Raw genomic sequence first — 72,089 nt, 5'->3', positions numbered from 1 at the left:
AAATGAAACATGATCCGAGTCAACTAGGTCGTGTCCGATCATCACGTGACACGGACTAGCCAACATCGGTGAACATCTTCATGTTGATCGTATCTTGTATACGACTCATGCTCGACCTTTCGGTCTTCCGTGTTCCGAGGCCATGTCTGTACATGCTAGGCTCGTCAAGTTAACCTAAGTGTATTGTGTGTGTAAATCTAGCTTACACCCATTGTATTCGAACGTTAGAATCTATCACACCCGATCATCACGTGGTGCTTCGAAACAACGAACCTTCGCAACGGTGCACAGTTAGGGGGAACACTTTCTTGAAATTATTACGAGGGATCATCTTATTTAAGCTACCGTCGTTCTAAGCAAATAAGATGTAAAACATGATAAACATCACATGCAATCAAATAGTGACATGATATGGCCAATATCATTTGCTCCTTTTGATCTCCATCTTCGGGGCTTCATGATCATCGTTGTCACCGGCATGACACCATGATCTCCATCATCATGATCTCCATCATCGTGTCTTCTTGAAGTTGTCTCATCATCTATTACTTCTACTACTACGGCTAACGCTTTAGCAATAAAGTAAAGTAATTACATGACGTTTATGTTGACACGCAGGTTATAAATAAATTAATACAACTCCTATGGCTCCTGCCGGTTGTCATACTCATCGACATGCAAGTCGTGATTCCTATTACAAGAACATGATCAATCTCATACATCACATATATCATTCATCACATCCTTTTGGCCATATCACATCACACGGCACATGCTGCAAAAACAAGTTAGACGTCCTCTAATTGTTGTTGCAAGTTTTTACGTGGCTGCTATAGGTTTCTAGCAAGAACGTTTCTTACCTACGCCAAAACCACAACGTGATATGCCAATTTCTATTTACCCTTCATAAGGACCCTTTTCATCGAATCTGATCCGACTAAAGTGGGAGAGACAGACACCCGCCAGCCACCTTATGCAACTAGTGCATGTCAATCGGTGGAACCAGTCTCACGAAAGCGTACGTGTAAGGTCGGTCCGGGCCGCTTCATCCCACGATGCCGCCAAACCAAGATAAGACTAGTAACGGCAAGCAAATTGACAATATCGACGCCCACAACTGCTTTGTGTTCTACTCGTGCATAGAAACTACGCATAGACCTAGCTCATGATGCCACTGTTGGGGAATGTAGCAGAATTTTAAAATTTTCTACGCATCACCAAGATCAATCTATGGAGTCATCTAGCAACGAGGGAGAGGGGAGTGCATCTACATACCCTTGTAGATCGCGCGCGGAAGCGTTCAAGAGAACGGGGTTGATGGAGTCGTACTCGTCGTGATCCAAATCACCGATGACCTAGCGCCAAACGGACGGCACCTCCACATTGAACACACGTATGGTTGGGAAGACGTCTCCTCCAACTTGATCCAGCAAGGGGGAAGGAGAGGTGGATGAAGATCCAGCAGCACGACGGCGTGGTGGTGGAAGCAACGGTGATCTCGGCAGGGCTTCGCCAAGCTCAGGGAGACGGAGGAGTGTCACGGGAGGGAGAGGGAGGCGCCAGGAGCTAGGGGTGCGGCTGCCCTCCCTCCCCCACTATATATAGGGTCCCTAAGGGGGGCGCCGGCCCTAGGAGATCCAATCTCCAAGGGGGGGCGGCGGTCAAGGGGGTGGCTTGCCCCCCAAGCCAAGTGGGGCGCCCCCCACCCCTAGGGTTTCCAACCCTAGGCGCAGGGGGAGGCCCAAGGGGGGCGCACCAGCCCACTAGGGGCTGGTTCCCCTCCCACTCCAGTCCATGGGGCCCTCCGGGATAGGTGGCCCCACCCGGTGGACCCCCGGGACCCTTCCGGTGGTCCCGGTACAATATCGATTACCCCCGAAACTTTCCTGATGGCCGAAACTTGACTTCCTATATATAAATCTTCACCTCCGGACCATTCCGGAACTCCTCGTGATGTCCGGGATCTCATCCGGGACTCCGAACAACTTTCGGGTTACCGTATACTAATATCTCAACAACCCTAGCGTCACCGAACCTTAAGTGTGTAGACCCTACGGGTTCGGGAGACACGCAGACATGACCGAGACGACTCTCCGGTCAATAACCAACAGCGGGATCTGGATACCCATGTTAGCTCCCACATGCTCCTCGATGATCTCATCAGATGAACCACGATGTCGGGGATTCAATCAATCCGTATACAATTCCCTTTGTCAATCGGTACGTTACTTGCCTGAGACTCGATCGTCGGTATCCCAATACCTTGTTCAATCTCGTTACCGGCAAGTCACTTTACTCGTACCATAATGCATGATCCCGTGATCAACCACTTGGTCACATTGAGCTCATTATGATGATGCATTATCGAGTGGGCCCAGAGATACCTCTCCGTCATACGGAGTGACAAATCCCAGTCTCGATTCGTGCCAACCCAACAGACACTTTCGGAGATACCTGTAGTGTACCTTTATAGTCACCCAGTTACGTTGTGACGTTTGGCACACCCAAAGCACTCCTACGGTATCCGGGAGTTGCACAATCTCATGGTCTAAGGAAATGATACTTGACATTCGGAAAAGCTATAGCAAACGAACTACACGATATTTGAGCTATGCTTAGGATTGGGTCTTGTCCATCACATCATTCTCCTAATGATGTGATCCCGTTATCAATGACATCCAATGTCCATAGTCAGGAAACCATGACTATCTTTTGATCAACGAGCTAGTCAACTAGAGGCTCACTAGGGACGTGTTGTGGTCTATGTATTCACACATGTATTACGATTTCCGGATAACACAATTATAGCATGAATAATAGACAATTATCATGAACAAAGAAATATAATAATAACCATTTTATTATTGCCTCTAGGACATATTTCCAACAGCAACTGCGTCGATGCTTCAAGGATCCGGAACGTGAAGTGGATCCGGAACTGATTGAAGTGCAAGATGATCTCACATACAAAGAGCATCTGATCTGCATTCTTGAAGAAGCTGAACGTCGAACACGCCAGAAGGTTACCAAGTTCCTCAAGGTGCAATGGTCAAATCATTCTAAAGATGAAGCCACTTGGGAACGCGAGGATAACCTCCGTGCTGAATACCCCGATCTGTTCCCTTCTACCTCTTAATTCTCGGGACGAGAATTTCTTTTAGAGGAGGAGAGTTGTAACACCCCGGTGTAATGATGCTACACTAACCCCTGGGGTTAAGTTAACCTTTTTGCTAAACATGTGCCTGATCATTATTATCTCATGTTTCTTTCAACTTCCCCTCTGAATGCAAATTCAAATGCTAAGTGAAATTCAAAATTTCTCAAACATGAAAACAAAAATGTTCATCATGTGCCAAATATTCCACAACTAATATTGGTGGTGAACCAACATTTTTGCAAAGGGCTTAAGTGGCCTAAACTACTTAAACAGTGACCTAAGCAATAAATTAAATGCCCTTTTTAATTTATAAAATTGGCAACTATTCCAAAAGCCTCCCAACCTTTTTGTGGCAGTGCACTTTAATTCTTTGAAATTGTTTTGGCCAGTGGCATAATTTTGCAAAGTCATTTTTGGCTAAAAAGAAAATGCAAAAGCTGCTGAAAATAAAAAAGAAAAAACTAAAAGAAAAGGCAAACCACAGGAGAGAGAGGGAAAGCCCCTGCCCCACTTGGGCTTCGGCCCACCCAAGCCAGCTGGCCCAGCAGGCCGGCCCACTCCCCCTTCCCGGTCGCCTTCTCCTGCTCCCCGAGCCGTGTCGCTACAGGGGTTGGCACCCGCCGAACCATATCACCGGCAACGACCCCCGCCGCGAGAGGATAAGGTCGCCGCCCCAGATGCCTCGAGCTCTCCCCCTCACCTACCACCACATCCACTCCCCTGGACGCCTCACCATTCCCCCCTTCTCTCTTCCTCGCTTGCTCACTCCCCTCTCTCTGAACCGAGCGCGCCCGCCGCCATCCTCCGTCGTCACCACGGCCACTGGAGCCGTCTCGTCCTCCTGACCTGTCCAGCAACTCCGCCGTCGTTGACTACCTCGTCCCTGTCCACAAGCGGAAGCCAGGGAGCACCGCAGGCCGCAGATCGAGCCGCCCCCTTCCGCCTCGGTCGCCGGTGATCTCCCTCCTCTCCGACGTTTCTGCAGCTCCTAAACCACCATGGGCCATCGTGTGAGCCACTCGGTGAGCCTCTCTTCCTCCCTCATCTCTCTCGACGTCCTCGCACGCGCGCTAGCTACTTTCCCCATGCGCACCTGAACGCAGCGCCGCGGAGCTCGTCGCCGGCGAGTCTCCGGTGACCAAATGGTCACGGGTGTATGCCCGTTAGCCTCACCGCGTCGCGCAGCACGCGCCTAGCCCTTTCGCCTGAGCTATAGCGTGTCGTAGCTCCTTTTCTGCCATCGACCGTAGCCGCTCCTCCGCGGACCTCGTCGCCGGCGACGTTTTCGATCAGGTCCGGCGATGCCACCACCATCACTCGACGCGCGGCCGAGTGGCCGTTCGAACGCGCCTTGCCGCGCCCCTCCCCGTACCCGTAGCGCCAAACCAAATGCGGCCGAACTCCGACGCCGCCTCCGCCGCTCACCTCGCCGTCTCCGGCTGTTTCTGGTCAAACCACCGCCGCAGACCGACACACAAGTGAGTGCTCGTTCGAACGCGCTAGGCCACGCGCCAAAAGGTTGCCTGAGGCCGTTTTCTGACAAGATCTGAGCCGCGCCGCCGCGTTTGGCGTCACCGGCGTTGAGCCCCCGGCCACCGCTGAGCTGGCACACCTGGGGCCACCCCATGGGTCACTGCCAGTGGGCCCCCTGGCCCCCTGTTGACCTGGTCAACTGTGCTGACTGGGCAGGCCCCAGCCAATGACACGTGGGCCCCACCTCTTATTCCACAAACTAAAATGTATTAATAATGAAAACTAGTTAGTTTAGTTAATTAGTCTATGATAGGTGGGGTCCAGTAGCTAATTAACCTAGATTAGTTAGTTTAATATACTGTTAGACTAACAGAGGCTGACATGTGGGTCCCACTAGACCCACAGGCCAGGTTTGACCTGGTCACCCGCCCTGCTGACTGCTGATGTCACTATGACGTCATGCCGATGCAATTTTTCCTTTTCTGTTAATATTAATCATTCCAAAAAATGTTTAAATCTTTGAAAATTAATAGAAAATAAACCGTAGCTCGGATCGAAAAACTTTATATATGAAAGTTGCTCAGAACGACGAGACGAATCTGAATACACGGTCCTTTCATCTGTCACGTGCTCCTAGCATGCTGAACATGGAACCGTCCCCTCTCTTTCATCTGTCCGGAAAGGGCCAGACGCCGGGAAAACCCTCCGAATGTTCTCCCTCTCCGTATGCAACGTGTAGTACTACGTTAGAGCACTCCTAGCATATCTTACTGCCATGTCGTGCTTTCTGTTGCATTTATATGCTTGCTATTTATTGTTTATTTCCCCTCTTCTCTCCGGTAGACCTCGAGAACGATGTTGATGCCCTTGTGATCGACTACGTCGACGACGACACTTCTTCCTTTTCTACAGAGCTTCCAGGCAAGCAAACCCTCCTTGAGCATTCCGATATCGCCCATTTCTTTCCCTCTCATGCTTGCATTAGAACTGCTACTGCTTTCTGTATGATCCTACTCTGATGCATAGCATGTTTTTGTTACCTGCTTATTGTTACCTTACCTGCTTATCCTAAACTGCTTAGTATAGGTTGGTTAGTGATCCACAAGTGACCTCCACCTTGTCCCAGTTGCCTCGCTTTATGTTCGATGACTCGATCAATGTGATCGACGTCCAGGCCCCAACACCGCACATCACTTTCTCCTTTTGTTGCTCGAATCTGAAGAGTTACCATCGAGTGCCGAGGGTGGAACCTCTTACATCACTCCTGATGAGATCTCTATAGTGTAGCTATTCGGACATGGTCATCGAGGGTGATTTCCTCCTTAACCACTTCCGATATGGCTCTGTCGTGCAACCCCTCAAGTGTGAACCTCGAGGGTGGATCCTCTTACGTCCACCTTGGTGATTACATCGAGTGGAATTCACCAGGGGTGATTCCTCGGGTTTTCCCCTTGGTGTTAGACACACAGTTACTATGGTTACTATGACTTTACACTGAACCATGTTACTAAAGACGGGTCGACCCTGAGGGGTACCCGCGCGAGCTTAATAGCGAGTGGTGTGGAGACGGGTTAACCTGGAGGGTGCTCGTGAGATAATTACGAGACGTGGCCGGGCATTCTTAGCCCTTGCCGCAAGTACTCGAGATGGGGCTACGGGGTCACATCTTTCGTGAGTCTCTGCTTGTTACTGCGCGTTACTAATCCACTATGATTTGGATATTTGATCCGAGGGGCCTCTGGCCTGATAGCACTAACCATCACGTGGGCATAGTATGGGCGTTCTGTGTCGTATGCATTAGCCGAAGCTTAATAGACGTCAGCGACTGAGCGTCACGCGCCGGGTTGGACTGGTAAGCACCTGCCTTTTTGAAGGAGGTAGCTAGGTCTGCTCATCGGCCGCCCACGCAACGTGCAGGAGTTCCCGGGGTGATGGCCCATGACCCCTGGGGGCATAGGTTTAGTCTGGTATGCTGGCCTCTCTATTAAGCCTAGGTCGGGTTGCGGCGTATTGTTTCGCCGAGGCCGGGCATGACCCAGGAAAGTGTGTCCGGCCGGAGTTAATCGAGCATGGTGGGTAAGTTGGTGCACCCCTGCAGGGAAGAAAACATCTATCGATAGCCTGTCCTACGGTAACGGACACTTGGAGTTGTATCCCGATCGATAGAACTAGAACTGGATACTTGAGATGATACATGGTTATGAGAAATGGATAGTATGGCTCTGGGATTGCTTTCTCGCTGGGAGTCGAGAAAGGATCTCTGGCCGAGGTTGATAACACTACTACTACTTTACATTATGTTGATATGTGCTCTTCTATATGCTGCAAGATGCTTGAAGATGCTAGTCTTCGATAGGCTAGGCTTTCCCCTTGTCTTCTAGCATTCTGCAGTTTAGTCCACAGATACAACCCATTCGTTTGATACAGATGCATACTTAGTTTAGATCTGATGTAAGTCTTGCGAGTACTTTGGATGAGTACTCACGGCTGCTTTGCTACCTCTTTTCCCTCATACCCGATTGTTGCGACCAGATGACGGATCCCAGGAGCCAGACGACACCACTGATGACTACTGCTACCCTGAGGGTGCCTACTACTACGTGACGGCCGCTGACGACTTGGAGTAGTTAGGAGGCTCCCAGGCAGGAGGCCTTGCCTTTTCGATCGTTGTTATTTTTGTGCTAGCCTTCTTAAGGAAAACTTGTTTAACTCATGTATGTACTCAGATATTGTTGCTTCCGCTGACTCTTGTGTATTCAAGCTTATGTATTCGAGCCCTCGAGGCCCCTGGCTTGTAGTATAAAACTTGTATTATTTTAATTTGTGCCTAGAGTTGTGTTGTGATATCTTCCCGTGAGTCCTTGATCTTGATCGTACACATTTGCGTGTATGATTAGTGTATGATTGAATCGAGGGCGTCACAGCAAGCTCCAGTGATCCATTTATGGACTGGTGCAAGCCTCTCGGAGTTGGAATATGCGCTTTGATAGTGTGATCAAAGCATATAGTTTCATACAGACTTGCGGTGAAGCATGTATTTACAAGATAGTGAGTGGGAGCACCACAGCCTTTCTGATAAGTATATGTGAGTGACATATTGTTGATCGGAAATGATGTAGAATTTTCTAGAAAGCATAACGGAGTGTTTGAAAGAAGATTTTCAAAGAAAGACCTCGGTGAAGCTGCTTACACATTAAGCATCGAGATCTATAGAGATACACTAGTAGAAAAAGGGTCAAATGTGAAGCACATTAGTGCCGGTTTGATTTTGGCCCGGTACTAATGGTACCATTAGTGCCGGTTCGAACGGATTTGCATTAATGCCGGTTCATGGCATGAACCGGTACTAAAGGGGTGGTGGCAGGCTGGTGTCAGGCCGGGGCCCCACGATCACCTTTAGTACCGGTTCATGGCATGAACCGGTACTAAAGGGGTCTGACCTATAGTACCGGTTTGTGACACAAACCGGCACTATAGGGCAATTTTCAAACTCTACCCCCCCCCCCCCCCCGTGTGTCGCCATTTTAGTTCTGAAAAAATCAAAACAAAATGATAAAAACTTCAAAAAATAAAATCCTTCGAGAGGTAGTTATATTACTACATCTACTAGTTAGGAAAATTTAAAAACTACAATTTGGACATGTTTTGCAAAAAGTGTAGGGAAAATGTAAACGGCTATAACTTTTGCATATGATGTCGGAAAAAGTATAATATATCAAAAAATTCAGCACGAAAATCCGCATCCGATGGAGACCGCCTACGGCCTGTTTGGAATTTTTTAGAATCCTCAAATTCCAAAAGGAAAAAAAGATATGGTCAAATTTCATTTTGTTTAAATAAATTTGGTTAAATCTGGTTAAACTACTTATTCAAGAAGTATTAATGTTACTACATAATTATTCAAGAATATTAGTGTTACTAAATAATTATTTCAATTTTTTGAATTTTGGTCAAATCTGGTCAAACTATGGTCAAACTATGGTCAAACTTATTCAAGAAATATTAGCGTTACTAAATAATTACTATTTTTTAGAATAATAGTTTCAAACTCAAATGGTGAAATGTGTGACTTCATGCTCAAGCTAAACTCCTGAGGGTTAATAGGATTGACATCTTACTATTGTCAGGAAAACAACAAGTGCAGACTCAGAAACGAAGGAGAATAGAACCCGAAAGTTAAGCGTGCTCGGGCTGGAGTAGTGAGAGGGATGGGTGACCGGTCGGGAAGTTAGATGATTTGGAATGAGTGATCCACACTTGAGCAGTTAAGAGAGGTGATTAGAGACTAAATCATCAAATAATTCAAAAAAATCAAAAATCAAAAAAATCCACAATTTTCAAAAAAAATTAAAAAAAAAACCTTTAGTACCAGTTGGTAACACCAACCGGTACTAAAGGTCCCCCATACCAGGGCGCGAGCTCACGCCACGTGGTGGCACTTTAGCGTCGGTTCGTGCCGAACCGGTACTAAAGGGGGGGCCTTTAGTGCCCACCCTTTAGTGCCGGTTATGGAACCGGCACTAAAGGCCCTTACGAACCGGCGCTAAAGCTCCGTTTTCTACTAGTAATAGATCAAGACGCTTGATAAGATTTTTTCAATAGTACATACCTTGACAAGATTTTGAAGTAGTTCAAAATGGAACAGTCAAAGAAGGAGTTCTTGCCTGTGTTGCAGGGTGTGAAGTTGAGTAAGACTCAAAACCCGACCACGGCAAAAAATAGAAAGAGAATGAAAGTCATTCCCTATGCCTCAGTCATAGGTTCTATAAAGTATGCTATGCTGTGTACCAGGCCTATTGTGTACCTCACCATGAGTTTGGCAAGAGGGTACAATAGTGTTCCAGGAGTAAATCACTGAACAGCGGTCAAAATTATCCTTAGTGGAATAAGGATATGTTTCTCGATTATGGAGGTGACAAAGAGTTCGTCGTAAAGGGTTATGTTGATGCAAGCTTTGACACTTATCCGAATGACTCTTAGTCTCGATCTAGATACATATTGAAAGTGGGAGAAATTAGCTAGAGTAGCTCCATGCAGAGTATTGTAGACATAGAAATTTGCAAAATACATACGGATCTGAATGTTGCAGACCCGTAGACTAAACTTCTCTCACAAGAAAAACATGATCACTCTTTGGGTATTAATCACATAGCGATGTGAACTAGATTATTGACTCCAGTAAACCCTTTGGGTATTAGTCACATAAAGATGTGAACTAATCACATAAAGATGTGAACTATTGGTGTGAAATCACATGACGGTGTGAACTAGATTATTGACTCTAGAGCAAGTGGGAGACTGAAGGAAATATGCCCTAGAGGCAATAATAAAGTTGTTATTTATATTTCCGTATATCATGATAAATGTTTATTATTCATGCTAGAATTGTATTAACCGGAAACTTAGTACATGTGTGAATACATAGACAAAACAGAGTGTCCCTAGTATGCCTCTACTTGACTAGCTCGTTAATCAAAGATGGTTATGTTTCCTGACCATAGACATGTGTTGTCATTTGATGAATGGGATCACATCATTAGAGAATGATGTGATGGACAAGACCCATCTGTTAGCTTAGCACTATGATCATTTAGTTTATTGCTATTGCTTTCTCCATAACTTATACATGTTCCTATGACTATGAGATTATGCAACTCCCGAATACCAGAGGAACACTTAGTGTGCTATCAAACATCACAATGTAACTAGGTGATTATAAAGATGCTCTACAGGTGTCTCCAATGGTGTTTGTTGAGTTGGCATATCGAGATTAGGATTTGTCACTCCGATTGCCGTGGGAGAAATTAGCTAGAGTAGCTCCATCACTATAAGCCTTGCAAGCAATGTTTGTTGAGTGGGAGAAATTAGCTAGAGTAGCTCCATCACTATAAGCCTTGCAAGCAATGTGACTAATGAGTTAGTTGCGGGATGATGCATTACGAAATGAGTAAAGGGACTTGACGGTAACGAGATTGAACTAGGTATGATGATACCGACAATCGAATCTCGGGCAAGTAACATACCGATAATGAAGGGAACAATGTATATTGTTGTGCGGTCTGACCGATAAAGATCTTCGTAGAATATGTAGGAGCCAATATGAGCATCTAGGTTCCGCTATTGGTTATTGACCGGAGATGTGTCTCGGTCATGTCTACATAGTTCTCGAACCCATAGGGTACGCACGCTTAACATTCGATGACGATTTGTATTATGAGTTATGTGATTTGATGACCGGAGTTTGTTCAGAGTCCCGGATGAGATCACAGACATGACGAGGAGTCTCGAAATGGTCGAGAAGTAAAGATCGATATATTGGAAATCTATATTCGGACATCGAAAATGTTCTGAGTGGTTCGGGTATTTTTCGGAGTACCGGAGAGTTACGGGAATTCGCCAAGGGAAGTATTGGGCCTTCATGGGCCTTAGTGGAAAGGAGAGAAGGGCCACAGGGGAGGCCACGCGCCTCCCCATGGGCTGGTCCGAATTGGACTAGGGAGGGGGTGGCGCCACCCTCTTTCCTTCTCCCTCTCCTCTCCTTCCTTCTTCTCCTACTTGAACTAGGAAAGGGGGAAACATACACCTACTAGGAGTAGGATTCCTCCCCCCCTTGGCGCGCCCCTTGTGGCCAGCCAGCCTCCTCCTCCCCTCCTTTATATATGGGGGAGGGGGCACCCCATAGACACACAAGTTGATTTCTTAGTCGTGTGTGGTGCCCCCCTCTACAGATTTCCACCTCGGTCATATTGTCGTAGTGCTTAGGCAAAGCCCTGCGTCGGTAACTTCATCATCAACGTCAACATGCCGTCGTGCTGACGAAACGCTCCCTCGGCCTTAGCTGGATCTAGAGTTCAAGGGACGTCACCGAGCTGAACATGTGCAGATCGCGGAGGTGTCGTGCGTTCGGTACTTGATCGGTTGGATCGCGAAGACGTTCGACTACATCAACCGCGTTACTCAACGCTTCCGCTTTCGGTCTATGAGGGTACGTGGACACACTCTCCCCTCTCGTTGCTATGCATCTCCTAGATATATTTTGCGTGATCATAGGAAAATTTTGAAATTCTACGTTCCCCAACACTTAATACACTAGATGAATGTTGGATATCGGTCGATGTGTGGAGTAATAGTATTAGATGCAGGCAGGAGTCGGTCTACTAATCTTAGACATGATGCCTATATAATGATCATTGCCTGGATATCGCCATAATTATTTGAAGTTCTATCAATTGCCCATCAATAATTTGTTTACCCGTCGCATGCTATTTTTGTCGAGAGAAGCCACTAGTGAACTCTATGGCCCCGGGGTCTATTCTTTATCATATGATGAGGACATGAATACCTTGGATTCGACAAAAAAATATTACATACATGTATATTTGTGAGGTGATTTCTAATGCAAACTATGCAATAATTTATTTATGTCATCCAGGACAAAAATACTTCACAAACTTTTGTGGCATGTCTAATTGCAGGTGTATGGCACATTTGTACAATACACATATGAAGATACAGGGAAAAGGGAAGTTTAGGTGATGTTCAAAAAGTCCTCTCACGTCACTTTTGGGCCAAGAGAAGATAGAGTCCAAGTCTCCCACATTCTGGACTCAGATTCGAACTCCACAGACATACCTCACTCAAAACGGAAAGAACTCTTTCATACGGGCTCCGAATTGGATGATTCGTTTTCTGTTGGAAAGTAGATTTCGTGTTCTTTCCAACCCAATTGATTCACCTTCAAATCCGTCTGGAGCATTGCGTTATCGACGAAACAATCTGACGCTGCAGCAGAATTCAAGTCAAACTACAAGTCCAAAGGTGTTGCATCACATCCACTTGGGCCCATGAGCCTTGTACGACCTAGGTTTGGTTTAGGCTGCCTTGGGACGTCCTCCCACCTCCTTGGCCGCCACCCTTTGCTCCTATATAAGTAGATCCATCTAGTAGCTTTTTGCTTGGGTTTTGTTTAGATTAAAAGTTCGTCATAGCTGCAACTTTGCGCACTTCGTTTGTGTTCAACGACCAGACCAAGACATCACAGAACCCCACCTTCATTAATAAAGCTTTCCTCTTCTATTCGCAATATCCAGATTGCAATTTCATTTTCTTGCTTGTTCTTCGTTTGCTTGCAGGAAATAGACCTTCGTGGTCAGGTTGATTGTGCTCCGACGTGGTCAATAACCTCTCGGAGTTAGTTTAGCGATTGCTAAGGCGCGATGTCCTCGCACGTTCATAGTCGGATCATCAAAGTCTACTCCATCAAAAACGATAACCACCATCTCATCGAAAGACGGGACACCTTTGCCTCTATCAAGTGGTATCAATTTTCAGGTTGCTCGGTGAGAATTTCCAGTTTTCCCTAGATTAGATTTATTTTCTTACCTATTGTCCAAAAAGCCCCCAAAAAGTTAGATTTGTTTATCCTTTGTCCAAGCTAGTCTAAGCCTTTGCAATTTTCTTTTTATTGTTTGCATTATTGAATTAGCGGTTGTATTGTCGTGTGGAGTTGCTGGTCTTGGTGTCCAGTTCGTTTAGAGTTTCGAGTTCTGTTCACACTAGTCGCGCCGCAGCTGCATCGTTATTCCTTCCGCTGTCCACCATCCCATCCATCAATTTCCACCACGTGCTACCCATCGTTCATTCTCTTCATCATAGTTGAGGTTGTTCACATCTTCGTTGATCTAATCTACATATTACCTAGTTTGTTTTGGAAGGAGGGAGAGAGAGAAAAAAGACAAAGAAAAAAAAGAGAAACAAAGTTTCAAAAAGTCAGAGAAAAAAAGGAGAGAAAGAAAAAGGAAAAAAGTGTGAGGAAAAAAGAGAAGAAAAAAAAACAAAATTCGGATCTATCTAGAGTCAATCTTGTAGTTGAATTCGGATTGGAATCTGTTTTGTGCATTGTTCAGTAAAAGAGGCATATCTTCCTCATACGAAGTCTGTTTTGGCTCTATGAATACTCAAATTAAAGCTAGTGACGAGCCGCATATAAATAGTTACAGAAGCTTGTTCAATATTTGACACCTCAAAATCGGCTTCTAAATAGGTCTTTTTGCCCTCCAAAGTTCGCAAACACAGCTTGTTCCAATTTTTCATGCCAGTTTTAGAATTTTTTGAATCCTCATATCAACTCGGAATTGAGTGATTGTTTTTGCGTTTGAAAGCTTGAGTCAGTGCCGTTCTTGAGAAAAATTATCAAAAAATTGGCACAAACTTTTCTAGAGGAAAGTTGGAGAGAAAGTTGTTGGTATATCCTGCTTGGTAGTTGTTTCACATCATTATCTTTACTACCATTGTGATCTTCACTTATATCTTGTTGTCCAGAGCTACTTCATATCCTTTATTGATGCTAGTTATGCTACACTGTGAACTCATTAGTGTTCTAGGCTCACGTCTCTAGTCCAGTCTAGCCTAGGACCAGCACAGTACCGTCGTTGAGCGTTTATTCAACATTGCATCTCTCAATTGATTATTGCTAATCTTTTGCTACCAAATTTTTAAGCCTTCCAAGCTCCACATATCTCTACACCGTGTATTGCTACCTCTTGAGCACTGCATTGGTTTTCCCTTGAAGAGGAAAGGGTGATGCAACAAACTAGCGTAAGTATTTCACTCAGTTTTTGAGAACTAAGGTATCAATCCAGTAGGAGATCACGCTCAAGTCCCACGCACCTACACAAACAAATAAGAACCTTGCAACCAGCGATAAAGGGGTTGTCAAGCCCTTCACGGTCACTTACGAGAGTGAGATCTGATAGATATGATAAGATAATATTTTTGGTATTTTTATGATAAAGAGAAATAAAGATGCAAAGTAAAATAAACAGCAAAGAAAATAACTAAGTGTTGGAAGATTAATATGATGGAAGATAGACTCGGGGCCACAGGTTTCACTAGTGGCTTCTCTCAAGAGCATAAGTATTATGGTGGGTAAATGAATTACTGTCGAGCAATTGATAGAATTGAGCATAGTTATGAGAATATCTAGGTATGGTCGTGTATATAGGCATCACGTCCGAGACAAGTAGACCGAAACGATTCTGCATCTACTACTATTACTCCACACATCGACCGCTATCCAGCATGCATCTAGAGTATTAAGTTCATAAGAACAGAATAATGCTTTAAGGAAGATGACATGATGTAGAGGGATAAACTCATGCAATATGATATAAACCCCATCTTTTTATCCTCGATGGCAACAATACAATACGTGTTGGTTCCCTTTCTGTCACTGGGATCGAGCACCGCAAGATTGAACCCAAAGCTAAGCACTTCTCCCATTGCAAGAAAGATCAATCTAGTAGGCCAAACCAAACTAATAATTCGAAGAGACTTGCAAAGATAAACCAATCATACATAAAAGAATTCAGAGGAGAATCAAATATTGTTCATAGATAATCTGGATCATAAACCCACAATTCATCGGATCTCGACAAACACACCGCAAAAGAAGATTACATTGAATAGATCTCCAAGAAGATCGAGGAGAACTTTGTATTGAGATTCAAAGAGAGAGAGAAGAAGCCATCTAGCTACTAGCTATGGACCCGTAGGTCTGAAGTAAACTACTCACACATCACCGGAGAGGCCATGGATTTGATGTAGAGGCCCTCCGTGATCAATGCCCCTCCGGCGGAGCTCCGAAAAAGGCCCCAAGATGGGATCTCTCGGGTACAGAAGGTTGCGGCGGTGGAATTAGGTTTTCGTGGTGCTCCTGGATGTTTGGGGGTACGTGGATATATATAGGAGGAAGAAGTACGTCAGTGAAGCAACGGAGGGCCCACGAGGGTGGAGGGCGCGCCCCCCTGCCTCGTGCCTTCCTCCCTTGTTTCTTGACACCCACTCCAAGTCTCCTGGATCACGTTTATTTAGAAAATCACGTTCCCGAAGGTTTCATTCTGTTTGGACTCCGTTTGATATTCATTTTCTTCGAAACCCTAAAATAGGCAAAAAAACCATCAATTTTGGCTGGGCCTCCGGTTAGTAGGTTAGTCCCAAAAATGATATAAAAGTGTAAAATAAAGCCCATTAACATCCAAAATAGATAATATAATAGCATGGAGCAATCAAAAATTATAGATACGTTGGAGACGTATCAAGCATCCCCAAGCTTAATTCCTGCTCGTCCTCGAGTAGGTAAATGATAAAAGAAGAATTTTTTATGTGGAATGCTTTCTAACATATTTCTCAATGTAATTTTTCTTTATTGTGGCATGAATGTTCAGATACGAAAGATTCAAGATAAAAGTTTAATATTGACATAAAAATAATAATACTTCAAGCATACTAACTAATCAATTATGTCTTCTCAAAATAACATGGCCAAAGAAAGTTATCCCTAAAAAATCATATAGTATGGCTATGCTCTATCTTCACCACACAAAATATTTAAATCATGCATAACCTTGATGACAATCCAAGCAATTGTTTCATACTTTTGATGTTCTCAAACTTTTTCAATCTTCACGCAATATATAAGTGTGAGCCATGGATATAACACTATGGTGGAATAGAATGGTGGTTGTGGAGAAGACAAAAAAGGAGAAGATAGTCTCACATCAACTAGGCATATCAACGGGCTATGGACATGCCCATCAATAGATATCAATGTGAGGGAGTAGAGATTGCCATGCAACGGATGCACTAGAGCTATAAGTGTATGAAAGCCCAACAAAAGAAACTAAGTGGGTGTGCATCCAACTCGCTTACTCATGAAGACCTAGGGTGTAACACCCACGATGCGGCTATATCTCCCACGTGTCGGAGCACGACTTAGAGGCATAACCGCATTGTAGGCATGTCGCAAGAGGGGTAATCTTTACACATCCCATGTACTGAATAAGAAATAGATACAGAGTTGGCTTACAATCGCCACTTCACACAATACATGAAAATAGCATTACATCATCCAGAATACAATCAAGGTCCGACTACGGAACCAAAACAAAGACAACCCCAAATGCATAAGATCCCCGATCGCCCCAACTGGGCTCCACTACTGATTGTCTGGAAAGGAAACATAGTAGCGCCCTGAATCCTCGTCGAACTCCCACTTGAGTTCGGTTGCATCCCCTGGACTGGCATCATCGTCACCTGCATCTGGTTTTGTAAGTAATCTGTGAGTCATGGGGACTCAGCAATCTCAAACCCTCACGATCAAGACTATTTAAGCTTATGGGTAGGCAAAGGTAGTGACGTGGAGCTGCAGCAAGCACTAGCATATATGGTGGCTATCTTACGCAAATGAGAGCAAGAAGAGGAGCAAAGCACGGTCGATAAACTATGATCAAGAAGTGATCCTAGAACTACTTACGTTCAAGCATAACATGAAACCGTGTTCTCTTCCAGGACTCCGCCGAAAAGACACCATCACGGCTACACACGCGGTTGATGCATTTTAATTAAGTTAAGTGTCAAGTTTTCTACAACCGGATATTAACAATTCCCATCTGCCCATAACCGCAGGCACGACTTTCGAAAGTTCAAAAGCCTGCAGGGGTGTCCCAACTTAGCCCATCACAAGCTCTCACGGTCAACGAAGGATATTCCTTCTCCCAGGATGACCCGATTAGACTCGGAATACCTGTTACAAGACATTTCGACAATGGTAAAACAAGAAAGCAAAGCCACCCGAATGTGCCGACAAATCCCGATAGGAGCTGCACATATCTCGTTCTCAGGGCACACCGGATTGTCCAAACTTCCGGTAGGCCAACCCAGAGTTGCCCCTGGTGGCCACCGGCGGCTGACAAGTTGGACCAAGGGAAAAAGGCTTAGGTGGCAAATGGTAAAACCAAGGTTGGGCCCTGCTGGAGGAGTTTTATTCAAGGCGAACTGTCAAGGGGTTCCCATTATAACCCAACCGCGTAAGGAACGCAAAATCAAGGAACATAACACCGGTATGACGGAAACTAGGGCGGCAAGAGTGGAACAAAACACCAGGCAAAAGGCCGAGCCTTCCACCCTTTACCAAGTATATAGGTGCATTAAAGTACACAAGATATGATAATGATATCCCAACAATAAACATGTTCCAACAAGGAACAAACTCCAATCTTCACCTGCAACTAGCAACGCTATAAGAGGGGCTGAGCAAAGCGGTAACATAGCCAAACAATGGTTTGCTAGGACAAGGTGGGTTAGAGGTTTGACATGGCAATATGGGAGGCATGATAAGGCAAGTGGTAGGTATCGCGGCATAGGCATAGCAATAGAGCGAGCAACTAGCAAGCAAAGATAGAAGTGATTTTGAGGGTATGGTCATCTTACCTACAAAGTTCTCCGAGTTGACGTAAGCTTGATCCTCGTAAGCGTACTCAATGGGTTCCTCGATCACGTACTCGTCTCCCGGCTCTACCCAAGGCAAGAAAACAAGCAAAGGAAACCACAATCAACCACGGTGCAATGCGCAAGCAACATGATGCAAAACATGGCATGATATGCGGGATGTGATATGCAATGCATATGCATGCTCCGGAAGGAAAAGATTGAACCAGGCCTCAACTTGGCAAACCAAGAGCGCCGCTGGAAAGATGAGTTGATTTCGGTCGAAATCGATATAAAGATCACCGGAATCGGATGCACGGTTTGCAAATGGCAAGCAAAACAATAATGGCACAATCCTGCGATTAACAGCACGATGCCATCTAAAATGCAATAAGAAACTAAGCTACTGCACTCTAACATAGCAACAAAGCACATGGCTGGGATCTACTCAAGATGCTTGACAAAAGATGAACACTGAGCTACGGCTAAATCACAAAATAGCAGGTTCAAACAAGCATGGCAAAAGTGCAAAAGATATCAGCTTCACAGACTTAGTGAAAATAACAACATGTCAGGATTAACATCAGGAAGTGAAAATAACATGTCAGGATTAACATCAGGAAGCAATGTTTAGAGCAAAATAATAGCATGCTACAAGATCAGAACATAGCAACACCAGGCATGGCATGAATCTACTCAAAGCATATAACAAAAGTCCCTTACTAACCATAAGCCAAAAGGGCACATAAAACATGATGGCACCCATGTAAACATAGCAAGTTTCGTTAACAGATTCAGACTTAGCAGAAAACTGGACATGGCAAAAACAGAGTTACGTAGGCATGTTTGCGAGCTCGATGCACTCACCACAAGGCATCGCATGACAAACTAAGCATACACCCAGCAAGAAGACATGATCCGGGGCGGCGGAGGCCGGATCCGGCCGCGGCGCGGCAGGGCGGCGAGGTTCGCAGCGGCGGGCGGCGTGGCGGCGCCTGCGAGGTGGCGGCGGCCAGCGTGGTCAGCGGGGCGGCGGTGGAGGAGGCGCGGGGCGGCGCGCTCGGGCGCTAGTGGCAGCGGATCCCGCGGGCTCGCGTGGGCCTGCTCCGGGGCCCGCGGGCCGCGGTGGAGGGAGGCGACGGAGGCGACAGGTGGCGGCACATGAGGGTTTCGGGACCGCGAATTTCGGAGGGTGAGGCCTATTTATAGATTCTGGGAGCTAGGAGAGTCCAAATGAGGTGCTGTTTTCGGCCACGTGATCGTGATCGAACGACCGAGAGGATGGAGGGGGTTTGGATGGGTTTTGGGCCACTTTGGAGGGGTGTTGGGCTGCAACACACACAAGGCCTTTACGGTTCCTCGGTTAACCGTTGGAGTATCAAACGGACTCCAAATGGTACGAAACTTGACAGACGGTCTACGGGTGGTGTACCAAGGCTTCTTGGCAAATCTCGGCCCATTTCGAGAAAGTTTAACACCCGCACACGAAAAGAGGCAAAAGGGGACGCCGGAGGACGTAGGAGTGCCGGAATGCAAAACGGACAACGGGGAAAATGCTCGGATGCTTGAGACAGACACGTATGCAAATGCGATGCACATTATGACATGATATGAGATGCATGACATGGACAAAAAGCAAAACAAAGACAAAACCCAACCACGAGGGAATATCATAACTTAGAGCCGAAAATGGCAAGAGTTGTAATACAAATATGGCAAGTTACATACGGGGCGTTACAACACTCCACCACTGTGAAAAGATCTCGTCCCGAGATCTAGGACTAGAAAAACTCTGGATATTCGGAACGGAGGTGGTCCTCGCGTTCCCAGGTGGATTCTCGGTCAGAATGATGTGACCACTTCACTTTCAGAAATTTGATAGACTTGTTGTGAGTCTTGCGCTCAGTTTCTTCAAGAATAGCAACGGGATGCTCATGATAAGACAGGTCTTCTTGGAGATCAATCTCTTCGAAGTTGATGGTGCGGTCAGGAGTCTTGAAACACTTGCGAAGCTGTGACACGTAAACACATCGTGCCAATGATCTTGAAAGGACCCACGTATCTAGGGGCAAGCTTCCCTTCGATACCGAAGCGACGAGTACCTTTCATTGGAGAGACCCGGAGGTAGACATGGTCTCCGATCTCGAAAGCCAAGTCACGATGCTTGCTATCATAGTAACTCTTCTGGCGCGATTGCGCGGCTTTGAGATTTTCACAAATGACTTTGCACATTTCTTCAGCCTCTATGATCAAGTCATTGCCAAGAAGTTGGCGTTCACTAGTCTCTGACCAATTAAGAGGAGTACGACACTTTCTTCCATAGAAAATCTTGAATGGGGCCTTGCCCGAACTCGCTTGGAAGCTATTGTTGTAGGAGAATTCAGCATATGGAAGACAATCTTCCCACTTCATACCGAAAGAAATGACACAAGCCCTAAGCATATCTTCAAGAATTTGATTTACTCGCTCGACTTGGCCACTAGTTTGAGGATGAAAGGCTGTGCTGAAGCGAATGCTGGTGCCCATAGCCTTCTGGAAGGAATCCCAGAACTTAGAAGTAAAGATGCTTCCACGATCTGAAGATATCAACTGCGGGATGCCGTGCAAGGAGACAATCCTCGAGGTATATAGCTCTGCCAACTGAGCTGTTTTGATAGATTCTTTGATAGGAAGAAAATGAGCCACTTTAGTAAGCTTGTCGATGACAACAAAGATAGCATCATTTCCACGCTTGGACTTTGGAAATCCAGTTACGAAGTCCATCTCAATATGGTCAAACTTACATTCTGGAATAGCAAGAGGTTGGAGGAGACCAGCTGGCCGTTGATGTTCTGCTTTCACTCTTCTGCAGACATCACATCCATTCACGAACTGAGCAATCTCGCGCTTCATTCGAGTCCACCAATACGACTGCTTGAGGTCATGGTACATCTTTGTACTTCCAGGATGAATAGAAAGGAGTGAATTGTGGGCCTCGTTCATAATGACTTTACAAAGGTCACCCTTAGGAACAACAATTCAATCCTCAAAGAATAGAGTATCTTTGTCATCAAGGCGATAGCACTTGTACTTGGATTGGCTCTTGGCAATCCCAATCTTCACCTTCTTCACTAATAGAGGCAATGGTGTCCCGATGTTTTGATGAGATGGTGGCTATCGTTTCTGTGGGAGTCGACCTTGACGATTCGACTACGAACGTGCGAGATGTCGCGCCTTAGCAATCGCTAAACCAACTTCCGAGGGGTTATTGACCACGCCGGAGCACGATCAACCTGACCACGAGGGTCTGTTTCCTGCAAGCAAACGAAGAACAAGCAAGAAACTGAGATTGCAATCTGGATATTGCGAATATAAGATGAAAGGTTTATTGATCAAGGTGGGGTTCTATGACGTCTTGGTCTGGTCGTTGGACACAAACGAAGTACGAGAAGTTGCAGCTATGGCGAACTTTTAATCTAAAGAAAACCCCAAAGTCTAAACGATGCCCTAAGGGCTGTATATATGGAGGAAGAGGGGGGAATTTCGTGGCCCTTGGAGGAGGGGTCTGAAACCAACCCTAACTCTTGTTTCCCCACACATACGGACTCTAAAAACAGCCTATACTTAAGTATTTCGAAAATACATGGGCCTGGCCCAATAATAAGGTGACGCAGCACGTAAAATAGCCTCTGGACGAAATTTATGAAGTGGCATCTTGTATATTTCGTCCAAGGCTTCATGCACTCCTTATGGTGGCTTCAAAGTCCTGAAATCATCACTTGTAACTCTGTTTTGGATCCCCTTGCGCATGCCATCATCTCCACGCTTGAACTTGTTCCAAGGTTCATCTTTCTTGTCCAAGCTAGGCCCTTCATTTCTAAGCAAGACAAATGTATCCAACTTAGGCAGCATCATATTCACATGAACATTAGAATCGTTACCAAGAAACGAAAGTACCTGATAATTCAATTGGCATGCGCGAGCTCTAGTAATTGGTCCAGTATGTACAGCGGCAGGGGCTGTGGGTGTAACAATGGTATTGATGTCCTCATCATTCTCCCCTTTTGAAATGAAGTCGTCCTCGACGAAAGTTCATCGTCCTCACCCAAATAAGGCTTCAAATCTGCAATGTTAAAAGTGGGACTAACCCCAAAATCTGCAGGCAGCTCAAGTTTATATGCATTATCATTTATTTTCTCTAACACCTTAAAAGGACCATCAGCATGTGGCATTAGCTTTGATTTGCGCAAATTAGGAAATCTATCCTTACGCAAATGTAACCAAACAAGATCTCCAGGTGCAAACAGAACATGTTTTCTACCCTTATCTCCAGCAAGTTTATATTTAGCATTCATATGCTCAATGTTTTCCTTAGTTAACTCATGCATTTTTAAAATCAATTCAGCACGTTCTTTAGCATCAAAATTAACCTTCTCCGAAGATGGAAGAGGCAACAAATCAATAGGTGCACGAGGTAGGAAACCATACACAATTTCAAAAGGGCACATCTTAGTAGTAGAATGCAATGAACGATTATAAGCAAATTCAATATGAGGCAAGCATTCTTCCCACATTTTCTTGTTATTCTTCAAAACAGCCCTAAGCATAGTAGACAATGTTCTATTGACTACTTCAGTTTGTCCATCAGTTTGGGGGTGACAAGTAGTACTAAAAAGCAGTTTAGTCCCCAACTTAGCCCATAAACATCTCCAAAAGTGGCTAAGAAATTTAGTATCACGATCTGAAACAATAGTATTTGGCACACCATGCAAGCGAATAATTTCACGAAAGAACAAATCAACAACATTAACAGCATCATCGCTTTTATGATAAGGTATAAAGTGTGCCATTTTCGAGAACCTATCCATGACAACAAATATGCTATCCCTCCCCTTCTTTGTTCGAGGTAAACCTAAAACAAAGTCCATAGATATATCCTCCCAAGGAACACTAGGTACAGGCAAAGGCATATATAAACCATGAGGATTGAGTCGTGACTTAGCTTTTTGACATGTAGTGCAGCGAGCAACAAAACGCTCAACATCCCATCTCATCTTTGGCCAAAAGAAATGTGTAGCAAGTACGTCCTCCGTCTTCTTCACGCCAAAGTGTCCCATTAGTCCTCCTCCATGCGCCTCCTGCAACAACAAAACACGAACGGAGCTAGCTAGAATGCATAGCTTGTTAGCACGAAACACAAATCCATCGTTAAGAACGAACTTGTTCCAAGTTCTCCCTTCCTTACAATTCTGCAATACATCTTTTAATTCAGCATCATGCACATATTGATCTTTGATGGTCTCCAAACCAAATATTTTAAAGTCAAGTTGTGAAAGCTAGTATAACGACGAGACAATGCATCAGCAATAACATTTTCTTTACCCTTCTTGTGTTTAATGACATAAGGGAAAGTCTCAATGAATTCAACCCATTTAGCATGTCTACGGTTCAGTTTTGCTTAACTTTTAATGTGTTTCAAAGATTCATGATAAGAATGTATAACAAATTCCTTTGGCCATAAATAATGTTGCCATGTTTCTAAGGTCCGAACAAGAGCATATAATTCTTTATCATAAGTAGAATAGTTCAGACTAGGCCCACTCAATTTTTCAGAAAAGTATGCAACAGGTTTGCCATCTTGTAATAACACACCTCCTAATCCAATTCCACTAGCATCACATTCAAGCTCAAAAGTCTTATTGAAATCAGGAAGTTGGAGTAAAGGAGCATGTGTCAACTTATCTTTCAATACCGTGAAGGCTTCTTCCTGTGCGGTACCCCAAACAAAAGGCACATCCTTCTTTGTAAGCTCGTTGAGAGGTGCAGCAATGGTGCTGAAATATCTCACAAAACGCCTATAGAAACCAGCGAGGGCAAGGAAACTCCTCACTTGTGTGACCGTTTTGGGTTGCGGCCAACTCTCAATAGCTTCAATCTTGGCTTTATCAACTTCAATTCCCTGTGGAGTAACAACATAGCCAAGAAAAGATACTCGGTCGGTGCAAAAGGTGCACTTTCCAAGGTTACCAAACAAACATGCATCACGTAGAGCAATAAAAACATCACGTAAATGTTCCAAATGTTCCTCCAAAGATTTGCTATAAATCAATATGTCATCAAAGTAAACTACCACAAATCGTCCGATGAAAGCACGTAAAACTTCGTTCATTAACCTCATGAAAGTACTAGGTGCATTAGTTAACCCAAAAGGCGTGACTAACCACTCATATAATCCAAACTTAGTTTTAAATGTTGTTTTCCATTCATCTCCCAATTTCATACGAATTTGATGGTATCCACTACGCAAATCAACTTTGGAGAATATTATAGAGCCACTCAGTTCATCAAGCATATCATCTAGCCTAGGAATAGGATGACGATAACGAATAGTAATATCATTAATGCCTCTACAATCAACGCACATACGTGACGTACCATCCTTTTTCGGCACTAAAATGATAGGAACAGCACAAGGACTAAGGGATTCGCGTATATAACCTTTGTCGAGCAGTTCTTGTACTTGACGCATAATCTCCTTCGTCTCCTCTGGATTGGTACGGTATGGTGCATGGTTGGGTAATGATGCACCGGGAATTAAGTCAATTTGATGCTCAATCCCTCGAATAGGTGGTAATCCCGGTGGCACGTCTTGTGGGAAGACGTCAGCGAACTCCTGCAAAATGTTAGTGACAGCAGGAGGCAAAGAGGAAGGCACGTCCTCGAATGAAAATAATGCCTCTTTGCACACAAAAGCATAGCAAACAGATTTGCTAAAATCTAAATCATCAATATCAGATTTGGTGGCAATTAAACATGCACTTTTCAATTTAATTTCAGAAGCAACACTAGATGGTTTATTATTAGGCTGCATTTGTTGCTCAAAGTCTTTTGCCACAATCTGATTTTCACTTTTATTTTTCTCCTGTTTTGCTTTATTAGCTCTATTAATATCATCTTTGAAAATGGAATCAGGAGTCATAGGAAGCAAAGTAATATTTTTATCCTTATGAACAAGAGTATACTGACTGTTTCTACCATGGTGTATAGAATTTTTATCAAATTGCCATGGTCTACCAAGTAATAAGGAACATGCTTGCATAGGTACCACATCACAATCAACATAATCCGCATATGTAGAGATACTAAAATGCACACGAACAGTACGTGTTATCTTAACCTTGCCACTGTTGTTGAACCACTAGATGTAGTAAGGATGTGGATGTGGTCTTGTGGTGAGTGATAGCTTCTCCACCATCTCTATGCTAGCCAAGTTATTGCAGCTCCCTCCATCTATGATGACGCGAACAGAACGTTCCTTCACAACTCCCTTTGTATGGAATAAATTATGCCTCTGATTTTTCTCAGCTTGTGTGACCTGCACACTCAAAACACGTTGAGCAACTAAACATTCGTACCTGTCAGCATCTTCAGGAGCCATGTATTGCGTCTCATGATCAGAATCATCTCCACCGTGTTCTTCACGTGTAATAAGAGCCAAAGTCTCCTCATCATAGTCACTAGCGGACTCATACCCACCATCCTCAGTAGCAATCATCACACGCTGAGATTTGCATTCTCTCGCAAAATGTCCTCTTCCCTTACAACGATGACAAATAATATCACTTGTGTGCCCCGTTGATGCCATGGAAGAAGAAGAACTCTGCGCAGGCCTGGGAGGTGTGCTCTTGGCAGATAGTGGTGGTTGTGCCTGCTTTCTTGTATCACGGCTGGAGGTGGCACCTGATGGAGGTGCTGGTGTAGTGGAAGTAGAGGATGCACGTGGTATCCATGATGAAGATCGACCTGCAGAAAAGTTAGTTCGCGCCAATGTCTGCCGATCCTGCACTTCACGTTTAGCTTTACAAGCAAGATGGAATAAACGAGTGATATTAGTATACTCCTTATACTCTAGAATGGTCTGAATCTCTCTATTTAATCCACCCATAAAACGTGCAAGCATAGCTTCATTCTCCTCAACAATACCACATCTAATCATGCCAGTTTGTAATTCCTGATAATATTCTTCTACAGAATTTTTTCCTTGTCTTAAATGCTGCAATTTTTGAAGTAATTCATGTTGATAATATGGTGGAACCCAACGAGTATGCATAGCAATTTTCAAAGCAGTCCAAGTAGCTGGAATATGATATAATCTACAATGCTCAGACCACCAAACACATGCAAAACTAGTGAATGCACAAACAGTAGCAGGAACACGTCTCTCCTTGGGATATTGTAAACATGTAAATCGTTGTTCAGTTTCTAACTCCCAAGTAAGATATATATCAGGAACATATTCTACCCTCAAATGGTGGAATATTCAATTTTAGTTTAGGGATATGGTCATGATCTCGTACCTGAGGGTGAGCCCTACCATTGCCATTATTTGCATGTGGACGACCTGGTGGTTGCTATGCTGGTGGTGGCACGTAGTTTTGATTTTGATCAACCTCATCCTCATAATCTCCCGCAAAATCATCCTCCTCTGAATCAGCAGCAGGAGCCACAGAAGTATCAACAGCAGCACCAACAGTTTGGCCAGGTGCAAGAGGGAGACGGCTCGCTCGACAGAGGGCTGTTTCGCGATGTGGAGGTAGTCGTTGTTGTTGTTGTTGTTGTTGTTGTTGTAGAGGTGCGTTAGGTGCAGCCGGTGGTGGTGGTGGAAGACGCGCGAGCAATTCATTAAACTTGTTATCGAGCTTTGTTTCGAACATCTTCTCCATGCCATATATCTTCTCCATGGCCTCTTCAAATCTGTTTAGCACATCTTGCACCTGTCCACTCATCATTTGCTAAAATTTATCATGCAACTCCTTATTCGTCATGTTCTCCCAGTCAGTCTCATCGGCTTGTGATCCTGCCATGGTTAGCAACAATAGAAACACACAAGAATATGATCCTATAGACTACTAACAAGAGGTGGTGGTGGTGTCACAAATCCCTCAAGCAAATCTCAAATTCTTACCAGTTCTTACCCAGAAGTAGGCGGTGATCGGCAACCGTTGTAGTCAAAACTTTCAAAGCTTGGATAGAGCGATTACCAGGGAGAGTCAAACGCACGACGTAGATGTATGTGGAGCTGGGAAGGCTTATAATATGGTAGCAAAAAGGGTCAGCAATAATCAATTCAGAGATGCAAAGTTGAATAAACGCTCAACGACGGTACTATGCTAGTCCTCGGCTAGACCGTGCTAGAGACGCGAGCCTAGAACACTAACAAAATCACAGCGCTGCACGTAAACAATGGAGGAGCACACTCTGATTTTTTTCACTTTTTTGCACTTTTTTTCCTCTTTTTTTTGCTCCGCAACAAATTTTTTTTCGAAAAAGTCTACAAATGGTCTCAAAACTGCCTAGCCAGAATTTTCCAGACTTAGTTTTTTTTGAGTTTGGAACTATTTTTCTTTTGCGGGTAGCACGTAATCTCGGGAGTCCTACTCTGTCACGACTCGGAGTATGGCGTGATCTGGAACTCGAAAACAAAGCAACAAATACTGGACTCGGACTCGGACTGGTGGCGGAGATGAATCTGGTGGAACTCAGACTGTGGTGGTATATCTGGACTCAGATTGGTGGTGGTATATGGCGATGGTATATGTGGACTCGGATTGGTGGTTTTATATGGCAGCGGCGATGTATATGGTGGGGTGGTGGTATATGGTAATGATGATAACGATGGTGCGGCGGCGGCCTGACAACCTGTGAACAGAACTCGAAACTCTAAGGGACTAGACGCTAAGACCAGCAACTCGACACGACGATGCAACCGCAAATTCAACAAAGAAAAACTCTAAAAAGACTATGCAAAGGCTCAGATTCGTTCGGATATGATGACCTAACCCTAATTTTTTTTGGCTTTTTCGTGGACTATAGGTATGAAGAACAGACTCGACCTAAACTACGAAAAACTGTAAAATCTCACTGAGCAACCTGAAAATCTGATACCCTTGATAGAGGCAAAGGTGTCCCGATGTTTCGATGACATGGTGGCTATCGTTTCTGTGGGAGTCGACCTTGACGATCCGACTACGAATGTGCGAGACGTCGCGCCTTAGCAATCGCTAAACCAACTTCCAAGGGGTTATTGACCACGCCGAAGCACGATCAACCTGACCACGAGGGTCTGTTTCCTGCAAGCAAACGAAGAACAAGCAAGAAACTGAGATTGCAATCTGGATATTGGGAATATAAGATGAAAGCTTTATTGATGAAGGTAGGGTTCTGTGACGTCTTGGTCTAGTCATTGGACACAAACGAAATACGAGAAGTTGCAGCTATGGCGAACTTTTAATCTAAACAAAACCCCAAAGTCTAAACAATGCCCTAAGGGCTGTATATATGGAGGAAGAGGGGGGAATTTCGTGGCCCTTGGAGGAGGGGTCCGAAACCAACCCTAACTCTTGTTTCCCCACACATACGGACTCTAAAAACAGCCTATAATTAAGTATTTCGAAAATACATGGGCCTGGCCCAATAATAAGGTGACGCAGCACCTAAAATAGCCTCTGGACGAAATTTATGAAGTGGCATATTGTATATTTCATCCAAGGCTTCATGCACTCCTTATGGTGGCTTCAAAGTCCTGAAATCATCACTTGTAACTCCGTTCTGGATCCCCTTGCGCATGCCATCATCTCCACGCTTGAACTTGTTCCAAGGTTCATCTTTCTTGTCCAAGCTAGGCCCTTCATTTGTAAGCAAGACAAATGTATCCAATTTAGGAAACATCATATTCTCATGAACATTAGAATCGTTACCAAGAAATGAAAGTACCTGATAATTCAATTGGCGTGCGCGAGCTCTAGTAATTGGTCCAGTATGTATAGCAGCAGGGCTGTGGGTGTAACAATGGTATTGATGTCCTTGTCATTCACCATGGCATCAAGAAGTTGAGCCTCACGAATCTGATCTTCCAAAGTAGGAGAGACTTGGAGGTTGGCAAGGAATCCTTGAGGAACAATTTGGAGATTAAGTTTGCAGAAAGCTTCACAAAGATCCGATTGGAAGGGCTTGAGAATCAAACTGTTGCAGTAAGCCTTCCTGCTCAAAGCGTCAGCAATGACATTGGCCTTGCCTGGAGTATATTCAATACTCGGATTATACTCTTGAATCATTTCGACCCAACGAGTCTGCCTGAGGTTGAGGTTGGGCTGAGTGAAGATGTACTTGAGACTCTTATGATCAGTGAAGATGTCCACTTTCCTTCCCAACAAGAGATGTCTCCATGTTAAAAGAGCATGGACAACTGCCGCCAACTCCAGGTCATGAGTGGGGTAGTTATTTTTGTTGGGCTTCAACTGGCGAGAGGTATAGGCCACAACTTTCTTCTCTTGCATTAAAACAGCACCGAGACCTTGCAGGGAAGCATCACAGAAAACCTCAAATGGTTTGGATTCATCAGGAGGAGTCAGAACTGGAGCTGTGACTAACTTCTCTTTGAGGGTGTTGAAAGCGATGTCACATTCAGGCGTCCATACATACTTCACATGCTTCTGGAGAAGGTTGGAAAGAGGCTTCGCGATCTTAGAGAAATTCTCAACGAATCTTTGACAATAGCTTGCGAGCCCAAGAAAGCTGCGGAGCTGCTTGACATTCTGAGGCGGTTCCCAATTCACAATTGCAGACGCCTTCTTAGGATAAACAACTATGCCCTTAGCGGAGATGATATGCCCAAGGTAGAGAACCTCATCGAGCCAAAACTCGCACTTTGAAAACTTCGCATAGAACTGATGTTCTCTGAGTTTGTCAAGTACCAATCTCAAGTGTTTGGCATGCTCCTCCTTGTTCTTGGAAAAGACCAAAATGTCATCGAGATAGACCAAGACGAAGTCATTTGTGTAAGGGTTGAAGATGAAGTTCATCATGCGAGAGAACGTTGGAGGAGCGTTGACAAGGCCGAAAGACATGACAGTGTATTCATAGGAACCATAGCTTGTCCTGAATGCTGTCTTGGGGATATCTTGTTCACGAATGCGAATTTGATGATAGCCCATACGGAGGTCAAGCTTGGAGAATACTTGAGCACCTTTGAGTTGTTCGAAAAGCTCGTTGATGTTGGGAAGTGGGTACTTGTTCTTTATGGTCTTCTTGTTCAATGGACGGTAGTCGACACAAAGTCGGTCCATGCTATCTTTCTTCTTGACAAAAAAAACACCACAACCCCAAGAAGAAGAACTTGGTCAGATCAGACCCATACGCTCTTGTATATCGAGTTGTTTCTTTAGCTCCTTCAACTCTTCTGGTCCAAGCTTGTAAGGACGTTTGCAAACACTTCCGTGCCAGGCTCAAGATCAATGCCGAATTCAACTGGCCGGTGAGGAGGCATTCCTGGAAGCACTACTGGAAAGACGTCTTGATATTCACAAATGACTGGAATCTGAGAGATGGCATTCAACTCGCCCTTCTCATTGAGAGAAAATAGTCGAATGGTATCATCACGAGCGGCAAAGACGATCACATTCTCAAACGAGTGTGTCAATTGAATCTGTCTGGCAGCACAATCAAGCTGAGCCTTGTGCTTAGAAAGCCAGTCCATGCCGAGAATTAGATCAATATTCGAATCACCAAGGACCATTGGAGAAGATAGAAACTTATAGTCACCCATCTTGATAGAAACATCTGGAACCATGTAGCTTGCGTGCAAGCATTTACCCGGTGAAACAACTGCTAACGGACTAGGCAAATCTTGGAAAACCCACTCATGCTTAGATGCAAATGGTCTCGAGATCAAACAATGCGATGCACCAGTATCAAAAAGAACTTTTGCAGGAATTCATTAATAGGAAGATTACCCATGATCACTTCTGAAGAGTCCTCTGCATGAGCTGCGTTCATCATGTTGACCTTTGCAAACTTGGGATTATGCTTGACCACTACATTGCTGGCAGATCTCACAGGAGAAGGAGGCGGAAGACGACTCTGGTTGAAGCATTTGTTTGCATAGTGACCCTTCTGCTGACACTTGTTGCACGTAACCTCTGAGAGCGGATGGTGATACGGAGCACTTGACCTTGGAGCATGAGATGAAATTTTGTTCTGAAAGCCTGGGTTGGGTGGGTGGGAAAGATCCATTGCCACCTTTGCTCTTCTGCTGATAAGGCTGACGGAACAAAGGAGGAGGAGGCAACCAGTACTTTTGCTGCTTAGCTGCCACTTGAGTTGAAGAAGAAGAAGGAGTTGCATCCCTGACTCTCTTCTTGGAAGCATCGCACTTGATCTGAGCAGCTTCTTGTTTTAGTGCCATGTTATAGAACTCATCATACTTTTTCGGCTCAAAAAGCACGAGAGCTAGTTGCAGATCTTCTCTGAGGCCACCTCTGAATTGATAAATCATGCTCCCCTCATCAGGGACATCTTGTTTGGCGAAGCGAGCGAGCCTCTGGAACAGGATGTTGTATTGGTAAGCAGACAAGCTGCCTTGCTTCAGATTGTGGAACTCCTCACGCTTACTCTCAACAACACTTTGAGGAATGTGGTGAGCTTTCAAGTCTTGGCAGAAATCATCCCAGGTAATCACACGACCTCCTCTGGAATCTTTGTATTGTTGATACCACTCAGCAGCTTGGTCTTTGAGTTGGAACGAAGCAAACTTGACAAAATCCTCAGGCCTGACATTGCTACACTCAAAATGTTTGCAGATATCCACGAGCCAATCGTCAGTGTCTGTGGCCTCGACACAGTTACTGAAAGACTTCGGCTGGTTTGCGAGGAACTGGTTGAGGGTAGCAAACTGAACTTGATTTTTTCCATGGCCTTGATTTCCTTGGTTACGCTCTTGCAAGAGTTGCAAAAGCATCTGCGTGTTGGCGTTGGTGGCGGCCATCACAGCTTGCCATGCCTCTGGAGGTGGAGGAAGTGGCGGAGGTTCCGTATTCTGACGCGTTGGAGGAGCCATCCTGAAGAGGGTGACATCCGTTAGCATCTTGAAAGACATATATTCAAGCTGAATCAAATGGATCGAAATTGCAACATATAGCCTTAACATTCGAACAAGAATGAATGAATGAATTCCAAATTAAATTATCACACTTCCATAAAGTTGAGAAGCCACTTAGATAGAGGTAGATGAATAAAACAACAAGGTACGGATATGAACAAATAATTGGTAAGGATTACCCCATCACAAACCAAATATCTGCGGGAAGAAATACTAGAGCTACATGAATTCCCACCTATGAAACTCCCGAAACTTTCCGGTTATGCAATCAAGTGTTGGGGATACAGGGGAAGCATAATATCTCACCCAAAACTAGCAAATCCTACATCCAGATGTATCCATCCTTCAACACATAACCAAGAAACCTTCGGAAATCATTTACCCCAACCTTCGAAAAGCATTCGTTATACGAGTTATGGCAATACTCCCGAACTCCCGCCCCAGTACTGGGTGGCGTCGAGGTTATCTCACCAACAACTGCATAAAAGAGATTTCCAATGTCGGCGAAACTCAGGTATTCCAGAACTGCAACGATAAAATTGTGACGACAACACCTTGGAGCTAAACTCCCCGGGACACTGCTACAACCCCTAAATGTCAGGAGGCACCAAGAACAATGTTCTCGTCACAAAACCATCGAAACGATTCCAAGATACCCGCGTGATCCTAAACTTTTTTTTGTGAAATTTGAGGAGAGAAGAGTCAAAACTCTACGTCGGGAGGCCTCACCAGAGCGACGAAGGGACTGAGGAGTAAAAAGAATCCTACTCTCCGATATATATAATCCTATAAGACTCAAAACATTTTTCTAGACTCAACAACGCCAGCAATTCGATCAAGCAGGGGGGCTCCTAAGTCGGGGAAGGCTCTGATTACCAACTTGTAACACCCACGATGCGGCTATATCTCCCACGTGTCGGAGCACGAGTTAGAGGCATAACCGCATTGTAGGCATGTCGCACGAGGGGTAATCTTTACACATCCCATGTACTGAATAACAAAGAGATACAGAGTTGGCTTACAATCGCCACTTCACACAATACATGAAAATAGCATTACGTCATCCAGAATACAATCAAGGTCCGACTACAGAACCAAAACAAAGACAACCCCAAATGCATAAGATCCCCGATCGCCCCAACTGGGCTCCACTACTGATCGTCTGGAAAGGAAACATAGTAGCGCCCTGAATCCTCGTCGAACTCCCACTTGAGTTCGGTCGCATCCCCTGGACTAGCATCATCGGCACCTGCATCTGGTTTTTTAAGTAATCTGTGAGTCACGGGGACTCAGCAATCTCAAACCCTCGCGATCAAGACTATTTAAGCTTATGGGCAGGCAAAGGTAGTGAGGTGGAGCTGCAGCAAGCACTAGCATATATGGTGGCTATCTTACGAAAATGAGAGCGAGAAGAGGAGCAAAGCACGGTCGATAAACTATGATCAAGAAGTGATCCTAAAACTACTTACGTTCAAGCATAACACGAGACCGTGTTCTCTTCCTGGACTCCGCCGAAAAGAGACCATCATGGCTACACACGCGATTGATGCATTTTAATTAACTTAAGTGTCAAGTTTTCTACAACCGGATATTAACAAATTCCCATCTGCCCATAACCACAGGCACGGCTTTCAAAAGTTCAAAACCCTGCAGGGGTGTCCCAACTTAGCCCATCACAAGCTCTCATGGTCAACGAAGGATATTCCTTCTCCCAGGACGACCCGATCAGACTCGGAATCCCGGTTACAAGACATTTCGACAATGGTAAAACAAGACCAGCAAAGCCACCCGAATGTGCCGACAAATCCCGATAGGAGCTGCACATATCTCGTTCTCAGGGCACACCGGATTGTCCAAACTTTCTGTAGGCCAACCCAGAGTTGCCCCTGGTGGCCACCGGCGGCTGACAAGTTGGACCAACACTCAGAGGAGCACTGGCCCGGGGGTTTAAAATAAAGATGACCCTTGAGTCCGCGGAACCCAAGGGAAAAAGGCTTAGGTGGCAAATGGTAAAACCTAGGTTGGGCCTTGCTGGAGGAGTTTTATTCAAGGCGAACTGTCAAGGGGTTCCCATTATAACCCAACCGCGTAAGGAACGCAAAATCAAGGAACATAACACCAGTATGATGGAAACTAGGGCGGCAAGAGTGGAACAAAACACCAGGAAAAAGGCCGAGCCTTCCAACCTTTACCAAGTATATAGGTGCATTAAAGTAAACAAGATATGATAATGATATCCCAACAATAAACATGTTCCAACAAGGAACAAACTCCAATCTTCACCTACAACTAGCAACGCTATAAGAGGGGCTGAGCAAAGCGGTAACATAGCCAAACAACGGTTTGCTAGGACAAGGTGGGTTAGAGGTTTGACATGGCAATATGGGAGGCATGATAAGGCAAGTGGTAGGTATCGTGGCATAGGCATAGCAATAGAGCGAGCAACTAGCAAGCAAAGATAGAAGTGATTTCGAGGGTATGGTCATCTTACCTGCAAAGTTCTCCGAGTTGACGTAAGCTTGATCCTTGTAAGCGTACTCAACGGGTTCCTCGATCACGTACTCATCTCCCGGCTCTACCCAAGGCAAGAACACAAGCAAAGGAAACCACAATCAACCATGGTGCAATGCGCAAGCAACATGATGCAAAACATGGCATGATATGCGGGATGTGATATGCAATGCATATGCATGCTCCAGAAGGAAAAGATTGAACTAGGCCTCAACTTGGCAAACCAATAGAGCCGCTGGAAAGATGAGTTGATTTCGGTTGAAATTGATATAAAGATCACCAGAATCAGATGCACGGTTTGCAAATGGCAAGCAAAACAATAATGGCACAATCCTGCGATTAACAGCACGATGCCATCTAAAATGTAACAAGAAACTAAGCTACTGTACTCTAACATAGCAACAAAGCACATGGCTGGGATCTACTAAAGATGCTTGACAAAAGATGAACACTAAGCTATGGATAGATCACACAATGCAGGTTCAAACAAGCATGGCAAAAGTGCAAAAGATATCAGCTTCACAGACTTAGTGAAAATAACAACATGTCAGGATTAACATCAGGAAGCAATGTTTAGAGCAAGATAATAGCATGCTACAAGATCAGAACATAGCAACACCAGGCATGGCATGAATCTACTCAAAGCATATAACAAAAGTCCCTTACTAACCATAAGCCAAAAGGGCACATAAAACATGATGGCACCTATGTAAACATAGCAAGTTTCGTTAACAGATTCAGACTTAGCAGAAAACTGGACATGGCAAAAACAGAGTTACGTAGGCATGTTTGCGAGCTCGATGCACTCACCACAAGGCATTGCATGACAAACTAAGCATACACCCAGCAAGAAGACATGATCAAGAAGCTAAACATGGCAAGAACAATCTCATAGCATGCATGTATCAACGACACCAACCTTGGCAAAATTGATTAACACGTAAACAATCTGCCAGGAACATTTTATAGCAAAAGTAGAGTAAGATTGAGTCATGCTAGGGTACTCCATAAATGCAAACAGGGACATGGATGGATAGAACATAACCATATGCTCAAATAATCCTTACTGAACATACTCAAAAGAAGCATGGATCACTCTGTAGCAACATGAATACATGGCATAAAAATAAAAGCAGGGAAATGACTTAGTGAAATTCTAATTCCCTGAAAACAGCAACATCACGAGAGATACTTTGCATGCATGTGCTAGTCACCACATTGATCACAAAAATACATGGCATACACCCTTGTAAAGATAGCATGGCATAGCCAAAACACATGTAGGGCTCAAGTTCATAGGAGGCACACAATAATCATGGCAAAAATGACAAATGCTCATAATCTGATAAGAATCAGGAACTAACATTTTATAGCACTCTTGCAACGGCATTTTAGGCATCAAGTTGGACTCAAACAAGCATGGTGCAATAGAACAAAATGAAGAGCACAACCTAACGAACATTTTGATATATTGCACACGCAAAACGGAGCTACGGATGCTGAGTTATGATGCGATGAACAAAGCTAGATAATATGAACACAAAAAATGACTTAGACGAAAAAAGCAGGGGTCAACCCTAGTCTCAAGATTTGGCTCAGGGCGCGCGGATCGAGGATCGCCGGAGGCTCGCCGGAATAGTGCCGCGAGGTGTGCCGGCGAGGTGGAGAGGCGGATCCAGGGTGGCGGAGGCCGGATCCGGCCGCGGCGCGGCAGGGCGGTAAGGTCCGCGGCAGCGGGCGAGGCAACCGGCATCGGGCGGCGTGGCGGCGCCGGCGAGGTGGCGGCGGCCGGCGTGGTCAGCGGGGCGGCGGTGGAGGAGGCGCGGGGCGGCGCGCTCGGGCGCTGGCGGCGGCGGATCTCGCGGGCTCGCGCGGGCCTGCTCCGGGCCCCGCGGGCCGCGGTGGAAGGAGGCGGCGGAGGCAACGGGTGGCGGCGCGTGAGTGGACGGGGCACGGCGGCGGACGTGTCGGGCGCCGTCCGGACGTGTCCGGCGCGGAGAGGGACTAGGTCTAGGGTTTTGGGACCGTGAATTTCGGAGGGGGGGCTATTTATAGATTCTGGGAGCTAGGAGAGTCCAAATGAGGTGCGGTTTTCGGCCACGCGATCGTGATAGGACGGTCGAGAGGATGGAGGGGGTTTGGATGGGTTTTGGGCCACTTTGGAGGGGTGTTGGGCTGCAACACACACGAGGCCTTTACAGTTCCTCGGTTAACCATTGGAGTATCAAACGGACTCCAAATGGTACGAAACTTGACATGCGGTCTACGGGTGGTGTAGCAAGGCCGCTTGGCAAATCTCGGTCCATTTCGAGAAAGTTTAACACCCACACACAAAAAGAGGCAAAAGGGGGCGCCGGAGGACGTAGGAGTGCCGGAATGCAAAATGGACAACGGGGAAAATGCTCGGATGCTTGAGACGAACACGTATGCAAATGCGATGCACATGATGACATGATATGAGATGCATGACATGGACAAAAATCAAAACGAAGACAAAACCCAACCACGAGGGAATATCATAACTTAGAGCCAAAAATGGCAAGAGTTGGAATACAAATATGGCAAGTTACATATGGGGCGTTACATAGGGCATTTGAGGAAGCCCATCATTGGAATATACAAGCCAAGTTCTATAATAAAAGATTCCCACTAGTATATGAAAGTGAAAACATAGAAGACTCTCTATCATGAAGATCATGGTGCTACCTTGAAGCACAAGTGTGGTAAAAGGATAGTAGCATTGTCCCTTCTCTCTTTTTCTCTCATTTTTTTATTTGGGCCTTCTTTCTTTTCTTTTCTTTTCTTTTCTTTTTGGCCTCTTTTTTTCGTCCGGAGTCTCATCCCGACTTGTGGGGGAATCATAGTGTCCATCATCCTTTCCTCACTTGGGACAATGCTCTAATAATGATGATCATCTCACTTTATTTACTTACAACTCAAGAATTACAACTCAATACTTAGAACAAAATATGACTCTATGTGAATGCCTCCGGCGGTGTACCGGGATGTGCAATGATGCATGAGTGACATGTATGAAGAATTATGAATGGTGGCTTTGCCACAAATATGATGTCAACTACATGATCATGCAAGCAATATGACAATGATGAAGCATGTCATAATAACGGAACAGTGGAAAGTTGCATGGCAATATATCTCGGAATGGCTATGGAAATGCCATAATAGGTAGGTATGTTAGCTGTTTTGAGGAAGGTATATGGTGGGTTTATAGTACCGGCGAAAGTTGCGCGATACTAGAGAGGCTAGCAATGGTGGAAGGGTGAGAGTGCGTATAATCCATGGACTCAACATTAGTCATAAAGAACTCACATACTTATTGCAAAAATCTATTAGTTATTGAAACAAAGTATTAAGAGCATGCTCCTAGGGGGATAGATTGGTAGGAAAAGACCATCGCTCGTCCCCGACCGCCACTCATAAGGAAGACAATCAATAAATAAATCATGCTCCGACTTCATCACATAACGGCTCATCATACGTGCATGCTACGGGAATCACAAACTTCAACACAAGTATTTCTCAAATTCACAACTACTCAACTAGCATGACTCTAATATCACCATCTCCATATCTCCAAACAATTATCAAGTATCAAACTTCTCATAGTATTCAATGCACTTATATGAAAGTTTTTATTATTGCCATGTTGTTCTAAAGGACTCTCAAAATAATATAAGTGAAGCATGAGATAACAATGATTTCTATAAAATAAATCACCACCGTGCTCTAAAAGATATAAGTGAAGCACTAGAGCAAAAACTATATAGCTCAAAAGATATAAGTGAAGCACATAGAGTATTCTAATAAATTTCAAATCATGTGAGTCTCTCTCAAAAGGTGTGTACAGAAAGGATGATTGTGGTAAACTAAAAAGCAAAGACTCAAATCATACAAGACGCTCCAAGCAAAACACATATCATGTGGTGAATAAAAATATAGCTCCAAGTAAAGCTACCGATAGACGAAGACGAAAGAGAGGATGCCTTCCGGGGCATCCCCAAGCTTAGGATTTTTGGTGTCCTTGAATTTTACCTTGGGGTGCCATGGTCATCCCCAAGCTTAGGCTCTTGCCACTCTTTGTTCCATGATCCATCAAATCTTTACCCAAAACTTGAAAACTTCACAACACAAAACTCAAAATAGAAAATCTCGTGAGCTCCGTTAGCGAAAGAAAACAAAACACCACTTCAAGGTACTGTAATGAACTCATTCTTTATTTATATTGGTGTTAATCCTACTGTATTCCAACTTCTCTATGGTTTATAAACTCTTTTACTAGCCATAGATTCATCAAAATAAGCAAACAACACACGAAAAAACAGAACAGTCTGTAATAATCTGTAGCTAACGCAAGTTCTAAAACCCCAAAAATTCTAAAATAAATTGCCGGACGTGAGGAATTTATCTATTAATCATCTGCAAAAAGAATTAACTAAATAGCACCTTCCAAATAAAATGGCAGTAGTTCTCACGAGCGCTAAAGTTTCTGTTTTTACAGCAAGATCAAAAAGACTTTCCCCAAGTCTTCCCATCGGTTCAACTTGGCACAAACACTAATTAAACACAAAAAACACAACCAAAACAGAGGCTAGATAAATTATTTATTAATAAACAGGAGCAAAAAGCAAGGAATAAAAAAAAAATTGGGTTGCCTCCCAACAAGCGCTATCGTTTAACGCCCCTAGCTAGGCATAAAAGCGAAGATAGATCTAGGTATTGCCATCTTTGGTAGGTAATTCTTCAATGAGACACCTGTAATTCTTAGGAGTTTCTTCCTTTTTATTAATTATCAAACTCCTAGGCACAAAATCAAGAAAATCATTTGTAGCAAATGGTTCCTTAATGATAGCAAAAAGATTAGGATGAACACTTATTGATTTTAAATCCGTAGTTTCCTTACTAGAGGATTCACCCTTATTTTTAGGAACATAAACAAGCTTGGAAATTTTAGTAGGAGGATTTGGAGTATTTTTAACGGAAGAAAAAGCGGATCCCAAGTTGGTGATAATTCCCTCAAGTTTATCGATTCTAGTAGAATTTTGATCTATTCTTTCATTAACTATGGGTTCTTTTTCCAAATTCTTGATCTTAGATCCATATTGGGTAATTTGGTTGTGGATCTTTTTATCCAAATTCTCAATCAACTCTACAGTAGCAACTTTATTCTCAATAATTTCAAGCCTTTGCATCACATGTTCCAAAGTTAACATAGTTCCATTAACCAAAAGAGGTGGTGGGCCAAACAAATCTATCATAGCATTATAAGAATCAAAAGTATGGCTACCCAAGAAATTTCCTCCGGTAATGGTATCAAGAATATATCTATTCCAAGGGGTGATGCCTACATAAAAATTGCGAAGAAGAATGGAAGTAGATTGCTTCCCAGTAGATCTATTTTGCGCATTGCAAATTCTGTACCAAGCATCTTTTAGATTTTCTCCCTCCCTTTGTTTAAAATTAAGAACTTCATTCTCGGGAGACAAAAGAGTAGATAAAGGACTAGCCATAATGACGAAACAAGCAGAAAAGAGGCGAATAGGGAAAGAGAAGGGGAACGGAGAGAGAGGACGAATAAAACGTAAAGGGTGAAGTGGGGGAGAGGAAAACGAGAGCCAATGGCAAATAATGTAATGCGAGGGATAAGAGTTTGTGATGGGTACTTGGTAATGGCGCCAGAAATGACTCGTTGTTGGCAGTCAAATCTTGACTAGACTTGGCGCGAATCTCCCCGGCAACGGCACCAGAAATCCTTCTTGCTACCTCTTGAGCACTGCGTTGGTTTTCCCTTGAAGAGGAAAGGGTGATGCAGCAAAGTAGCGTAAGTATTTCCCTCAGTTTTTGAGAACCAAGGTATCAATCCAGTAGGAGATCACGCTCAAGTCCCACGCACCTATACAAACAAATAAGAACCTCGCGACCAATGCGATAAAGGGGTTGTCAAGCCCTTCACGGTCACTTACGAGAGTGAGATCTGATAGATATGATAAGATAATATTTTTGGTATTTTTATGATAAAGAGAAATAAAGATGCAAAGTAAAATAAACAGCAAAGGAAATAACTAAGTGTTGGAAGATTAATATGATGGAAGATAGACCCGGGGGCCATAGGTTTCACTAGTGGCTTCTCTCAAGAGCATAAGTATTATGGTGGGTAAACGAATTACTATCGAGCAATTGACAGAATTGAGCATAGTTATGAGAATATCTAGGTATGATCATGTATATAGGCATCACGTCCGAGACAAGTAGACCAAAACGATTCTGCATCTACTACTATTACTCCACACATCGACCGCTATCCAGCATGCATCTAGAGTATTAAGTTGATAAGAACAGAGTAATGCTTTAAGGAAGATGACATGATGTAGAGGGATAAACTCATGCAATATGATATAAACCCCATCTTTTTATCCTCGATGACAACAATACAATACATGTCGGTTCCCTTTCTGTCACTGGGATCGAGCACCGCAAGATTGAACCCAAAGCTAAGCACTTCTCCCATTGCAAGAAAGATCAATCTAGTAGGCCAAACCAAACTGATAATTCAAAGAGACTTGCAAAGATAAACCAATCATACATAAAAGAATTCAGATGAGAATCAAATATTGTTCATAGATAATCTGGATCATAATCCCACAATTCATCGGATCTCGACAAACACACAGCAAAAGAAGATTACATCGAATAGATCTCCAAGAAGATCGAGGAGAACTTTGTATTGAGATCCAAAGAGAGAGAAGAAGCCATCTAGATACTAGCTATGGACCCGTAGGTCTGAAGTAAACTACTCGCCCATCACCGGAGAGGCCATGGAGTTGATGTAGAGGCCCTCCTGATCAATGCCCCTCCGGCGGAGCTCCGGAAAAGGCCCCAAGATGGGATCTCTCGGGTACAGAAGGTTGCGACGATGGAATTAGGTTTTCGTGGTGCTCCTAGATGTTTGGGGGGTACGTGGATATATATAGGAGGAAGAAGTACGTCGGTGGAGCAACAGAGGGCCCACGAGGGTGGAGGGCCCGCCCAGGGGGTAGGTGCGCCCCCCTGCCCCGTGCCTTCCTCCCTTGTTTCTTGACGCCCACTCCAAGTCTCTTGGATCATGTTTGTTGAGAAAATCACGTTCCCGAAGGTTTCATTCTGTTTGGACTCCGTTTGATATTCCTTTTCTTCGAAACCCTAAAATAGGCAAAAAACAGCAATTTAGGTTGGGCCTCCGGTTAGTAGGTTAGTCCCAAAAATGATATAAAAAGTGTAAAATAAAGCCCATTAACATCCAAAATAGATAATATAATAGCATGGAGCAATCAAAAATTATAGATACGTTGGAGACGTATCATGTATACGTATGTTCCCCTGGCAATCGCTTTACTCAATCTTCAGAATTATTTGACTCCGCTGGTTGCATGTCACCACCTACTGCTTGGTAAGAACTTGTGAGATATTGATATTTGCTTTACTATGAGCGCTTTACATCACATCCTAGTAGTTCATATGAACATTATTCTTGGATTATATTTCTTGTTTTCTACTAAATATGGCAGGTTTTGGAGTTTTTAGTTGTTGGGCTTCATCGATCGTGGGAGATTTGTCATTACCTAAGAAAATACAACAACCATCACAAGAGGAGCAACAACATCAGAATGCACATAATCAGGTTAATGTTTCCATGCCACCATTTACTGGTCGTTTTAGGCCCGACTTATATATTGAATGGGAATACGAAATAAATGCTATATTTGCTTCCCATAATTTTGATGAGCGTGGAAAATTTCAAGCCGCGGTTAGTACTTTCAGTAGCTTTGCTTTAGTTTGGTGGAGTGAATATTGTCGGTTAAACCATGATCTTATACCTACTACTTGGGATGATTTAAAACTTGTCATGAGAGATAGATTCATTGATGTTTATTATACTCGTGGCATGGTTAAAAAATTACAACATTTAAAAGAAGGCACTGACACAGTAACAAAATACTATGATGATTTACAAACTACATTGTTGCACTCATTTTTAGAAGAAAGTGAAGAAGATTTTATGGATAGATTTTGGGGAGGATTAAACCATGATATTCAAGAGATACTAATTCATGAAGAGTGTTATCCTATGGACCATTTGTTTCGTCTTGCTTGCATTGAACAGGAAATAAACCGACGTGTTGCCCACAAGGAGAACAAGCATGTTTCTTCAACTAGTAGGCATACTATGACAACCACATCCGTTGTTGCGAGGACTACATCATCTCCATCATGTGACACATCACCACCAAGAGTGCCTACATCGTCTGAGTTGATCATACGAGGTAATGACAAAGGTACAGATTTTCCACTTTCACATGAGAATGATGCATGCCTAGTTAACTTGAATACATCATGTGTTGAGTTACTTGTTGATTTGAGCACACCAGCTATTTTAGAGAATCGTGTTACTGTCATGAATGCGTCATGTGATAAAACAGTTGAAGTACCAACAATTTTGAGTGCACCCATTGAATTAAGTGTTGATCCAAAAGAATAAATATTTAATCGTTTTAATATGACCTCTAATCTTGGTGATGATTCTGTGACCAATGACTTATTGCATGTTTGCTTATTTAAGCATGTTGTAGCATGTAAATTTTATGCAAGTAAGGTTTATTCACCAATGTTGGGACGGTTTAATGATCAACATTATCAACCTTTTGAAATGAATAAGAGCTTCACTTATATGTGCAAACTGAGTTGCAATATTTTCATGCCTTCTACTTGTGATAATATTTTGGCTTCAGATTTTATGAAATATGAAAGTTACTCATGTATACATGTGTCATTTGTGCAAAAACCAAGGGAAGTAAAAATGGATGATGCTACCTCTTGAGCTTGCGTTGGTTTTTCCCTTGAAGAGGAAAGGGTGATGCAGCAAAGTAGAGTAAGCATTTCCCTCAGTTTTGAGAACCAAGGTATCAATCCAGTAGGAGACAACGTGACAAGCCACCGAATACCTGCACAGACAAACACCAAATTGCACCCAACGCGATAAAGGGATTGCCAATCCCTTCATGGTTATTTGCAAAGTGAGATCCGATAGAGATGGATAAACGGTAAACGGGTAAAGTAATATTTTTGGTATTTTTGGTTTATGAAACGAAAAGTAAAAGATTGCAAAGAAAGTAAATCAGAAACTAAAATTATAGATCGGAAACTTATATGATGGAAAATAGACCCGAGGGCCATAGGTTTCACTAGAGGCTTCTATCAAGATAGAAATTATTACGGTGGGTGAACAAATTACTACCGAGCAATTGATAGAAAAGCGCAAAGTTATGACAATATCTAAGGCAATGATCATGAATACAGGCATCACGTTCGTGTCAAGTAGACCGAAATGATTCTGCATCTACTACTATTACTCCACACATCGACCGCTATCCAGCATGCATCTAGAGTATTAAGTTCATAAAGAACGGAGTAACGCCTTAAGCAAGATGACATGATGTAGAGGAATTAACTCAAACAATATGATGAAAAACCCATCTTTTTATCCTCGATGGCAACAATACAATACGTGTCGGTTCCCCTTCTGTCACTAGGATCGAGCACCGCAAGATTGAACTCAAAGCTAAGCACTTCTCCCATTGCAAGAAAAACCAATCTAGTTGGCCAAACCAAATCGATAGTTCAAAGAGACTTGCAAAGATATCAAATCATGCATATAAGAATTCAGAGGAGATTCTAATAATATTCATAGATAAGCTGATCATAAATCCACAATTCATCGGATCTCGGCAAACACACCGCAAAAGAGTATTACATTGAATAGATCTCCAAGAACATCAAGGAGAAAATGGTATTGAGAATCAAAGAGAGAGAAGAAGCCATCTAGATACTAGCTATGGACCCGTAGGTCTGTGGTAAACTACTCACGCTTCATCGGAGAGGCAATGGTGTTGATGTAGAAGTCCTCCGTGATCGAATCCTCCTTCGGAAGGATGCCGGAAAAGGCCCCTAGATGGGATCTCACGGGTACGGAAGGTTGCGGCGGTGGGAAAGTGGTTTCGTGGCTCCCCTGGAAGTTTTCGGGGCATATGAGAATATAAAGGAGGAAGATCTAGGTCAGGGGGTCACCGAGGGGCCCACAAGGTTGGGGGCGCGCCCTACCGCTGGGTGCGCCCTCCACCCTTGTGGCCGCCTCGTGGTTCTTCTGACTTGCACTCCAAGTCTCCTAGGTGTCTTCTGGTCCAAGAAAAATCATCGGGAAAGTTCTATTCTATTTGGTATTCCTTTTCAGTGAAACTCTAAAACAAGGAAGAAACAGAAACTAGCACTAGGCTACAGGTTAATAGGTTAGTCCCAAAAATCATATAAAATAGCATATTGATGCATATAAAACATCCAAAACAGATAATATAATAGCATGTAACAATCAAAAATTGTAGATACATTGGAGACGTATCAAGCATCCCCAAGCTTAATTCCTGCTCGTCCTCGAGTAGGTAAATGATAAAAACAAAAATTTTGATGTGGAATGCTACCTAACATATTTATCCATGTAATTCTCTTTATTGTGGCATGAATGTTCAGATCCGTAAGATTCAAAACACAAGTTTAATATTGACATAAAGACAATAATACTTCAAGCATACTAACAAATAATTATGTCTTCTCAAAATAGCATGGCCAAAGAAAGCTTATCCCTACAAAATCATATAGTCTGTCTATGCTCCATCTTCATCACACAAAATATTCAAATCATGCATAACCCCGATGACAAGCCAAGCAATTGTTTTCGTACTTTTGATGTTCTCAAATCTTTTCAACTTTCATGCAATACATGAGCGTGAGCCATGGACATAGCACTATAGGTGGAATAGACGGTGGCTGTGGAGAAGACAAAAAGATAGTCTCACATCAACTAGGCGTATCAACGGGCTATGGAGATGCCCATTAATAGATATCAATGTGAGTGAGTAGGGATTGCCACGCAACAGATGCACTAGAGCTATAAGTTTATGAAAGCTCAAAAAGAAAACTAAGTGAGTGTGCATCCAACTTGCTTGCTCATGAAGACCTATGGCGTTTTGAGGAAGCCCATCATTGGAATATACAAGACAAGTTCTATAATGAAAAATTCTCACTAGTATATGAAAGTGACAACATAGGAGACTCTATTATGAAGATCATGGTGCGACTTTGAAGCACAAGTGTGGCAAAAAGGATAGTAACATTGTCCCTTCTCTCCTTTTCTCTCATTTTTCTTTTTTTTGGGACTTTCTATTTTTTATTTCCTCACATGGGACAATGCTCCAATAATGAAGATCATCACACTTCTCTTTACTTACAACTCAAAAATTACAACTCGATACTAGAACAAAAATATGACTCTATGTGAATGCCTCCGGCGGTGTACTGGAATGTGCAATGAATCAAGAGCAACATGTATAAAAAATGATGGAACATGTCATAATAAATGGAACTGTGGAAAGTTGCATGGCAATATATCTCGGAATGGCTATGGAAATGCCATAATGGGTAGGTATGGTGGCTATTTTGAGGAAGGATATGTGGTGGGTTTATGGTACCCGCAAAAGTTGCGCGGTACTAGAGAGGCTAGCAATGGTGGAAAGGTGAGAGTGTGTATAATCCATGGACTCAACATTAGTCATAAAGAACTCACATACTTATTGCAAAAATCTATTAGTCATCGAAACAAAATACTACACGCATGCTCCTAGGGGGATAGATTGGTAGGAAAAGACCATCGCTCGTCCTCGACCACCACTCATAAGGAAGACTGCCAAAAAAACATCTCATGCTCCAACTTCGTTACATAACGGTTCACCATACGTGCATGCTACGGGACTCACAAACCTTAACACAAGTATTTCTCCAATTCACAACTACTTACTAGCATGACTCTAATATCACCATCTTCATATCTCAAAACAATCATAAGGAATCAAACTTCTCATAGTATTGAATGCACTATATATGAAAGTTTGTATTATATCCCTCTTGGATGCCTATCATATTCGGACTAATTTTATAACCAAAGCAAATTACCATGTTGTTCTAAAGACTCTCAAAATAACATAAGTGAAGTACAAGAGTTCATCAATTTCTATAAAAGAAAACTACCGCCGTGCTCTAAAAAGATATAAGTGAAGGACTAGAGCAAAATTGCCTAGCTCAAAAGATATAAGTGAAGCACATAAAGCATTCTAATAAATCACGATTCATGCGTGTCTCTCCCAAAAGGTGTGTACATCAAGGATGATTGTGGCAAACTAAAAATCAAAGACTCAAATCACACAAGATGCTCCAAGCAAAACACACATCATGTGGTGAATAAAAATATAGCCTCAAGTAAAGTTACCGATGGACGAAGACGAAAGAGGGGATGCCTTCCCGGGTCATCCCCAAGCTTAGGCCCTTTGGCCTCCTTGAATATTACCTTGGGGTGCCTTGGGAATCCCCAAGCTTAGGCTCTTGCCACTCCTTATTCCATAGTCTATCAAATCCTTACCCAAAACTTAAAAACTTCACAACACAAAACTTCAATAGAAAATCTCGTAAGCTTCGTTAGTATAAGAAAATAAATCATCACTTTTGGTACTATTGTGAACTCATTCTTTATTTATATTGATGTAATATCTATTGTATTCCAACTTTTCCATGGTTCATACCCCCCGATACTAGCCATAGATTCATCAAAATAAGCAAACAACACGCGAAAAACAGAATATGTCAAAAACAGAATGGTCCTTAGTAATCTGGATATTTTGAATACTTCTGTAACTCCAAAAATCCTAAGAAGTTAGGAAGTCCTAGACACTTTGTTTATTAATCTTCTGCAAAAATAATCAGTATTTTATCGCGCTTTTGTTAAAAATGCAAACTAATCTCCTAGGCGCAAAAGTTTATGCTTTTCAGCAGGATCAAATCAACTATCACCGTAAGCTGTCCCAAAGGTCTTACTTGGCACAAACACTAATTAAAACATAAAACCACATCTAAAAAGAGGCTAGATGAATTACTTATTGCAAAATAGAACGTAAAAAGCAAAAAACAAAAATAAAATTGGGTTGCCTCCCAACAAGCGCTATTGTTTAACGCCCCTAGCTAGGCATAAGACACAAATAGATCTAAGTATTCTCATCTTCGGTATGCAATTCTTCAATTATAATCTTGGGGGATTCTTTAGTTTTATAAAAGGTCAAACTCCTAGGCAAGAAATCAAGAAATTCATTCGTGACAATAGGTTCCTTAATAATATCAAGAAAATTGGGGTGAACACTAATTGATTTGCGATCTTCATTGTTTTTACTAGAAGATTCACCCTTATTTTTTGGAACATACGCAAGCTTAGCAGTCTTAGGAGGAAGATTTGGAGTAGTTTTAACGGAGGAAAAGACGGAACCCAAGTTGGTAATAATATCTTCTAGTTTGCCAATTCTAGCAAAGTCTTGATCTATCTTTTCATTAACCATGGTTTCCTTTTCCTTAAGGTTCTTTAGAGTAACTACTACCTTAGATCCATATTGAGTAATCTGATTATGAATCTTTTTATCCAAATTTTCAATCAACTCTACAGTAGCAATTTTATTTTCAATAATATCCAATCTTTGCATTACATGTTCCAAGGTTAAAACAGTTCCATTAACCAAAAGAGGTGGTGGGCCTAGCAAATCTATCATGGCATTGTAAGAGTCGAAAGTATGGCTCCCCAAGAAATTCCCCCCAGTAATGGTATCTAGAACATATCTTTTCCGAGGAGTAATGCCTACATAGAAATTGCAAAGAAGAACGGAAGTAGATTGCTTTTGAATAGATCTATTTTGAGCATTGCAAATTCTATACCAAGCATCTTTTAAATTCTATCCTTCCCTTTGTTTAAAGTTGAGAACCTCATTATTGGGAGTGTTAACAAGGATGGGAGGATTAGCCATGGGAGCAAAAAAGGCAGAAAGAGAAGACGAACGGAAGAAGAGCGAAGAAAAGGCGAATCTTTTCGAAAATCGTTTTAGAAGTGGGGGAGAGGAAAACGAGAGACAAATGACGAATAATGTATGCGAGGGGTGAGAGTTTATGATGGGTACTTGGTATGTCTCGGCTTGGCGTAGATCTTCCCGGCAACGGCGCCAGAAATTCTTCCTGGTACCTTTTGAGTTCGCGTTGGTTTTTCTCTTAAAGACGAAAGGGTGATGCAGCAAAGTCGAGTAAGTATTTTCCCCAGTTTTAAGAACCAAGGTATCAATCCAGTAGGAGACAACATGACAAGCCACCGAATACCTGCACAAACAAACACCAACTTGCACCCAACATGATAAAGGGGTTGCCAATCCCTTCACGGTTATTTGCAAAGTGAGATCTGATAGAGATGGATAAACGGTAAAGTAATATTTTTGGTTTATAAAACGGAAAGTAAAAGATTGCAAAGAAAGTAAATCGGAAACTAAAATCATAGATCGGAAACTTATATGATGGAAAATAGACCCGGGGCCATAGGTTTCACTAGAGGCTTCTCTCAAGATAAAAAATATTACGGTAAGTGAACAAATTACTGCCGAGCAATTGATAGAAAAGCGCAAAGTTATGACGATATCTAAGGCAATGATCATGAATATAGGCATCATGTCCGTGTCAAGTAGACCGAAACGATTCTGCATCTACTACTATTACTCCACACATTGACCGCTATCCAGCATGCATCTAGAGTATTAAGTTCATAAAGAACGGAGTAATGCCTTAAGCAAGATGACATGATATAGAGGAATTAACTCAAACAATATGATGAAAACCCCAGCTTTTATCCTCAATGGCAACAATACAATACGTGTCGGTTCCCCTTCTGTCACTAGGATCGAGCACCGCAAGATTGAACCCAAAACTAAGCACTTCTCCCACTGCAAGAAAAACCAATCTAGTTGGCCAAACCAAATCGATAGTTCGAAGAGACATGTACACCTTGTGTCTTTTGTTAGCCACATTTTAGATTAAGCAACGTCGAGGACGGCTTTGTTTTCAAGAAGGGGAGAATGATGAGGACATGACTACCTTAGCTACGACCAAAAATATTATATACATATATATTTGTGAGGTGATTTATAATGCAAACTATGCAATAATTTATTTATGTCATCCAGGACAAAATTACTTCACAAACTTTTGTGTCATGTCTAATTGCAGGTGTATGGGACATTTGTACAATCCACATATGACGGTAAGGGCAAGAAGAGAAGTTTATGTGTTGTTCAAAAAGTCCTCTCACGTTACTTTTAGGCCAAGAGAAGATAGAGTCCAAGTCTCTCACGTTCTGAACTCAGATTCGGACTGCACAGACATACCTGACTCAAAACGGCAAGAACTCTTTCATACGGACTCTGAATTGGATGATTCACTGTTTGTTGGTAATTAGATTTCGTGCTCTTTCCAACCCAATTGGATTCACCTTCAAATTCGTCCGGAGCGTTGAGTTATCGACGAAACAATCTGACGCTGCAGCAGAATCCGGGTCAAACTACAAGTCCAAAGGTGTTGCATCACCTCCACTTGGGCCCATGGACCTTGTACGACCTAGGGTTAGTTTTAGGCTGACTTGGGACGCCCTCCCACCTCCTTGGCCGCCACCCTTTGCTACTATATAAGTAGATCCATCTAGTAGCTTTTTGTTTGGGTTTTTTTAGATTAAAAGTTCGCCATAGCTGCAACTTCGCGTACTTCGTTTGTGTCCAACAAACAGACCAAGGCGTCACAGAACCCCACCTTCATTAATAAAGCTTTCCTCTTATATTCGCAATATCAAGATTGCAATTTCAGTTTCTTACTTGTTCTTCGTTTGCTTACAGGAAATAAATTTTCGTGGTCAGGTTGATTGTGCTCTGGCGTGGTCAATAACCTTTTGAAATTGGTTTAGCGATTACTAAGGCGCGACGTCCTCGCACGTTCGTAGTCGGATTACCAAAGTCTACTCCATCAAAATGATAGCCGCCATCTCATCTAAAGACATGACACCTTTGCCTCTATCATCATATTTGCTTTCCGATCTACTATTTACCACTTTTATTTTCAGATCTATTATTCCAAAATTCAAAAATACATTGCTGCAAATTTTTGTTATTTTTTTTATTTCACGTTTTCGTGAGATCTATTTATCCAATCTACTACAAACTAATTTATGTTTTACCTGAGAGGGATTGACAACCCCCTTTACACGTCGGGTTGCAAGTATCTATTCTTTGTGTGCAGGTACCGTTTACATAATGTTGCTTGGTTCTCCTATCGATTCGATAATCTTGGTCTCATCACTGAGAAAAATATCTACCGTAGCTGTGCTGTATCATCCCTTTCTCTTCGATAAAAATATTGACGCGGATAGCTATCAGGGCCCTGCTCGTTAGTGTAAAAGCCCACCGAGCCTCGGGCTAGGCCTCTTCTTTAATCGCTAATAGGACGGGCTCAGGTCAGATTCGGCCTTCGGACTCAAAATTTAGGCCCAGGCACGACCTGTGGACAAGGTCAGGTCGGGCCGTCCGGGCCAGGCTACCCATGGCCAGTATAATTGGGGATAACCGAAACTTCGAAAATAAAGGATATACTATGCCGATGTTCACTTACTTTCTTGAAGGGGAAGCACGCAAGCAAGTTTCACATATTCTCTCTTCGAAACTACGCCACAAAGCCTATCCTACAGTACTCGTAGCCATACTGTAGCCAAACATTTTACCACTCGCCCACTGGTACTGCATAGGAACCGCTCGCCCACCGCTACATTTTCTGCTCTCTTCTGGATAAAGGGAAGGCCAAGCCCCACCTCTTTCGCTTCCATTTTCCACCCCCAGACAATAAATATACTTGGTCACTTATCTCTATAAAGTTGCGCTCGTGTTTCCCCTAAAAAAAGGGTTGCGCTCGTGCTCGATTCCGAGGAACGGCCGTTGCTGTTGGTAAGGCGATCTCCGGTCTCCCCCCGATTTAACCCTTATTTTGATGTGATCCGTGGTCTGATCGCCGTGATTCTTTTCCCGTTTTTGCTGGCTATTTCCGGGATTTCCCGTTCGTTTTCTGATTTCCCTTCGCGTTGGTTTGTACATCTTTGGGGATTTTGGTCTCCTCGGGTGATTGTTTCTGGCTCGAGCATCGATTTTGGTCGGTTCTTGCTTGTTGCTTGCGTGTAGAAATGGACTTTGATTCGTTACTTACTTTTGGATTAGTGCGGTTATTTTACGAGTCAATTGTGGCGCAAAATTGGCAAAATTGACAAATATACACTATAAGAAAGAGGAAAAAAAATAATCTCCAGTGGCTTATATAATTGATTGGTCAACTTCAATGTTGTTTCTTCTATTTTGTCTACGCAGGCGCCAAGACTTACCTTCTGATATGATCTTCTGTAAGGAGTTATCCTGCTAATATGGGTGTCGGATTGTGTGCGTACTGCAATTAGCATGGAAATTACAGTAATGATAAAATATTTACGGATTTCTAATGCTGCTGTGGCAATCAGCAGTGATTAATTATGCTGGAAGCTTCAAGAAAACGATGAAGATTATGTTAATGCCACTGTGCTAGATTAATTTACAGAGCTGATTGTTAAATCTATAAACATACTGTACTAGATTAATTTTCTTACTAGCATTTCACTGCTATTATTTCTTAGAAGGTGCAGAAATAATTTCCCATTTGATTTTCCATTTAGGCTAGGTCTCCCATTCTGATCAAACTTATTAATCATTTTAACTTTTATTATGTAGGCACATTGATGGCAATGGAGGGACCAATTCTTTGTCGCCCTATAATGCAAGCAAGGCTTCCTGCTGCCCTTGTCAACAACTCATTGATCAAATCTGGGCAGCTTGGCACTGCATTCTTGGGTGCTGTGTCTAAATACCGCAACATTACTAGACTAGTTTCTCCAATCTCTCAGTCATCTTCAAAGAACTTTGGTCCTATTTGTCGTAGCTTCAGCTCCTCATCTGATGGTAATGGATACATGGCTGGAAACTTCAATGAGAATGATGAAGATTATGTTAATTCCACTGTCCTTGAAGCTGGTAATCTCTTTGCGCCATGGTGGTTTGAATATTTTTCTGTATCATATATGTTCAAGAATTACATCAGCTTAAATCTGTTTGCACTTAGATTACTTTTATTATCTCACTAATTATGCAAGATTTGTAATTTCTCTGGTGCATCACTAGAGCATTACTGGCGTTAAATTTTAAGTATTATTCTTATTATTACAAGTTCCATTTCTGTGCTCATTTTTTTCCTTATTAAGGGCACAATACATGATTTGTATACTCAAACTTAGGGAAAAGAATACTGTGTAGAAAGGAGGGTTTTCCACTTGAGCTCCCACGTTGGATTGTGGCATTGTCTCAGGGATAGTTTTGCTAGTATTGATCTAAAGCAAAGGTAGATATAGTGGAGAAAAGGAAGTCTTTTGAGGGCTCCGGAGTTTGACCTTTAAGCACATGGAGCAAAAGACTCAGCTTAGCAATCTCATTCACCTTTTGATAGTATGGGCATACTTATGGACACAATGTGATTTTGGATCACTAAAATATAGAATTAAGTCCTTGCTTCACCAAGTCTTCGCGCAAATTTGTGTGGGCCATCTTTCATCTCCTTTGTTGCAACCTAATGGAACTTTCTTGAGATAAGCTAGTTAAGGCATTAGTTCTTTGAGATATTTGACATTAATTACCAAAATCCACCAAGGGCATTAGTTGCACTTTCAGTTGACGGTGAGGAGGAGTGTTGCCGCTAGACCCCTTACCGCCCAAACAATGGTCCCAACCACCGCCTCCCCGGGGATGATGACGACGAGTCTGGCGCCTCCTTGGATGACGACGATGAGTCTGACGCTTCCTCGGATGATGAGGGCCACGACTACGTAGCGCCGTCTGAGCGGGTAGCAGGACTGTAGGTGCAGGCGGTAGCCGTGGTTCCTCCTGCCCCTGCCCCCCTAGTCGACACGGGTGCCTACCTCCCTTAGTGCGCAGGCTACCTCGCTGCTTAGGGCCGTGATCACCTCCTCACCGACCTCACCTCCACCCTTTCTTTATCTGAGGACAAAGTAGGGGAGGACTCTACGGGATGGAGATCTGCCCTCCTTCGTCGCCCCGCTTGCCTGGCGTGGTGTCCTACTTCCGCTTGCTTGTCCCCGGGTCACCGACACTGGTCCTTGTGAATCTCCGCGTGCCCTGAAGCTGGTCATGGTCTACCTCGCCACCTCCGTGGCTCGCCGCACTCCTCACCAGCCTCCCGTCAGAGCGACTGGCCGGTGCGCTCCAGGGCGGGAGCGGAGGTAACGGAGCCCACTGCCGCTCAGCGTGCGGAACAGCATATTGCGGCACTCAACCTGGATCCAGCAGTGACAGCCGCTCTGTAGGTGGGGGGACAGGGACCGGCTAGGTGGCCTGCTGGATGGTCTTCAGATGGTCGGCCGTCAGCTCTCTGCATCCCCTAGCAACTGACACCTTTTCCCAGAGGCGTCTTCTATCGCTTTGGTGTTTCGCTTTTGGGCATGTTTGTGTTGTTGCCGTAGCAGAATTATTATTTACTTTCCTCATACATGGATAACTTGCTGTATGGACTTGGCTGGTGCTTTATCTATAAACGGGGCAAAAGCCTAATTTCGAGATATTTAGGGAAGTAGAAGCAATCGTGCAGGGAGTAATAGGATACATCATATTTGTATCACATGATAAATGCTGGAAATATATTCCCAGATTTAGTTACACTTACAGAATAATGAACAGATAGGTGCCCATCAACTAACTAATTTTTTAACAGCAATATATTGGATGTGTTTGTTCTTCAGTAATTGTTAGTGAAGCATGTGTTTTGTGTTTTCTTTTCCAGTTGAGGTCAGAAGTGGATCAGAAGGATATATAGTAAAGATGCGAGATGGGAAAAACCTGCGGTGTGTGCATAATAATTCTCAAGGGAGAGAGATTCCAGAGAGTGCACCACAACCTGCTATCGTTTTGAGAATTGAAGATGGAAGTGGAACTTTACTTCCAATCATTGTTTGTATGCACAACTTCCTATTCTCTTTGGAAGTTTGAAATTAGAATATCTCTTTGATTATAATACATGCCAATGTACTTTTTTCAGTGGAGATGCCAAGTGTACTTCTGATGGCTGCTATTCGCCATGTTCATATTGTAATACCCTATTTTATTTCTACAGTTCACGCCCATTTCTTTTGATTCATAAAGTCAGTAACCCTTTCTTGTTTTAGGCAAGACCTACCATATATCAAGTTGTTAAGGAACTGATCGATAAGATGGGCTATGAGGTATTGGAATGCTCTGGATCGCGATCAGTTCAGAAACCATAACTCATTAATTTATTCCTTCTCTCATGTTGTGGCTGTTTCCAGGTAAAACTTGTTCGGGTAAACAAAAGAATTCAAGAAGCATACTGTGCCGAGCTTTATCTAACAAAGGTACTCGAGTAATTGAGTAAATTGCTAGGAAGGAAACTGAACATCGTGTTCAGTGGGTACAGTAATATCATAATTGTTCTGAAGTGAAAACTGCCTGTACTGCAGATTGGAGATCAAACAGAGAGTATAACATTTGATCTTCGGCCTTCGGATGCTATCAATATTGCTGTTCGCTGCAAGGTATTATTTTAATGTTGAAGGTTCATTTTTGTATCTAATAGCCCTGGCACTAGATGATGACATTCTTCTCCGTTTCTCTTTCTGTTGCTGCAGTTTCTCTTCATTTCTAAGTTGATTCTTCTCCTTTTAAGGCTTAATGATTTAGCGTCTTTTCTAATATTCTAGATGAGTTTAGAACGTAGCTGCAAGCTCACAAGGTTACTAGCATTAGCAAAATGGATCACTAGTAGTAATTTTTTTTATACACGTGAACCAGGGGTAATCATGTCATGCTTTCCATAATTCAGACACCAAATGTGAGGATAATTGTAGAATTACGTTCATAGCGAATATGATCTAAAGCCCATCTTATCTTATTATGGAGTGCATCACATATATTTATGTCGTTGCTCTTGACAAAAACAGGTTCCTATACAAGTACATAGGAGTCTTGCATACAGCGATGGCATAAGATCAGTCGAGCCAGCAAAATTGGTGGCTGCAGGTGGCCTTTCAGATGGTTTATTGTTTACTGAACTTGACAGGTATCTCTTTTATGGACCTATGTTGTTGTGGCCTGAGTGCACAAACCAATTGTGACAGCAGTTTGTTCTACATACCTCGATCCTTGCATTAATTTGTTTGGTTTTCCTGGCAATAAAAAATGTATGTGAATTGTAATAAGAATGAGAATGAGTGTTCTCAGTCGGACCTTTCCGAAAACGAGTTAGACACAGTAACTTATGGTTGAAGGGTCGATTATGAGTTGATAATTTGTTCTTCCATTCAAAATTGTGTTTCATTGTCAAAAAAGTTCAATCTGTGTATAATTTATTGTTCAAAAGCTCATCCATCTTCCTGCATGTTAGTCTCCTTACACTAAGCTTTTTGTCAGACCTGATGGAGAGCCCTGCGTTGAAGCTCAAGAGTTCAGTTTGGTGCGAAACATGTTCATTGCAGTTGTTGAAGAGAGATACAAAGATGCAGGTAACGATTGTGTTTTGATGGCCTTATTTTGATGCATCAATGCACTAGAAACAATGGATGATACTCCCTCTGTAAAGAAATATAAGAGCATTTAGATCTCTTTTGGCTCTTTGATAAGGATTTCATATAGTTCTGTGTTCTCAAGATGTTTTGAAATATATTTTTTCTGCTGGAAGGTGAGGATTGTCGTGAACTGTAAAACTTTTTTTTTTTGAAACAAGGCAAAAGATTTGCCATTTTCATTGATTAAGAGAGAAGTTTTAACAGGTACCCGCAAGGCGGGGGAAAGGAGTCTACTCTCGCGGCATTACATTACACAGGTGTCTAGCGCCTGCAATCGCCCAAATACGAGCCTCCTCCTTTATCCTAGCAGTGACCATGGTCACTGTGGTAGCGACATTCCTAAAAACTCTTGCATTGCGCTCATTCCAGAGTTCCCAGGAAACAAGCATGAGCATGGAGGCCAGAGCCTTCCTCGGGGGCCCCCTATCTAGGATAGTCTTGAACCACCATTCCTTTACAGAAATTTCGTTACACCAGCCTGCAGTGATAGCACTGTTTACGCCGATCCATGAAGCCACATTAGCCCAAACGCGTTGGGAAAATCTGCATTGGAATAGGAGATGGGGTGCAGATTCAGTAACTTGCTTGCATAAAGGGCAAAGCCCATAATTGGGCCAGCCCCGACGCTGGAGCCTGTCCGCTGTCCAAACACGATTCTGGATGACGAGCCAAGCAAAAAACTTGCACTTGGGAGGCGCCCAAGCTTTCCAAACGGACATGTTCATGTTGCTCCTGAGATGGCCCTCGAACTCCGCCATGTAGGCCGAAGAAGCAGAATAATCGCCACTTGTAGTGAGCTTCCATAGGATAGTATCACGGACTCCCGCAACAAGGTTGATCCCAGACACCCTTTCCCAAAGGAGGGCGAACTCCTGGATGTGCCCCAAGGATAGGCCATGCTGGGTGTTTATTTGGCTGACCCAAAAATTGTTCAGGAGTGCCTTTTGGACTGTGCACGTCTTTTTCTTAGAGATGTCGTAGAGAGCGGGTGCAATGTCTTTCGGCCTGATCCCATCCAGCCAAGAGGAGTTCCAGAAGCTCGCGCTGCAACCGTCTCCGATGTGAACCATGGTGGCAGCCGCGAAAATGTCTCTGTCCTTGTCAGTACATGGGGTTCCAGAGCCTAGCCAAAGCTTGGGGGGTCTGCCCATTCATACCAAAGCCAACGAAGACGCAAGGCGGTGGCGAATTTCTCGAGGTTGAGCACTCCTAGTCCACCATAAATCCTTGGCTTACACACAAGTTCCCAATTGACTTTGCATTTTCCTCCCATGACCTTGTCACAACCTGCCCACAGATATGCGCGTCTCAAACTATCGATCTTCTTTCTCACCTCCACGGGTAAATCAAGGGGCGTGAGATGGTATATTGCAATGGCCGTGAGCACCGCCTTGACGAGGACAATATGACCAGGGGTGGCCACGTGCTTGGCCGCCCATGGCGGGAGCTTGCCGGCGACCTTGTTCTCTAAATATTGGAAATGTATCCTTTTGAGTCTTCTAACTGAGAGGGGCAGCCCCAAATATCGCATTGGGAAGCCAGAGCGAACTGCTGGAAAGTCATGTAGAACATCTTGAAGATCGATGCCCTCGCAACAGATAGGCGCAACGAGACTCTTTGCACAATTGGTGACCAAGCCGGTGACCTCCCCAAAAGAGGCCAACGTCGATGCCAGGAATTGAATATCACTTTTAATGGGTGCAACGAAGATGGCAGCATCATCGGCGTACAAGGACGCACGGATCGGTCTACCTCTGAGCGGATGCAAGCTCCCTTGGGCCGTGGCTTTGGCAAGTATGTGGTGTAGGGGGTCAATAGCAAGGACAAAGAGGAGCGGCGAGAGCGGGTCCCCTTGTCGAAGGCCTTGTCCATGTCTGATCGGGTCGCCGGGAATGCCATTAAGTAGCACACGGGAGGAGGCTGTGGAGAGGAGCGTCGAAACCCAATCACGGAAGTGGCTTGGGAAGCCCAGGTGTCGGAGCAAATCCATCAAATAGTCCCATCTGACCGAATCGAAGGCCTTTTTGATATCGAGCTTGAGAAGGAGGGTAGGGGATTTCGTACGGTGAAAGCGTCTGGCCAAGTTTCTGACATACATAAAGTTGTCGTGGATGCTTCTCTTTTTGATAAAAGCACTTTGTGCATTGGAGACTAGGTTGGGCATGTGAGGGGCTAAGCGAGAGGCCATCATTTTAGCGATGATTTTGGTGACCGCATGAATGAGGCTAATTGGTCTGAAATTCGAAATGTCCTCAGCGCCATCTTTTTTCGGGATAAGGGCGATGTTCGCTAAGTTGAGCCAGGTGAAGCTAGAGGCGCGCAGGTTGGAGAAGCCATTGACAACAGCCATCAGATCCCGCTTGATGATGTCCCAACATTCCTTGAAAAAAATACCGGTGAAGTCATCCGGTCCCGGTGCCTTGTCACTTGGTAAGGAGAAAATAGCCGCTTTAGTTTCCTCTTCAGTGAATGGTAGGTCCAGATCCGTAAGATCACATGGCTGGGTTTGAATGGCCTCCCAGTTGAAATCTTTTGACCGTGCCGGCCCCTTACGAATGACCGTGGAGAAGTGCTCATGGACAATGGCTTTCTTGTCGTCATGATTGGTAACCCATCCTTGGTTGTGCCGGAGACGATGGATAAAGTTTTTCCGTCTCCGCCGATTGATTCGGAGATGGAAAAAACGCGTATTGGCATCCCCCTCTTTAAGCAAGGTTATCCTTGAGGATTGCTTTTTTCTAGCTCGCTCTAGGACAGCCAGAGCGACAACCTTCCGCTTGAGTTGTTTCCTTAGATCTTGCTCGTTGTTGCTCAAGGTCCGAATTTCTTGTGCCATGTCCAAGCGCAGGATGACCTCGAGAGCCATGTGGAGTTGGACTTTATGGCGAGAGAAAAGCTTCCTGCTCCAGCACCTCAATCTCTGACTAGCTGTCTTCAACTTGTGGAAAAGAATTTGGCATGGGTCATGGTGGCTCACCCTTTCGTTCCATGCATCAGCAACAACTTTCTTGAAGTTTGGCATGTTTGTCCAGAAATTTTCGAACCTAAAGGATTTTGGCCTTGAGGGTCCCTCGTCGCTAGCAAGGAGAAGGGGGCAATGGTCGGAGAGCGAGGATGACAACGCGTGCAGGATGTGGGAGCCAAAATGGATGTCCCAATCTTCATTACAAAAAAAGCTATCCAGCTTGCTCATAGTGGGATTATGCTGCTCATTGCTCCATGTAAACTTTCTATTTTGTAGGTGGATCTCCTTGAGCTCACAAGAATTGAGTGCATTACGGAAGCGAACAATACGACTCCGGTCCATATTTGCTTTGTTTTTGTCGCGGGCGCGGTAGATTTGGTTGAAATCTCCAGTGATCAGCCACCTAACTCCATCGAGGGGCTTCTGGCTAATCATCTCCTGAAAAAAGGAGTCCTTCAGATTGCTTCTTGTATGGTTAGCCATGAATGACAACAACCTATGTATTCTCAGTTGGAATGTTAGAGGCCTCAATTGTCCTGCACGACGAGCGACTGTTCATGAAACCATTGCCTCGACCCCCTGCAACATTGTTTGTCTGCAAGAAACCAAGCTGGCCAATATTGATCAATCCGCTGCAGCCTTCCTTGGAGGACATCGTCTAAAATCTTTTGCTGAGCGCCCGGCTGACGGCACCCGGGGAGGAATCCTCCTTCTCTGGAACGAGGATGTGGTCAAGATTGAGCAGGTCAATTTGGGGACTTTCTTCCTTTCAGCCATGGTGACCATAGTCGAATCCAGTAACTGTAAAACTAGCTCCAGTTTGTGCCGTACAAATGAGCAAAGGAGACAAATGTCACCTGATTTGACATGAACGTGTAGATCGCATCCAAGAAATTGATATTGTATACTGTTCTTAAAATATAAGTCCCTTTAGCTAAAATGTACCGAGAATTGTTAAATTAGTGTTGATTTCTCTGTTCTGCAGCAACATGGAAGGACAAACTAATGAGGCTGAGATCTAAGCGGAAGAACTGGGCCTGAAAGGTTCTTAACTCGGTACTCTATTTGTATCATATTGTCGTCCCTTTGTAGAACTGTGATTACCCCCCGCCCCGCAATAGACTGGTCACTTTGGACTGTGTAAATAAAAAAAAGTGTCCTCAACCTCACTATGCAATGGAGATGATTGGTCCGTATGGTTTGATGTAATTAGACGTATATATTCCAAGGCCCTGAGAAGTAGCTTCTGTAAATTCAGACTAATATTCAGAAAGTAAGAACTAATCTATGTAAGTTCCATCCTATTTATGCATGTTGGCGCCAATGGTCATCTGGGCCCTCATTGAATCTTGTGTTTCGATAAAAAAAAGGGTACTATATTGCTGGGACTGTATTTTCATATTTAATACAACTTTTAAACTAAATTATTATGTCTGTCATTCTTAAATATTGATGATTCTAAGGTACTGGGTTGCAATTGGTATGTAAAATATCATTGAACCCCTAGGTTTCATAATATATTTGTGGGAGATACTACTATATGCAAGGCATGGGTCGGGAGTATGATACGCAAGACATGACAGCAAGGTCTCTTAGAGATCCTAAACCTCAGATTTCGGGAGTCCCACTCCCAGCAGAGTTGCTAAAACTGTGTTCGCACACAAACACGCTACCATGTGCCCCAGGGGTACACATGACACGTGGCCAAAGGAGCCTCAACCAATTGTTGAGTGATAAAATGACATATGGTTGCAGGAGCCTTGTCAGGAGCGTGATATGTAAAACACATCGACAAGGTTTACTAGAGGCATCCCTCTCATAAGCATAGCATAGGTGGGCAATTGACAGAATTGCACATAGTTATGATTATGATTCTTGATGGCATGACTTGTCCGTGATAAGTGGATTGTTAATCCAACTGCATCTACTACTATTACTTCACTCTAAACTACTATCCAATATCTATCTCAAATTATTAAATTCATGACAAGATTGCTTTCCAACATGCATCTCAAAGTATTAAATTCATGACAAACAGATAATGCTTTAAGTAAGATGACATAATATAGACAATGTAAGACCAAGCAATATGTTCAAACCCCGTCGTTTCATCTTTAGTAGCAACAATACAATACGTGCCTTGCAACTCCTCCTATCACAGAGTAAAGGACACTGTAAGATTGAGCCCATTACTATGCACCACTCTCTCTGAAGATCTAATCATCTAATTGGCCAAAGAAGACTCATAGATCGGAAAGCATAAGTAGCTATTAAATCACACATAATAGATCTCAAAAGCTTCAAATAGTTTCAATGAATAATCGGATCATAAACCCACAAGTCATCGGATCCCAACATGAACACCGCGAGAATTACATCGAATAGTTCTCCAAAGAGATCGGCGTATTGAAGATCAGAGAGAGAGAAAGAGAGGGAGAGAGAAATAGAGAGAGAGAGAAAGCCATCTAGCTACTACTATGGACCCGTAGGTCCTGCTCACTCATCATCATGGAGGCAGCAAGGTCGGTGAAGATTGCCTCCCAAATGGGTTCCCCCTCCGGCAGAGGATCAAAAAAGGCCTCTAGATAGGATCGAGAAAGCATATAGGCTTGCGACGATGAAAAAATTGTTTCAAGTCTCGCTCTGTTTTTTTTTGATTATTTGTGAATTTATAGGCTTGGAATTAAGGCAAATGGAGCCACGGTGGGCCCACAAGCTCACATGGCGCGCCCCTAGGAGCGCATCGCCTGAGCTTGTGGCCCCCCTTGATCATCGTCTGGTGCCTCCCCGAAGCTTCTAGGGTCATTCCTGGTCTAGAAAAATTCTCCGTAAAGTTTCATCGTGTTTGGAGTTTGTTTGGTACTCCCTCCATTTTTATATACAAAATCACAAACTCAGATTACAAATACCAATGTAAAATTTAATGCTTGCGTTGCAATTCATCTTTTCTTTTTGTTTACTGGGTCATCAATACGTCGCGTGCATGCAAACAAACTGAGTGGGGGAAGTAGTTAACTGTCATTATAACTGCATGCGTGCAAGTATTAAATAGGTTTCTAGTACGAGAAAATATCATTAATTTTTCCTCGATTACAATTAGTTGCCTTGTATAGATGCAAAATGTATATTCCATAGTGACCTTGTATAAGTAAATGGAGGGAGAATGGTTTTTGTGCAAAAACAAAGAAATAGACAAAAAAAAAAGAACTGACACTAGGCACTAATTTAATAGGTTAGTCCATCAAAAATAATATAAAATGGCACATAAAACATACAAGAATGATAATATAGCATGAAACAATTAAAAATTATAAATGTGTCGGAGACGTATCACGCAACAACGATGGTCACGTCCGCTCCTCAAAAAAGCATTTGTAACACCTCCTAAATTATGTGTCCTTTAGTTATAGCTCAGAATAAATATTTATATTCATATAGTACATAAAAAAACCATTGGTGCAACTACGTGCTAGCCGCATTGACACATGTAAAATTCATATATGAGACTAATGAGGGGCCCCTATAATGGTTTGTGCGTGTCAATAAACTTGCTTTGGCAAGCTAGCAATGGCCCATGATGGACAAGTCTAGAGAAACCATGCCATGCAAATAGCATAATTTGTTGGAAGTTGTCGGTTCTATATCCGGCGTATCTCATAGTAGGGGTCCTAAGCTAGGCGTCTTGGAGTGATGGTAACATAGGCACGGGATTTTATCCAGGTTCGGGCCCTCTTGATGAAGGTAAAATCCTACATTCTGCTTTTGATTATATTGATATGGGTGTGGTACAGGGTACATGTGTCTACCGTAAGATTGATCTAATGAATATCCTCCCTTATTGACTAGCCTGGCCTTGGTTTATATAAAACACCAGAGCCCTAGGGTTTAGGAGAGCCCTTGGCTTGGGCGCCAAGTCTTGTAGAAACCTCCTTGTATGCGGCGTGGGCTGCCTGAAGTGGCCCATGAGTGAACCGCCATGGGGGTCCTCAGCCCGATCCAGCTGATCGGGAGACGACGTGGTGAGTACCCCCTAGTCCAGGACACCGTCAGTAGCCCCCTGAACCGGTCTTCAAGTTGGGGACGCTCCTCGATTTTTCCAAACTGTTCTTCATCTTCGGTCATCGATCTTGAAAACTGGTTCAACAAATCTTTTAATCTTGAGGATCGTCGAAGTGAATCCAAAGAGTTTACACGTCGGGTATCCGAGGAGCCCCTTTAAGTCTTCGGCCTTTAACAATGCCTTATTATTTTTACGCCACACCTCGAGTTTGAAGTTGTTCCCGTGCGGCGGTGTCCTCTTGCATCCGAGGCCCAACGCCGGACTGCATTCGAGGTATCCTTTGTAGCCGAGCACCGACGCTGGACTGTATCCGAGCTCCAACGCCGGACTGTATCCGAGCTCCAACGCCGGACTGTATCCGAGGTGTCATAAATCACCTTGGCTCAAAAAAGTCGAAGGAGTTTAGCCGAGCTTAATGCCAGAAATGCCCTCTATGGAGCCAGCCACTAGCGTCCGAGATTTATGCCGGACTGCTTCCGAGGTGGTGCACCACCCCGACCGCGGGATGATTTTTTGTCAATATTTTTGATTGGTGCCATTTATTCTCTGCCGGGATATATAGCCAGTAGCCCTCAAGGTGTGTATCGGTCTAAAACCCGAGATGCACCTGAAGGATGACATAAGACCGTTGATCCCAGTAGCCCCTAGGACTCAGGTTGATTGCAAAATCGGCCTGAGGATCAACTCCTAGCTCGGCAGAATACTTCGGGACACAAAAAACGGTGTGCAAAGTCCTCGAGACTTAGGTTGGTGCGGCCGACCAACCCGAGGATCATAATCTCCTCGAAAACTATATTGCACTTTAAATTTTCTGCATTGGATTGTCGATGCAATAGCCCTCGAGAATTGGGTTGGGCAAAATGACCGACCCTAGGATCATACCTCCTCGGGAACAAGTTCAACTGTTATGTATGTTTTGACAATACCGAAGTGGAGTTCAGCAGGAAAGATGCTGAACTGTAGTTTTAGAAAAGAGTTTCACACCGAACACCTCAACCAAGAGAATGTCCTGCTTCCTGAAAATAGGTGAAAAATGTTATCAGCTCAAACAAAGGCCAACAAACATGCGTAAAAACTTTACGTCTAGATTGAATCAAGCTGTCTTGGTGCCAAAATGAAATTGGTCTTGAAATTGTACTTTCGTCGTGCTTTGACATGACACATCTGATCTCTAGACTTCAAGTGGGTCAGCCTTCGGCTTCAACCTCCCTATCCCGAAGGCGGAGTGTTTATCAGGCCAGTTTAGCGAACTAAATGCGAGCGGTTTTAGAGAGGAACCAGGCTACCCGGCTATTGATCATACACCTGAGTCGAGAAAGGAGTGATAGAAAAAGACTGCAGCGACTAAGAAGAAAACATCTATTATATAATGGCTCATACTAATTTAAGAGCCCCCAAGTGACTTGGGTAAAAAAAATTATGTATAATGATTGTATGTACCGAAGTACTTATATCATATCTTTGTTCACCCAAACTTTAAACGCGTCTTAACCGACCGTCTGCTTCTCCCTCTTCGGCCAAGGGCCAAAAAGTGTTATGTACTCCATCTGTTGAGAATATCGACGGTGTTTCCGATAACCAGGCAATCATGCCATAAGGCTGTAACAGACAAAGTGCGCTCAGGGAACTTTCTACATTACTGACAAAGTGTAAGAAGCATCTTCGCAGAAAATAGTACCCCCACCGATACCTTTTTTTCGGTTGCTCAATGTTACTATGAGACTTGTGCAATAGATTTTTTATACTCACGAGTTCCGTTGTGTGCCGACCATGATTGAAAACAATAAAAGTGCTAGCTTTTGGCTTCACGCAGTCTGAGGTCCGAGCTCGGATGACCCGATCGTGACAATCGCAGAGGTGCTTCCTTTACTCCCTAGCCGAACAATCGGGAATATAGGGGTAAACACAGGAGCAAGGCAACACAGCTTGCGGAACACTTAAGTCAACATGGTGCATATTGTGGCGTAATACACGAATAAGGAACGAAGCCATACACGTATAATCATATGCAAGAGGAAAGGCTTCATAAAGGAAGCCCCAAGTAGACGGGGTATTTAAATTTGTGTGTCACAAACAAAGTTTTGACAAGGAAGTTTTTCACAAACAACTTTTTGCCAAAAAGTATAATGCTTGGTCGAACTGAACAAAATTTAAAACTGAAAGTTTTTGAGCATGAAAGCGACTTAGCTGGTTAATGTTCTCCATGTTGAGGACGCGGTCCGAGTTTGGTGCAAGACAAGGTTCCAGCCCTCAAGCTAGTCCCGAGGTAGCCGAGCGGGGAGCTCGACACTCCGAAGTGACTACACAACATGGACGCTGTGGCGAGGTGAAACCCGTAGTAATTTGGTCATCGGAGGCAGGATGATGACATCGGCACATCGAAGTGACCACGTGATGTAGTCGAAATTCATTACCTGCACACATAAAACAATGCGAGCAAGAAACAATAATAATTGAGAAATAATTTTTTTGCATAATTAATCAGGTAAGTTTGGCCTGGGCGCCAAGATCGGTTCGACGAAGTGGCAGCCCGGAGGTGTCGATGCAGGTCTCCATGCGCGGGACGACAACATCGGAAAAAAATTCTCTGGAAAATAATACAGCACAAAAGAACAGAAAATATTCTTTGTATAATAATTTATGTGCTAAACAAATAGCTAAGAAAAATAAAACCTGGACGGTGATGATCGTGGAGGACCGAAGCAAATAAAGAAACAACGGTCGCACTTTGGTCATTGCTCGAAGTAGTGCTAGCTGGACTGCTAGCACTCATCAATACGTGAAGCAGTGTTTGCAGATTAGACCACAATGACCGTGCTTGCAAAACAAATATTTAATTAGGTTAGAAATACTCTAGGTTTATGCACTTTTCGAAAAGGAGTACTAGGAGCTGCCAGCAGCCAATGGAGAGCTGAATTAAAAAGGGAAAAATAATTAAATCTCCCTGTTTGTGTGCTGCCATGGAGCCAAGTCCCTGCAAGGGTACTGCTTTTGCATTATCTCTTCGGCTAGATCACCTGTTGGTCAGATTGAGTCTGGATCCGATGTATCCAGATTTGATGTACCGCCAAGCAGCGGACGCGAACATAAACCGTACTGCAATCTATATACATACAACAGTACACACCTAACAGAAAACATAATGGCATAGATAATTTGTACTGCATGTAATTATTAGAAAGAATAGCACCTGAGGATTCCTTAATAAAGAAAAGGAAGGATTGATCTCCCTGTGGGTTGCTGCATGGCTGAATTCGTGTTAGCTACGGGCATTGCTCAGCGTGGACTATATATGGACGTGCTCGTCCTCCTCAACTGGATTCAGGGTGCTCGGGATAACGACACAGAGGTAGCGCAGTGGCAGCATGATGAAACATGAATTCTCGGGGCGATCTCATTGTGGCCACAAATTAACTAACCTGTGTAGAGAAAATAACACTGGCCCAAGCAATAATTTGCTCCTCAAAGAAAAATGTTATACATTGAAAGTACTTTGGAGAGATGGCACCTGACACTCATACGAGGAAGTTGACCACTAACAGTTTAGGTGATCAGTATTTGCATTGAGAAGCATCATCGCCTCTCGCTCCTTGGACCTTGCGCACAGGCACGTCGGCCTAGTCCGGCGCCTCGGCCAGCAGATCGGCCAAAAAGATTGGCTTCTTCACAGTTTGATGTGCCGCCGTGTGGTTTCCCTAACATCAAGTGGTACGCGCAAAGCTAGCCGCACCTTTAATCAAGCGAACCTTGAAAAACGTGTTTCAAATTAGTACTAGTACATTAGCACTTGTCTGATGCATGCTCAATAAGAAGTGACAGGCCATGAACGACAGCGTAGATACTGGTAGGAAAAAAAAGGAAAAAGGAAGAGAGCCTCCCTGTTGTTTTCACGCTCTCCTTGGCCAGGTCGCTGTCGTCATGTAGCCAATCCGTCAACTATGCTGCCGTTTACAAAACGTCTCACCAGGATCTTTATAGCACGCAAGGTAGCTCGGATCTGATGTTCTACCAGACGGCGGATATGGTCGCTGCCGTTCAAAAATTATCTCGATCTGATCTGGCTGCAAACAGATAGCACGACACAGCAGCAACGCTTTTGCAGGAGAGAAAAATTTACACGAAAGCGAATTTAATTGAAAAACATCGGATTATACTGATGGCACTTGAGCAGACCAATTAGCAAGTAAGAGAACTAGTACCGAAATTTAATTGGTCTCAACTTCTAGTTCGGGAGAAAGTACTACTCCCTCCGTTCCTAAATACTTGTCTTTCTAGACATTTCAAATGACTACTACATACGGATATATATAGACATATTTTAAAGTATAGATTCACTCATTTTACTCCGTATGTAGTCACTTGTTGAAATGTCTAGAAAGACAAGTATTTAGGAACGGAGGGAGTAGTAAAAAAGAAAGAAAACCAAGTTGAATGCTTAGCTTGGGCAGCTTTACGTCATGATGCCTTTTGGAATTCGTGCACAGGGGTGTTTTTTTTGTGGCCTTGCTAATCCGATCGTGATCCTTTGGCCGGCGCGCCGCTTGATGGATTGGATTCCTTTAGCCTGTTTTTCACAAACGGCTGCGTGTGCGCTAGCTTCTTTGGGATCTCCATGCTACGCACGGGTTCATCGTATTGCCAAGCGTCGAGTACGGCATTCGCCGCCAATATTTATTGTCTCGATCTGCCTGCCACCAAAATAGCGTGGAACCAGCAGCAAGGATTTGAAAAAAACAAGATAATTTACATAGAACAGATCTAACCCAAAAGATATCACCTGATCGTTGAATTCGATTCCCACCGAACCGTGACGAACACCTAGCAGGCTCTCAATAAAAGCACCAATGTCAGTTCTATATCCGGCGTATCTCGTAGTAGGGGTCCTAAGCTAAGCGTCTTGGAGCGATGGTAACATGGACACGTGATTTTATTCAGATTCGGGCCCTCTTGATGAAGATAAAACCTTACATCCCGCTTTTGATTATATTGATATGGGTGTGGTACATGGTACATGTGTCTATCACAAGATTGATCTATGAATATCCTCCCCTATTGACTAGCCTGTCCTTGGTTTATATAATACACCGGAGGCCTAGGGTTTAGGAGAGCCCTTGCTTGGGCGCCAACTCTTGTAGAAACCTCCTTGTATGCGGCATGGGCTGGCCGAAGTGGCCCATGAGTGAACCGCCATGGGTCCTCGGCCCCATACAGCTGGTCGGGAGACGACGTGGTGAGTACCCCTAGTTCAGGACACCGTCAGAAACATAGACCGTATACACATTTGGACTCAAGTTCTATATCCAAATAGTAAATGAGGTGGCTTTGGCCCCACGTTGCATAGAGAATATTCAACCATGGGTATGTTTGCTCGGCGTCTCTAGGGAAATATCCAATGGTTTCTGGGAACATCTGTCCCCGGAATCTCACCAGTCATCTCCGACCAGTCTATTAGTATAGTTTGACTTTCGTTTGTATTCTTTCTTTCTCTGCACCATTTCTGCTCGTATTAGATGCCTTTGCACCTGTACCGCAACTATGACCCACTCGCGCATTGAACCACCGATAGCTGCTACTCAGCGGCCAACCATCCCTGACTTGCTACACGCTACACGGTATGTCTGTACTCATCAGGACAGTCTACTGTTCTTGCACTAAACATTAGTACTGAACTTGTCATCTTAAATTTACTAATTTTATTTCCAGTAATCTTCACACAACTTCTCTCCGTGCGGCCAACATTTTGTTTAATAAAATGCTGCCTGTTCAGTAAAGCGTTAAGTAATATTTTCATTGTTCTTCAATCATGGTAACGTATGTACGTCCGTTTTTTTAATGTTGACCAAATCGAGTTGTTATTCTTAGCAACGAACTACTTACCCTAGTTTATTTTATTTCAGATTAACAAATCATGTAGAACGCGTGTTTATAATTTTCATTGGAAATACCGTTTGTTTCTCGGGTTTATATATACCTGATATGGGAAATTTTGTAATTACGAAAAAAGTCAAAAAATCTTTTTCTTTTTTTAATTAAACTTTATCTTCTTTTGTACTTGTATAAAAAGTTTTGCGAAGGAAAAAGTGACATCAACTTCAAGGCAAAAAAATATATTTCAAAGACAAGAAGCATGAATAGTAACTTTTATATAGTGTTGATTATTTTTTGACGAAAAATACCATGAAAGTTATTCCTTGGGCAAACTTTTATACGAGTACAACAGATGGTCAAGTTTATTTCAAAAGAAGTTTAAATTCTTTTTAATTTTTTGCAATTACTATTTTTATATAGGGTGTATATGCACCTGATATGAAAAAAATAGTAATCACAGAAAAGTCAAAATTTTCTGAAACTTTTTTGGAAATAAACATGACCTTTTGTAGTTGTATAAAAAGTTTGACGAAGGATGACTTTCTTTTGTAGTTGATCCCGGACCAGTCCACAAGATCAGGGGGACAACATACTGACACACGGCAAGCTGTACTAAAAGAAGATGTGCCTCCGAAGTTACGCATTGAATGACCTGTGATGCAAACCGCATCTGCCAACTGTTCTATCCTGTACTGCAGTCTATGTAGCATTGTTGCATCGGTGTATAACCTGCTTTACCATCTCAAAGACCTAACTGCATATTCATATTCGCTACTTTAGTTACAGATCACGAAGCACAAGCGCATGCTGTGGATACCAGGGACATATGTCCCCATAGACCAAACGTCCGCCTCCGACATCTCCAACACTAACCTATTTTTGGTGCGGTTGGTTGGAACCGATCGTGCGTGACTAGATACCCGATGGATTTAGAAGGACTTGCACGGTTATAGCATGAAACAGTGAAGGATTTATATTCATATTTTGGTGTGGCTGGTCGTCCCACACACCAAGAACTTGCACCAGAGCCGTCCGAGAAGTAAGAACAGACCGAGTTTCTCATTTAAGTCTCTCATCCAAATTCCATCTAAGCACATGCTGGAATTACGCTGATCCGTTAGACAAGACAATGACGCTGTAATACCGCGTAGATGTCGAGGTACACCACATGGATCTTGCACCTATCTATCAAGTCTCTCATCTAACTCTCACCTATGCACATGCTGGAACTAAACCGATTCGTTAAACAACGACGCCGTAATACCGCATAGATACCGAGGTACACCACATCAATCTTGCACTGAAGTTTCTCATCCAAATCTCATCTAAGCACACATCGGGGCTACGCAGATCCGCTAAACAAGACGGCGGCGCCGTAATACCTCGTAGATGACGAGGTAGACCCCACATATAGATCGACCTTGCGCCGATCCAACAAAAGGCGACATCGCAAGTGAGATCATCCGGTTGTCTAAGAGAGACACCTCAGCTATGCTTCATGGCCAACTCGGTGAAACACACAAAGCTCGTCTCCTCCATTGGTAAGCAGTCCCATCAAATCTTGCCGTCTTGATCTTAGCAATCTCGCCAATCTCGTCAATCTCGTATTCTTAATCTTATTTTCCGAAGGAATATTCTATGAAATCGACAAACGCAGCAGTGCCCAAAATTGCAACAATATGAGCATAAAATCCTCCATCAAAGGGAGCTTAATACCATGGCTTCCTGATACGATGAAACTGCCTATAATAAAATAGACCAAAGCATGGAACGTCTACTCCTACTAGGATAGTCGACCGTTGCTTCATGCAAATCATGAAGAGCGTACGCGGCTAAGGCCAAATACAAAGGAGTGAAATCTACTACATTGATTTTTGCCCCTCACGATGAGGCAACTTCAATAAAATGTTATCTCGATTCAGCCCCTCGGAGGCGAGACTACAAATTGTACATTGATTTTGTCTCTCACAAGAAGACAATATTAACAAAATATTACTCTAGTTCCGCTCCTCGCGAGGAGGCGACGTCCATACAATTCCACATTGATTTTGCTCCTGCGTGGAAGCGAGATCAATATTTGTCTTATAAGTAAGCATCATCCAATGCATATGTGATATATTCAACATCGACATCTTGGCTGAGTGTTGACGAGACAAAAGGCTTTACAAACCGTCATCTTCATCATACGTCCAGTGCCGACAAGGCTAGATGAAATTATGGCCTAGTGCTGACAAGGCTAGGTCACCACTCTACCGACATACAAACCTACCGGATTGGACACACCGTTGCTGGGCACCGACTAGGCGATAGCAACAAACACATGTCTGCGTCCGATGAAGTCAGGGCATCACACAACTGGGCATCGACAAGGCGAAAGTCATCCCCTTCATCGACAACATCTTGTTTGTCACACCAACATGGTGATAGTACTTGTGACCGGGTTTCAGCGAAACAAAGCCATTATAACACCCCATATGTAACTTTTCCCAATTTGGCAATATATCCATCTTGTTCGTCATCAATTCCTGGTGGTTTCATCGTTTCGGTTTCCTATTTGGGTTTTGTTTTGTTTCTCATTGCGTTGCATTGCATTGTCTTGTCTTGTCATTAATTGTTGCATCATGGCCTCCTCACATGTTGCATTATGCTTGGTGTGAGTTCATACATGTTGTGTTGTTGCATGGTTCATGCATTTGATCTTGCATCATGGGTGTTACAAGTTGGTATCAGAGCCTTCCCCGACTTAGGAGCCCCCTGCTTGATCGAATCGCTGACGTTGTTGAGTCTAGAAAAATGTTTTGAGTCTTATAGGATTATATATATATCGGAGAGTAGGATTCTTTTTACTCCTCAGTCCCTTCGTTGCTCTGGTGAGGCTTCCTGACGTAGAGTTTTGACTCTTCTCTTCTCAAATTTCACTAATTTTTTTTTAGGATCACGCGGGTATCTTGGAATCGTTTCGATGGTTTTGTGACGAGAACATTGTTCTTGGTGCCTCCTGACATTTAGGGGTTGTGGCAGTGTCCCAGGGAGTTGAGCTCCGAGGTGTTGTCGTCACAATTTTATCGTTGCCGGTCTGGAATACCTGAGTTCGCCGACATCGAAAATCTCCTTTATGCAGTTGTTGGTGAGATAACCTCGACGCCACCCAGTACTGGGGCGGGAGTTCGGGAGTATTGCCATAACTCGTATAACGGATGCTTTTCGAAGGTTGAG

General features: G+C 43.5%; 1 protein-coding gene across 3 annotated transcripts; it reads left to right on the top strand.

Moving 5' to 3' along the window:
• Positions 1 to 50,961: 50,961 nt before the first annotated feature.
• LOC125523598 (bifunctional nuclease 2) lies at positions 50,962 to 60,292 on the top strand. Of its 3 annotated transcripts, none has more exons than XM_048688624.2 (11): positions 51,034 to 51,259; positions 51,674 to 51,705; positions 52,067 to 52,366; positions 54,183 to 54,353; positions 54,438 to 54,487; positions 54,565 to 54,621; positions 54,706 to 54,771; positions 54,877 to 54,951; positions 55,357 to 55,475; positions 55,826 to 55,917; positions 59,222 to 59,872. In XM_048688624.2, the coding sequence occupies exons 2-11, from the start codon at positions 51,696 to 51,698 to the stop codon at positions 59,233 to 59,235; spliced, it is 954 nt and encodes a 317-aa protein (XP_048544581.1). In that variant the 5' UTR covers positions 51,034 to 51,259; positions 51,674 to 51,695; the 3' UTR covers positions 59,236 to 59,872. The 3 variants fall into 3 exon arrangements, with proteins under 3 accessions (XP_048544580.1, XP_048544581.1, XP_048544579.1); XM_048688622.2 differs by lacking the exon at positions 59,222 to 59,872 and adding an exon at positions 59,931 to 60,292 and having other exon boundaries at positions 51,041 to 51,259; XM_048688623.1 differs by lacking the exons at positions 51,674 to 51,705; positions 59,222 to 59,872 and adding an exon at positions 59,931 to 60,292 and having other exon boundaries at positions 50,962 to 51,259.
• The last annotated feature ends 11,797 nt before the right edge of the window (positions 60,293 to 72,089 follow it).

The sequence above is a fragment of the Triticum urartu genome, chromosome 7A (assembly GCF_056163025.1).
Source record: "Triticum urartu cultivar PI428250 chromosome 7A, HENAU_Tu73, whole genome shotgun sequence".
Taxonomy (NCBI): Eukaryota; Viridiplantae; Streptophyta; class Magnoliopsida; order Poales; family Poaceae; genus Triticum; species Triticum urartu.
Note: the sequence above shows the minus strand (reverse complement) of the source record. Positions and strands in the feature narration are given on the sequence as shown.

What these genes read in the sequence shown, in the direction of transcription:
- LOC125523598 (XM_048688622.2), top strand. An exon ending in TTTACTTCCAATCATTGTTT is followed by an intron (nt 54,354 to 54,437) that starts GTATGCACAACT and finishes TACTTTTTTCAG; the next exon opens with TGGAGATGCCAAGTGTACTT. An exon ending in AGAGAGATACAAAGATGCAG is followed by an intron (nt 55,918 to 59,930) that starts GTAACGATTGTG and finishes TCTGTTCTGCAG; the next exon opens with CAACATGGAAGGACAAACTA.